Source organism: Amia ocellicauda, chromosome 1 (genome assembly GCF_036373705.1).
Source record: "Amia ocellicauda isolate fAmiCal2 chromosome 1, fAmiCal2.hap1, whole genome shotgun sequence".
NCBI classification, from domain to species: Eukaryota; Metazoa; Chordata; class Actinopteri; order Amiiformes; family Amiidae; genus Amia; species Amia ocellicauda.
Window position 1 is genome coordinate 61,331,425 of NC_089850.1, and position 69,961 is coordinate 61,401,385.

At 44.0% G+C, this 69,961-nt stretch overlaps 12 protein-coding genes across 12 annotated transcripts; 6 read left to right on the forward strand and 6 right to left on the reverse strand.

The window, feature by feature from the left end:
• Nucleotides 1–6,416: 6,416 nt before the first annotated feature.
• LOC136756220 (histone H1-like) lies at nt 6,417–7,110 on the forward strand. The gene has a single exon (XM_066712307.1). It carries the CDS (start codon nt 6,438–6,440, stop codon nt 7,080–7,082), a length of 645 nt encoding a protein of 214 aa, XP_066568404.1. The 5' UTR covers nt 6,417–6,437; the 3' UTR covers nt 7,083–7,110.
• A 1,188-nt stretch (nt 7,111–8,298) lies between these two features.
• Nucleotides 8,299–8,768, forward strand: LOC136756584 (histone H2A-like). Its single transcript, XM_066712332.1, has one exon. The coding sequence runs from the start codon at nt 8,339–8,341 to the stop codon at nt 8,720–8,722; it is 384 nt and encodes a 127-aa protein (XP_066568429.1). The 5' UTR covers nt 8,299–8,338; the 3' UTR covers nt 8,723–8,768.
• An 864-nt stretch (nt 8,769–9,632) lies between these two features.
• LOC136756391 (histone H3) lies at nt 9,633–10,160 on the forward strand. The gene has a single exon (XM_066712319.1). It carries the CDS (start codon nt 9,690–9,692, stop codon nt 10,098–10,100), a length of 411 nt encoding a protein of 136 aa, XP_066568416.1. The 5' UTR covers nt 9,633–9,689; the 3' UTR covers nt 10,101–10,160.
• A 3,384-nt stretch (nt 10,161–13,544) lies between these two features.
• LOC136759470 (complement C1r-B subcomponent-like) lies at nt 13,545–29,369 on the reverse strand. The gene is made up of 8 exons (XM_066714503.1): nt 29,019–29,369; nt 28,777–28,897; nt 26,698–26,835; nt 26,242–26,435; nt 24,962–25,109; nt 19,956–20,074; nt 13,892–13,970; nt 13,545–13,720 (listed from the first exon to the last, which is right to left on the reverse strand). The coding sequence occupies exons 1-8, from the start codon at nt 29,367–29,369 to the stop codon at nt 13,545–13,547; spliced, it is 1,326 nt and encodes a 441-aa protein (XP_066570600.1).
• Nucleotides 29,370–30,217: 848 nt separating this feature from the next.
• On the forward strand, nt 30,218–30,645 carry LOC136756858 (histone H2B). The gene has a single exon (XM_066712351.1). It carries the CDS (start codon nt 30,221–30,223, stop codon nt 30,593–30,595), a length of 375 nt encoding a protein of 124 aa, XP_066568448.1. The 5' UTR covers nt 30,218–30,220; the 3' UTR covers nt 30,596–30,645.
• A 722-nt stretch (nt 30,646–31,367) lies between these two features.
• On the reverse strand, nt 31,368–31,892 carry LOC136756794 (histone H3). Its single transcript, XM_066712347.1, has one exon. The coding sequence runs from the start codon at nt 31,836–31,838 to the stop codon at nt 31,428–31,430; it is 411 nt and encodes a 136-aa protein (XP_066568444.1). The 5' UTR covers nt 31,839–31,892; the 3' UTR covers nt 31,368–31,427.
• An 895-nt stretch (nt 31,893–32,787) lies between these two features.
• On the reverse strand, nt 32,788–33,255 carry LOC136756826 (histone H2A-like). The gene has a single exon (XM_066712349.1). The coding sequence runs from the start codon at nt 33,215–33,217 to the stop codon at nt 32,834–32,836; it is 384 nt and encodes a 127-aa protein (XP_066568446.1). The 5' UTR covers nt 33,218–33,255; the 3' UTR covers nt 32,788–32,833.
• A 21,021-nt stretch (nt 33,256–54,276) lies between these two features.
• On the forward strand, nt 54,277–54,694 carry LOC136756890 (histone H4). The gene has a single exon (XM_066712353.1). It carries the CDS (start codon nt 54,332–54,334, stop codon nt 54,641–54,643), a length of 312 nt encoding a protein of 103 aa, XP_066568450.1. The 5' UTR covers nt 54,277–54,331; the 3' UTR covers nt 54,644–54,694.
• A 965-nt stretch (nt 54,695–55,659) lies between these two features.
• On the forward strand, nt 55,660–56,064 carry LOC136756874 (histone H2B). Its single transcript, XM_066712352.1, has one exon. The coding sequence runs from the start codon at nt 55,669–55,671 to the stop codon at nt 56,041–56,043; it is 375 nt and encodes a 124-aa protein (XP_066568449.1). The 5' UTR covers nt 55,660–55,668; the 3' UTR covers nt 56,044–56,064.
• A 757-nt stretch (nt 56,065–56,821) lies between these two features.
• Nucleotides 56,822–57,344, reverse strand: LOC136756810 (histone H3). The gene has a single exon (XM_066712348.1). It carries the CDS (start codon nt 57,282–57,284, stop codon nt 56,874–56,876), a length of 411 nt encoding a protein of 136 aa, XP_066568445.1. The 5' UTR covers nt 57,285–57,344; the 3' UTR covers nt 56,822–56,873.
• An 850-nt stretch (nt 57,345–58,194) lies between these two features.
• Nucleotides 58,195–58,666, reverse strand: LOC136756842 (histone H2A-like). The gene has a single exon (XM_066712350.1). The coding sequence runs from the start codon at nt 58,623–58,625 to the stop codon at nt 58,242–58,244; it is 384 nt and encodes a 127-aa protein (XP_066568447.1). The 5' UTR covers nt 58,626–58,666; the 3' UTR covers nt 58,195–58,241.
• Nucleotides 58,667–59,668: 1,002 nt separating this feature from the next.
• LOC136756906 (histone H1-like) lies at nt 59,669–60,389 on the reverse strand. The gene has a single exon (XM_066712355.1). The coding sequence runs from the start codon at nt 60,366–60,368 to the stop codon at nt 59,724–59,726; it is 645 nt and encodes a 214-aa protein (XP_066568452.1). The 5' UTR covers nt 60,369–60,389; the 3' UTR covers nt 59,669–59,723.
• Nucleotides 60,390–69,961: the final 9,572 nt, after the last annotated feature.

Genomic DNA, 69,961 nt, shown 5'->3' on the forward strand with positions numbered 1-69,961 from the left:
TAATTTTAAATGCATTGGACCTTTTTTGTTTGTTTTTTAGTTTTACCTTTTTAATTGTTTCTTTATTTTGTCCATTGCATTTTCAGTTATTTTCAATGTATTTGACTTTTATGTTGGTGAGCAGTTTTGCATTAATCACATTTGTTTTGTTGTTTTGTGCACGTTTATTTGAAGTTAATTGTTTTGTTTTTCGTTAAAATCACAAAGATTTTAAATTTTTTAAAGTGATTTTAAGAATTGATTTTAAAAGATTTTAATCATAAGTCTTAAAAATTTGAATTGTTTTTTTTTATGTAATTTAAAATACTACACACAATAAAACAGTATTCCCACAAATTGTAACAACATGTTGTCTGTATCTGATCAAGACTCCCAGCAGTGATGGACCACGGGTAGGTCCTGGAAGTAGATAATGGTTGAGCACCAGGCCGTCATGTTGGAATGAGCAGTTGAACACTAGACGATTCTTTCCATTGTGTTGCATGATGTGGTGTGGTAAATACCAGGACTCTTGAGAAGTTTCAATTTCCTCTGCAGTCAGTATCTTGACATATCCTGCTTACACTAACTTCTGCATCTGCAGACTGTGAACCTCTGCAAGTTCAGGATCTCTGATGAGTCATCGCTCGATGCATCTTAGGTGAGGTAGTACTGCCTCCTTGGTGCCTTGGAAGAGTGGACAGTCTCGGGTCTGACTCAACCACAGTCATTAGGACTGACCTGCTCTATTTCTGGACAGCCTCATGCAGTATGGTGAGGTGAAGCTCTTTGCATATGTTGCATGGCTTCTTCAGGGTACAGGCCTCAGGTGAGTGTGAACGTCCGCATTGCCAGCAATGCTCCTTCTCTTTGATCCACTTATTTATCTGCCCGGCGGACAGCTTCTTGAATTCCGCACAGGCATTGAGGTAGTGCTCATTGGTGTTACAAAATGGGCAGTATGACTTTGGCTTGTCTTTAGTTTTGGTGTACAATGACTGACAGGCTGAAGGGCGTGAGCTTGAATCAGCTGGAGCTGTTTCAGAATTGTAATAGACAAAGGATGGTTGCTCCTACTTCTTGGAGGTATAGTGCTGCTCCCATTTATCCAGCTTGGAGCCCTCACCTTTGTAAAGGACTGCTGCATGGTCAGAAATATGTTTGGCACATGATTTGGTCTGCAGCCAAATGGACAGGTCATGAAGAGTGTAGGTTTGGTCTGCATCTCCCCTCAGTATGCCACGGTCGATGCAGTAAGAAATACGAGACTGAAAGGAAAATATATATTTTAACTATATGTATATAGTTAATTGGTTATGACATTGTAGAGCTGGTGTGGCCTCGCTCCTAGCTGTGCTAGTGGAGCAAGTGGCCGCCACTCCCATGTTGTGTGGAGGGCGTATGAACTGGATCCTGCATCCCGCTGTGTATATACATTTTATAATAGTAGAGCCTGCTGTTGCCCTGCATCTAGCTGTGCTAGTAGATGGCACCTGCTCCCATGTTATGTGGAGGATGTGTGATCTGCTTCCTGCACCTTGCGATATATCTTATTGTTATCATGACAGCACAGTGGAGCTGGCTGCTCTGTACTGTTCAGTTGAGTGAGATTCCTCCTGTGCTGCGAGGAGCTATCAGGGGTCCACTGCCACAATGTAGCGCAGGCGGCGTGAGAGTTGCTCCGCTTGCCCCACACTGTGTATGCTAAGGCCACGATACATTATGAAATTTCCATGAAATCCGATTTCATAAAATCCGAATGCAGCCCAAGATTTCCTCGAAATTTCACAGTGAAATCGCAAAAAAAATCAAATTTAATGCAAATTCATCCGATTTCAAGCAATAGAGCAGAATCCTATTTTCATAAAATCGCCATGGACACGTACCCAATCAGAGCGTAAGAAGGAGTCACATGACAACATCTACGAAATCACTGGGAAGCTTGAATAGCAGATGGGAAGTTGGACAGGAGAGGAGAGCCAGAGAAGCGCCTGGAACACATGAAACTGTGGTAAATTGACAAAAGCCATTCATTAAATAAACATTACATCAATATTTTCCTATCAGTCTCGTATTTTCTACCTCCCAGTTCATTTTCCTCAAATCATAGTCACGTATCTTATACATGGGGATGCTATTTTTCACAGATCATCTAGTGTTTTGATGTTACTGTATTTATTTAAGATATTTGCCCAGCAATTATATTAAGTCATACATTTTATTTATAAATAATATTTTCTATACTGGTATTTGTCTTTGCCTTATGTCTTTTTGTCTTGCCTTATTTACAATAACACACATACATTATATATATATGAAGTGTGCTCTATTATATTAATACCAACATAACACAGTAACAACGAATCATGGTAAAATAAATATTTATTAGAATATAAAAATATATACTGATTTGGACATGAAAGTACACATTCAATATAAAACAGAAAATATATGGATTGGATAATGATGCCCGTGCTAGCCTATTATGTGCTTTTGCACGAGATAAAACCTAACCCATCACAACATCAGCAGCATACACAGCCTTCACTAAGTTGGGGAACGCGTACAAGATGGAAGATAATTTTCTGTGGTCAACAATTAAAGTTGAAGAACTTTATAGAGGCTATACAATACATAATTGCCAGACTACCACAACAAGTGGAAAAGGCAGCAAGCTCTTCACCCTTTTACGGAAACACTTGGAACAACAGTTAAGGCTCAATAAAATATACATTTACAAACTTAGTTAGGATGTTAGTTGATATGTTTAAAACTTGTAAAATGATCCTATGTGTAATTTCTGAAGTGATTGCTTGTTCCCGAAAAATATAAACTAGTTTAGTTTGCCCGACTTGCTGTAATGTAGTGTTATCTGAAAAAGGAAGTAGGAAGGGACCTGTCTTGAGTGACGGGCACAGGGGCCAATGGCAGCTTTGATAGTCTGACATTTCGATTGGGTTCCTACAGAAGTGTGCAGAATCCCCTCCCCCTTGGGCAGTGCTTCCGACTTGAAAGATAACTGAAAACTGCATCGTTACTAACGGAAACAATCTGACTCCCTGTCAGCAACAAGTACAATATGACATAATTGAGAGTAACAGTGTTTAAGACATGCATTTTAAAAATACATAGTACAGACTTATTGATGTTTTACATTATGAAAACAGGAAGTCTTAATACAAACATCATTAAATCAATTAGAATGTATTGAAGGCTGTACAGGAATTAGTATTATTGTATATACCACAGCTCTGGCAACGTTAGGTTTGGTTTTGTTACAAAACATGTTTAAGATTTGTATTTAATATTTGATAATGAAATAATAATAATTCAGTTCACAATGTATTTTGAGATTTTCCATATTTATTCAACTTTCTAATTAGGGGTGGCTAACCCCGGTCCTGGAGAGCCTCAGGGTGTACAGGTTTTTGTTCTATCCAGATTAACTGCTTAATTGAGCCAATTGTGGGTCTTAATTAGGCTGAATGTCCCTGTGTTCAAGGTATCCATTGATTGGTAATTTAGAGAGACCAGGAAATCCTGCAGGATTGTGGCTCTCCAGGAAAAGGGTTGGCCAACCCTGCTCTGTACTAACCAGAAGTTCTATTCAAGAAGGCTACTGTTACAGTTGAACAGGTTTATGACACACACAGACTTAATGAAGGATGCCTCAGTGTTACATCCCAGAAATGACAAGAACTTGTGGAGCCAGGTTTTCTATTTCAACCTGAAAGTCTGAAGGTACTGCCACCATGGCTAATGTTGTGGTCCAGATTTGAGGAATGATTTGCTTGCTTTTGCTGGAATTTACGATGCTATTGCTGCAATCTATATAGACAGTGTGACATTATCCTCTATTTTATGCTTTGCCCTGTCAGAGGTAAGAGATACTGTTGAGCACTGCACTGCTCCCATCTGCACTGAAACTGAAACGTGCACTGAAATGTCTTTTAAGTTTGTCATTTACCCATGTTTCTTGTGAACGCAATTTCTCAATTCTGAAATTCATTCATTTATGAAATGTTTGCTCTACTTAGATATTCACCTTCACTCATCTGATGGTTGAAATATGCATAGTCTGACTCCTTAAAGGCAGCAGTAGCAGTCATAGTCAACTCAACTCAGCAACAGTCAGGCACCTCAACTCTGCAGCAGTCAGTTTAATGCCAGAGAAGAGAGTACTGTATGCATTATTGTTATTATTATTATATTTTTTTGTGTAATACTGTCCGAAGCAAAACATTTTCTTTAAAAGACTTTGGGAGTTGCAGGCCTTCGTGTTGGTTTTGTTTATGGTGGTTTATGTAAGCTATGTGGTTTTCATTTCCAATATTCTAGCGATTGTTTCAGAAAAGTGGCCTATGCTTGTATACTAGCATCCTGGCCTGTGACCCAGCCAGTCCGCCCCTGGTGCCAGGAAAAAATTAACCGTTAAGGTCTATTCACATTGGACGCGACAGGTGCAAGCGATGTGACAGTTTAATAATAATAATAATAATAACAATAATAATAATAATAATAATAATAATAATAATAATAATAATAATAATAAACATAAGAAAGTATTCCAAGGAAGATGATGAAGTAATATTAATGTTGGCAATATGTTTAAGGTAAATTGTGTAATTAAGAATATCATATAGGCAGCGTATAATAAGCTATATGGGCATATAAAGTAATATTCGATATATAAACGTACGAACTGAGTTAAGACCGATACAGGTCTGTAGAGTTACAGATATAGGCAACCCCTGTCTAAAGTGATGTACTTGCAATCTTTACTAGTATTATATTAGTTGTGTAGAAGTGACTGTATATTTCAAATAAAATGTTTATGCTTAGACTATTATTTTCATAACAAGAACATGACTTTATTATTACAGTTTTGATTATGATACATGCAGATATTTTTACACTTAATTTGTGGAAGGATATGTCGTACATGTCAATCATAGGTTCAAATGTAGAACCTTAATCTCAATATTTTTCTAATACAATGAGTATAGGTAATTAAATCCAATAAACATTTATAAAATATGTAGAGTCTGGAGTCTGTCAATTTTGATCTAACTGAAAACTATCTATACCATATAATATTTTAATAATTGATCTATCAAACATAATTTATCTGAACTAAAAAAACAACTAACTAAATAACAACTTAATCTAATTCAATTCATCAAACCGATCGAATATGACTACATGGGAATACATTTGAAAAAGTTCTATAAAACAACTATATTATAAATGATGCTATAAAACTAAAATATGAGGCATTATTAAATAATATTAATGCGAATCAGGCTAAACATTATAGTCTACATACTATATACCTTACATATGCTAAATACGAAATAATGACTGGGTGAACACAAGTAACAAATCTAACCATAACATCTAAAGTGTATATCAAAAATCTACATGAAAACAAAAAGAAAGTTTTGAGTAAGGGAACCCACACAGAGCCCAACTGGGACCCACAGAACCCAGTAAAAAAAACATCTAAACCCCAGCTGAGCCCAGCCTAACCAGCTACAACCCACTTGGGGCCCGGTTGCGTGTGGTTCTGCTGTTTTGACAATTCATTTGTCATTTCTATTATATTTATCACAACTGGATTTTAACCTTAATTTTCAGCATTTCAAACAAACAAACAAACAAACAACAACAACAACAAAACCCGGGCGTGCTGGCTGGGTTTAAACATAGTGTGACTCGTTTCTGTTGGACCGCAGAACTGAGACCGACGCCAGTCTGGGAGAAGCCGATCCTGTTCAAATGCAACAGTTTAAATGTACTACAAATACAGTTTAATGCGCTACTGGTTTATATTCTTTACCAGTTCAACTCTCAATCACATTCTTTACATATGTGTTTGCTAAATGATACAGTATCTCGCAGTGGTAGCAGAGAGGTGTTCATCTTAGGAGTCGTATATGTGACCGTCCGGGCGAGTTGTGCCGTGTGTTATCTGCACTTCACAAACAGCCATTTCATTACTCTATTGTAATCGTGTCAGATTTTATACCGGCTTCGGCTGATTCATCAGGGCCTCGGCTTCATAGCGAGGGGGCATTGTCAATGTTTAAGGAGGGTTTTAGTGACTTTAATTGGGGAAAATACGAGGAAGTCCGATCGAGGCGCCTGCGTTTGGAGGCAGTTTTGGAAAGTGTTCGGACTCTGGTTGAAAAACACCTCATGGTTATAATCGAAACCCAATTTATGACCGACTAACAGGGGGACCTCTTTGCAAGTACAGCGTGTGTAGCTAGTTTCTCGTCTTCTCTCGCCCAGTTTTCGCCGTTTTTCTGCCAGGAGAAAACACAAATCCGAGCGGCTGTGCGCCCAGGAGAAGCTGCGCGCCTGTGGTTGAGTCTACACGGTTCTCATGTGCTGTATAAGTTCCGCCCCTCTGCGCTGCGGCTCCACAGTCCGACTCGCTCGACACAGACACACAAATGGCAGAAGAAGTGGCTCCAGCTCCCGCCGCCGCGCCGGCCAAGGCGCCCAAGAAGAAGTCCGCCGCCAAGCCCAAGAAGGCCGGCCCCAGCGTGGGAGACCTGATCGTCAAAGCCGTGTCCGCTTCCAAGGAGAGAAGCGGCGTCTCCCTGGCCGCCCTCAAGAAAGCCCTGGCTGCCGGCGGCTACGACGTGGAGAAGAACAACTCCCGCGTCAAGGTCGCAGTCAAGAGCCTGGTGACCAAGGGCACTCTGGTGCAGGTTAAGGGCACCGGCGCTTCGGGCTCCTTCAAGCTCAACAAGCAGCAGGCGGAGGCCAAGAAGAAGCAGCCCGCCAAGAAGGCCGCCTCTACACCCAAGAAGCCAGCGGCCAAGAAACCCGCCGCGGCTAAGAAGCCCAAGAAGCCGGCAGCGAAGAAGCCGGCAGCGAAGAAGCCAGCGGCCGCCAAGAAGTCTCCCAAGAAAGCCAAGAAGCCCGCGGCGGCTAAGAAGGCGACCAAGAGCCCCAAGAAAGCCGCTAAGAAGCCGGCGGCGCCCAAGAAGGCCACCAAGAGCCCCAAGAAAGCCAAGGCGGCCAAGCCCAAGGTCGCCAAGCCCAAAACCGTCAAGCCGAAAGCCAAGAAAGCGGCTCCGAAGAAGAAGTGAAGGAATTGACTCCGACTCTACCCGCCTCGACCCCAACGGCTCTTCTAAGAGCCACCACTACTTCTTAACAGCGTTTTTCCATTTCTGTATCCAGTCTGTTCAATTGTCCACGAATTAGGTTCCTTGCCATAGCCCCCCACGTTGTGAACGTGTGTACAGGGCTTGTGAAGCACGGTGGTGTGAACGGGGCGGCGTGTCCTGCTCCGCTCCTGCAGCAGTCTCTCTCTCGGTGACGGGGCGAGTCACAGCGCAGCCGGCTGACTGACAGGGCGGGCTGTTGGCATGGGGTCGAGCGCAGTGCGCTGGGGCTGCTTCAGCGTTTTCCCAAGGGTACAGAGCATTATTTACATGAGTGTCAACATAATGTGCCCCCTCCGAAATTGTGCAGCCAAATGCTGATGATCGATGTAATATTGCAATATCATGCAGACCTATATTATTCTTCAATACTAAAATACTCCACGGCATGTCAGGATGAAATGTGACGTCACATCGCATCTTCAGTGAACCGTCATTACCCGTGTTGAGCTGCTCTGACAGGTGTTTGTCTTGAAATGAGAGACGCGCAACTGCAGCTGCAAGTTTGAACTGCACCGGTTATGAAGGGTCTGCGACCCTCACTGATTTCATGTGTCAGGATGGGTTCCTTAGTCATACCAACAATAGTGCTGGGGATTATACAGATATAAATTGTTAGCAAGTATTGGTACATGATTCTATTATACCCAATTCATATCGAAATACTACTGTCCAAACAGACATGTACAATTTCGCATACAGTTCAAATGGGACCCTAAATCACTGACTGGTTGTGAATGAAATGCTGACGGCTCTGCTCCGCCTGCTCTCTACAGTAAATACTGTTTATTGGGTTGAGTATTTTACATTTCTTAAAATAAAAACAATTCAATATTTAATACTTATGATTAAAATCATTTAAAATATCAATTCTTAAAATCACTTAAAATTTTTAAAATCTTTGTGATGGCTCTGCTCCGCCTGCTCTCTACAGTAAAGCTGCTGCTTCATCCTAAAGCGCAGGAGACCCGCTCCCGCCCCCTACTCCCGCTGGAAACAGACATCTGAGACCTGCGAGCGGATTGGTTACAGCTCCTGTCGAGCGCGCCTCAATTCAGCTCTGTGAGTGGACGGATGGAAGAGGAAGAAAGAACCAATCCCAAGGAGAGGAGCGTCTATAAAACACAGGCAGCGTAGTTCTTCTGTATCCCATACTTGCTGTATCTGACCGTGCGATCATGAGTGGAAGAGGCAAAACCGGTGGCAAGCAGAGAGCGAAGGCCAAGACTCGCTCCTCCAGGGCTGGACTGCAGTTCCCAGTCGGCCGTGTCCACAGGCTGCTGCGGAAGGGAAACTATGCTCAGCGGGTCGGTGCTGGAGCCCCGGTCTACCTGGCCGCTGTGCTGGAGTATCTGACCGCCGAGATCCTGGAGCTGGCTGGCAACGCCGCCCGGGACAACAAGAAGACCCGCATCATCCCCCGGCACCTGCAGCTCGCCGTCCGCAACGACGAGGAGCTGAACAAGCTGCTGGGTGGCGTGACCATCGCCCAGGGCGGCGTGCTGCCCAACATCCAGGCCGTGCTGCTGCCCAAGAAGACCGAGAAGCCCGCCAAGAAGTAAAGACCCCACCGAGTGATCGAACCCCAACGGCTCTTTTAAGAGCCACCCACACTTTCCTAGAGGCACGGCCTTCCATTTGAAGTGATTATGAAATCGAGATTCATCTGTTGAAAGCGATACAGTGGGTTGTAAGCTCGGTAGTTAAATGACTGATCCCTTTTATGCCAAGTGCTACTTTCTCATTTGAAAAGCACGATATATTGCACTAAATACATAATGTATGCGGTGATTGTTACACTAATTCAAAATAAGCAGTTTAAAATGTACTGCATCTGTTCTGCGAGTGGTGCTGTAACTACACGACTTGCTCGACCTATATTGATCAGGCTATACACACTTATTGAAGCCGTTTCCACTCCGTATTTCAAAGCCTGTCGTTTATTTTATTAACATAATGCGCAATCACACATGTATCGCCCTCATGAACTGTACACAGTTGAAATGAGTGCAACCACAACGAAGCCCCCATTATTGCATCGTCACACGCTGCCAGCAGCAATTATCTTTAGCTGTTAAATCTTAATAACCTTTCTACAGGGATTGGAATAAACAATCCAGGTGACTTCTTAAACGGAACAATGAAATATAGTTTTTAATAAGATCATGTCTTAAATACAGGGGTACACATTCAACTTGTAACCTCATTTATTAAAGTATTAGATATGCGATAGTAATAGTCCCCATGCACTGATATCAGGCCGAATTAAACTAGTGTTGAAACGGCGGGAGGGAGAGAGCGAGGGGCAGTGAAACAGCCTGCTCGCTTAGGAGCTGTGGGGGGAGGAGACAGAACGCACTTACTAGCGCCTGAATTCAAAATGCCCAATCACTGCTTAGGATTCAAACTCTAACCAATCATCAGGCAGAATGAGGTTTAGCCAATAGCTCCAGGGTATTCCCTCTTTATAAAGCGTAGCGCCCGCTTTACTGTTTCATTTCTAGGTTGTTGCTTAGATATCAGTAAAGAATGGCCAGAACCAAGCAGACCGCGCGTAAGTCCACCGGCGGGAAGGCGCCGAGGAAGCAGCTGGCGACCAAAGCTGCCCGTAAGAGCGCCCCGGCCACCGGCGGAGTGAAGAAGCCTCACCGCTACAGGCCCGGCACTGTGGCTCTCCGGGAGATCCGCCGCTACCAGAAATCCACCGAGCTGCTGATCCGCAAGCTGCCCTTCCAGCGCCTGGTCCGAGAGATCGCCCAGGACTTCAAGACCGACCTGCGCTTCCAGAGCTCGGCCGTCATGGCTCTGCAGGAGGCCAGCGAGGCCTACCTGGTCGGCCTGTTCGAGGACACCAACCTGTGCGCCATCCACGCCAAGAGAGTCACCATCATGCCCAAGGACATCCAGCTGGCCCGCCGCATCCGCGGAGAGCGAGCCTAGACCCTGACACCCGACCCAGGCACGCCCGGAGACACAACGGCTCTTTTCAGAGCCACACAAGTATTTCTCAAGAGAGTGGTTTCGTTTTGAATGCATAAGATATGTTTTTCAACTTATGTTGCACATTTTGTGTTGTATTTAGCAGCAGTTAAATCGCCCATCCGATACTTGTATTTTCTGAGATGTATAGCGTATGTATTGGTAGCTGCATTTTGCATTGGGGTAAGTCGTGATGTCGATTGGGATTACTAGGTTTCATTAATTCTCTAATAGATTGGTTTGATAGAAGTGGTGAACATTAATAGTGCTGTCTCGGCGCCACCAGCAGCGCCAGCGAGTTTATGATCGTCTCATTATTGCTTAGTCATCCAAGTTGGAGGGATGGAAACGCAACCCGGCAAAGGGAACATACAGGAACTGTTGCTATTACAATGGGGTTGATTTAATTTTCTGAATTTTCAATAAATGTCTAAAATATTTGGAAGTTGTGGGGCAGGATCCGAAAAGTTTTCCTCCAGTAGATTGTTTTGCTTCCTAGCAAGCAGACCTGTTTTTCAGCACACAGCGCAGGCTCAGACCCACTACCTCTCCCACGGCAGCTTCATTCGGTTCACGCAACTCAACTTGCTGAAATGTGTCATTTGCTGGTGGTGCCGTGCATTGCTGCAACATCCAAAAGCTCTTCAGTAACATTTAGATCTGAATTTACTCCCCGGATGAAAACAGATAGCGGGGCTGTGTCCGTTATGCCAGCGCTCTCGTCAACAGCAGGCCAGTACGCAGTGACATGACTTGCTTTTTCGGCCAGCTGGTCTTTGACATTAGCAGCTAAATCATCTACTCTCTGGGCAACGGTATTTCGTGAGAGACTGGCATTTGCAAACAAATGCTTTTTGTCTGCACACTATATCGCTGGCTTTAAGCATACGTTCTTTAAAAAAGCACCGTCAGAGAAAAACCTTGACGTTTTGGCAATTTCTTGGGATACCATGTAACTCGATTTAACGGCAGCATCGCTCTGTTTTTGCCCTTTTGAACATGGTTTGCTGTAGTTCAAGACTTTTTTTAAATTCAGCCACTTTGTGCAGCTTTTGCTCTCTCTCCACCCACATTTCTCTTGTGTTTAGTCTCGTAGTGCCGCCGTATATTGAATTATTTCATCACGGCTGAACGCTCCTTACAAACGAGGCATACAGGTTTTAAACTCTGCTCCACAAAAAGATATTCCCACTCCCAGCTTTCCTGAAACACTCAATCTTCCTTGTCGATTTTTCTGTTTTTGGACATTTTAAGTTTATTGCAGATTACAGAAACAACAGGAGCGTGGACAGTAACTCAGCCTGTGATTGGCTGTTAAAACCCTACCTCGCGCCAATTACATTTGCAATGGCTGATGGGAATTGTAGTTTTCAAACGCAATTTCCTCATTCACAAGCTTAATTACACCACCTTTACGGGGGCCGGATTAAAACCATTGGGGGGCCGTATTCGGTCCGCAGGCCTTGAGTTTGACACCCCTGATGTTGGAGGTTAACCGACTTCTTTGGTGGTGCTTCAGTGCCAATGCCGAAGAGGATGCTGTAGTCCTGGGCTAGGTTCAAATGGGAGTAGAATAAGAACCTGACGGCAAAGTCAGTATAGTGGCCGAAAAGGTAAGCAAAGGGGGGCCAGGGCAGGGACAGATCACACAACATCAATATTGTGCTGCTAATAAGGATGTTACTAGTTTACATTTTAAAAGTTAACAAATTGATAATCATTTATCTTCTCTTAATTCTGAAGTCGAATTTGTGTTATCTGCATTATTTATTATTGAAATATTGTCTATTGTAATGTATGTAATGCTTTGGAAATATTGTTGTCATGCCAATAAAGCATAATTGAATTGAACTGAGAGACTTTTACATTGCAGTTTATAAATAACATGCTTTGCTATGAACCACAATGTTTTTGGTAGCTATGGATTAAGAACAACTTCAGCTACAAGATGTATGCATGTATAATTTACTTGTAAGGCAGTATTTTAGTGGAAAATGTGTAAGACACTTTTATGAATTAAATTCATGATGATTCAACCTGACTATAAGCTATTGTTTCCACTATGTTGCTATATTTATAATCTGTAGTTAAACAACTATGAATTTCAATAGAATTGATGTGTTAAGCTACTTTTCTCCAGCCCCATTCATGCTATAAAAATAATTGTATTATTATTATTAGTAGTAGTAGTAGTAGTAGTAGTAGTAGTAGTAGCAGTAGTAGTAGTAGTAGTAGTAGTAGTAGTAGTAATTTGATCCAAAGGGAGGGGCTGCTGCTGTTCTAGCTATTATACCATTTCTATTTTAAACCAGGCTTCAGATAAAGATGGGATGTTGACAATTAAGTATGTGTTGTGTGGAACTCTTACAAAAGTTTGCAGAGTGTGCCAGTACAAGTACAAGAGCCAGTGGAGTATCCGTGGGCCAGTTGTGGTCAGCCAGTCTGGGTCAAAGTCCAGGGACTTTTTTACTCCCAGTCCGACACGGAAAACGGCTTAGGACCTACACATCTCAACTACGACCATGAGAATGCCTAAACCCCTGAACCTGCGCCTGAGCTTTGAGATTTGGAAACTGAATAGTGTCCCAAAAGTAGACAGGGAAAACACTGGTCTTAGCTAGCAAACTAACCCGGGCTAGGAGTTATTTTGTTTACAGAGTGTTTGTGAAGACTGTCATTCGTTACTTCATCCTGATATTGCAACTGATCACCCACATTCCTAAACAGTGCATCCCACACCCAGCACTGTGTCACAATACATACTGTATGCTCACACAATACACACCAAACCCTAGACACACACACTCTATACACACTGTATACACACAAAATGTACACAGACACTCACTATATAAATGTGCAAATACATTGTATTTGCACACACACATACTATACACAATAACACCAAACTGTTTAAACACACGCACACTTAAAAAAAAACTGTATGCACACACACATTTTATACAAATGAACATGACACATGCACAGACAAGAAAGCTAGACACATACCACACACACTACATAAACACAGATACTCACACAACCTTTCCACACATACCGTACATACACAACATATAGCATACATATAAACACTATAGTATACACACTATACTCACTGTACACACACTCACAATACACACATATGCCAAATGATTTACATTGCAAGTGTTCTGTAAACGTGTGTGTGTTTGTGTCAGTGTGTGTCACCAAACAATACTACTTGTTGAAATGTTCAGTTTTTATACATATGAAGTGACTGTGTAAATGGAGTTAATAGCTACAATGATTTATAATGATATATGATATACAATGGTTTATCATCTGTACTTCAGTACTTATTACTATTACGTTGCTATTGTTATGAGTCTATAGTGAAGTGCTATAGGGCTCCAACACACATTACTGTCAAATACTGTCAATGCAGCTGGACAGGCTGCCCGACTCACCATCACCCTTTGTTGGCAGCTTGTAGAATGGCTCATTGCAGCGGTACTGGATCAATGACCGGTACTGATTCTGGGACCCGGAGAGGAAAAGGAATTCCCCATTCAACAGGGTAGAGGGGGGGCCGCAGTCTATTACTGGAAATGAGGGGGGGGGGTTGGTTAATGAGGGGGGTTAATGCAGGGCATACACAGTGACTGAGTGGCTAGTTCATTGAATGATACAGTGACTGGTACATTGACTGTCTGACTGACAGAAAGAAAAAGAGAGAGTGAGAGAAAATGGGAGCAAAGGAGAGAGAAACTCACTGTGACACTCTGGTAAAGGGAGGTGCCACTGTCCATCACTCTGACAAACAGTGAAATAGCTGTCTATCTCCTGCTTTCCCTGAGAGAGGGAGTGGGAGTGGGAGAGGGATGGGGACAGAGAAGGAGAAGTGAGTTATTATACACAGTACATTAACACTGACTGAACACTACAGCAAATTAACACTGACTGACTGACTGGACACTACAGTACATTAACACTGACTGACTGGGCACTACAGTAAATTAATACGGACTGATGCCCCATTTCATCTAGGTACGTTTAGCTGCACCTCAGTGGCCTGTCCGGTCCAGGGCGTTTCCACTGGGGCTAAGCTGCACCTCCGTCTCTGCCCGGACTAGTCTCAGGTGGCACAGTTTCGATGCAATAGATGCGGTAGAAACTTTTGCAAAGAAGGAATATGTGTGCTTACCTTGGGAAAACGATTAATCTGGAGCAGTTATTAATGTACGGTGGAAAAGTGCCACACAGGATTAATTGCTTGGAGCAGAAAGACATTGAAAAGAAACAAAGTCAGATATTTATTTATTTGTGGAATCAGGTCTTAAAGGCTCAAGAGAAAAAAGCAGCAAACATTTCAGCTTTCATCAGTGCTTAGGAAGCGCAGCTCACAAAGCTCAGTTTTTCTGTCATTAAATAAACTTTGGGGAAATTAAAAACAAGCTGAAACTTCATAAATGCATATCTTAACGAGGCATTCTAAATTAAACTAGTCTGAATCTAACAATCTTTCCTATATTGAGTGTTTTATACACGAGTATCCCACAATGCATGTGGCTACAGGCCTGACCCAGCCACTCTCACAGTGCGCTGCTTCAGTGAGTGACCACTGATGAGCAGGACTGTGTGTTATTTATTATAAATCCAATATGAGTGACCACTGGTGACCAGGACTGTGTGTTGAGAGGAAACAGTCCTCAGGAGTCTCATAGGCTCCCTCTCTGACTCCGGGTCGGAAGTGGAGGCAGAGGGGGAGGAGAAGTGGTCAGTTGTGGTGGGAAAGAGGAGAAGGCCAGAGAGGAGGAGAGTGAGTGAGGGGGGAGTAAGCGTGTCAATTCTGCTAGCTCTCCCCCCCTGTCAGCTCCTCCCCTGCAGCCAAAACCCCTCCCCCTCAGTTTTATACGCCCCTCTCCGAGTCTGGAGGTAGAAAGGCTGTGGGCAGCCTGGTGGAGGACTGGCCCTCTAATAGTAATATCCCTCCTGCCCCACTCCCTAGACTCTCTCAGGGGAGGGGACAGGTCTGCCCTCTGGTGGTAGTGTGAGAGCCACAGGTCCTCAGGAGAGGAGAATCAGCGCCAGTGTCTTCTGCTCTGCCACCTGCTCGTCGGGCCTCGGCTGCAAAGGAACCAGGGAGAACTCCCAGCACCACGGGCTCTGAGCCCAGTGGAGTTTCACCAGCTTTACCGAGTGGCGGGACCCGAGCCCACCTCATGGGCTTCCTAGAGGATTATGCGGTGAGGCAAATGGTTGAAATCATGGGTGCGAGCGCTAAGCTAGGTGAGGGAGAAGAGAGAAGTGGGGAGGAGGAAGGGTTCTTTACATGATTTTTATGGAGTGGGTATTTGCCCTCACTGCCATTACGGCTTTAGTTATTATATCTATAAATGTGAGGAGCATTTCTGAGGTGAAAAAGAGGGACGATGTTTTAAACTCTAGGTGGAATGAAGGCAGATATCATCTGTTTACAGGAGTGCAGCATCCCATTCCAAAAATAATATAAAGATCTCCGGGACAGTTGGACCCTGGGTGAGTCCTTCTGGTCCGGGTCCAATGTGTCCCGAGTGGACGGGATTGCCATACTCCTGAAGAACCCCTTCATAGATGTTAAAAAAATTAGAGTGATAGAGGCAGGCAGGTTGGCCAGCCTCGACTTTAAATAAAAGGGGGGCTGTATTGAGGCTGGTCAACGTCTATGCCCCCACCAGCCAGAGAAAGAGAGTCCTCTTTTTTCTTCAGCTACGCCTGCTCCTGATCGGCACCTTACCAGTTGTAGGGATGTACCAGAGGGATGTACACCAGAGTAAGCCCCGTAACGATAGATCCAGCAGGGATCTCGCTGCGTTCGTGGAGGACCTGGTCCCCTTGTTCACCTGGGTGAGTTCTTCTGGCTCCTCATTCTCCAGGATAGATCTTGTCCTCCTCAGTAAGCCACTGAAGAAGACCGCCATGTCCTCAGAGGCGGTCTTCTTTTCAGACCACAGGCTCCTGACGACAGAGGTGCTCATTCCAAGCACACGGAAGTCGGGGCCTGTGGTCTGGAAGCTCAACACCTCTCTGCTCAATGACCCTCATGTAGTTAAGACCTTTAGCAGATGCCTTGAGGAGTGGAGGACCCTGAGGAACCTTTTTTATTCTCCCATAGAGTGGTGGGAGATGGTGAAGAAAAGAACCAAGGGCTACTTAATTCAGCTAGGGAAACGGAAAGCTTGCAAGAGGCAGGCGAGATATTCCCATCTGAATGCCCGCCTCCAGCGCCTGAGTCTGCTTCAGCTCAGAGGTTTCAACCTGGCTGATGAGGTGGAGTCTCTCCGCCCTCAATAGGGAGGAACAAGAAAAGATCATGGAGGACGATGAGAAATGCAGCCGCTTCTTCTTCAAGAAAACAAAGGAGAGGCGGCCTGCAATGTCCTCCATGATCGACTCCTCGAGGCAGGAAGTGGAGGGCAGAGAGGCTGTCGAGACTTCTACAGGGAGTTGTATGTATTATTCTTTCTCTTCTCCATAAGAAGGGAGATCCTAAGGATCTGAAGGTCAGCCGCCTGTGCACCGACTACAAGATACTGGCCAAAGCATTTACAATCCGGCTACAGTGGCCACTCCCTCAAGTCATGGGTCCCGACCAGGTCTGTGGTGCCTGGGGGAGATCAGCGGCCGTCAATGCCATGCTGCTCAGGGATGTCGTGGCCTACTCGAATGAGAGAAGGCCTCCCCTGGTCCTGATCAGCTTGGACCAGGAGAAAGCCTTCGATAGAGTGGGCCACGAATACCTGCAGCTAGTTATGGAGAGGATGGGTCTCGCTCTTGGCCTGAGGAGATGCGTTAAGATCATTTACAGAAGCCCAAGCAGCAGGGTCCTTGTGAACCGCCACCTGACCGAACCATTTCCGGTCAGGTCGGGGGTTCAATAGGGATGTCCCCCGTTGGCCCTGCTGTACGTCCTCTGTTTGGAGCTGTTCATGCAGGCGATCCGCCGAGACGCCTGGGTGACAGGTTTCCATCTTCCGGGCGCCAGCGGAAAGCAACTGAAAGCCCTGGCATACATGGACGACGTGGCTGTGATCTGCACAGACGCGCCGTCCGTGGCCAGGATGGAGGAACTGCTGGACGGCTTCTGCAGGGCGATGGGGGCTGCTGTCAATAAGGCCAAGAGCAAGGTCTACCTCTCTCAGGCATGGCCTATCGGCCGGGGCCCGCCGACCGTGTTCCCTGTGAAGCCGTTCATCAAGGTTCTTGGGATCACAATCCATGGAACCAACAAGGGCACCGGGAGCTGGGAGGAAGGTCTAAGGTTCAAAGGAAGATCCATGGCTGGAGCACAAGGACCTTGACGATGGCTGGTAAGGTATTGGTCGTAAAGGCCATCCTCTTCCCTATTCTTCTCTATGTCGGTATGATATTTCCCCCAGACAGGCACACTGCAAAATTGGTTAACAGAATTATATTTCAGTTTGTCTGGGGGAGTAAAATGGAGAGGCTGAAAAGAGTGCAGATGGTGAAGGGCGCCCTGGACGGAGGCAGGGGGGTCCCTGACGTTGTGTGGCTTATTAAGGCGCAGGGGCTGGCGTATGTGGTTAAGAACATCCAGGCGGCAATAAAGTGAGTTTCATGAACCGCTTTTATTTTGCCAGCAGCCTGAGACCACTCGGCCTCTGCGCCATGGACAACACCAGGCCGGACTCGTGGGATCCCCCGCTGTTCTACAGGGCGCTCCGAGCCTTTGCACTCGAAGTAGGCCTCCACAAAGCCGCGCTGAATAGAAGATTTTCCTCCCGAAACCTGCCAGAATATCTGGGCTAACGCTACACACGTTTGCCTCATAAATACACAGAAAGATGTCCTGGATGGCCGTGAGTCGGTGTCTCACCACCTGAGTGTTCATGTACAGAAAAGGGGCCTGGCCCTGTTTGACACCTGCCCCTACATGGGCTGCCTGGGAAGGGAGACAGAGGCTCATATCTTTAGGGAATGCCCCTCCGCTTTCCGTTCCTCCATAGGTTTGCCATTCCTGAGCGGGCGACTGCCCAGCAGTTCCTCTATGGACCAGCAAAGGGTTTGACATCTACACCCCTGAGGTGCTGGTGGCTTGTCATCTACGCAGTGAAACAGGCCCTGTGGGAGGGACATAACATCTGCCTCTTCAATAAGCAGGAGCTGGACACAGTAGTCATCGTGCGGAGGGGCATGGTACTAGTACGAGACTATGTCAATCTGGAGATCCACCAGAGGGGCAAGGAGGAAGCCTTTACGAATTGGCATATTCAAGATCTGGGGGAGCTTAGGATCCCGTGATGGGATAACACCTCCGGGGACGGCTACTTCCCCTTGCTTTTATTAATTAATGATTATTTAAGAAAAAAATGTTTCTAAACTGGTTTTAATGAAATGTATTGTTTTTAAATGCACTTGTTTTGTTTTGGTTGATTTGTTGGTTTTGTTTTGTTCTTTTGTCAAATGCATTGACCGTTCTGCTTTTCATTTAAATGCATCAGATTGTTTTGATTTTGTTTCTTTGATGTTTTTGTTTGTTTATTGATTTATCTGGTGCATTTCCCGTTTATTTCAATGCATTTGATTGTTTATTGGTTTAGCAGTTTGCCATTTAATCACAAGTTTATTGTTTTGATTGATTTATTGCACATGCATATCTTGAGTTTATTTGGTATTTTGGTTTTCTTTAAATCACGTTAAGATTTTAAAAAGTTTTAAGTGATTTTAGAGTTGGATTATATATTTTTTTAATCAAAAATGTTTTTATTTTGTTATTGTAAAATACTCAAACCAATAAAACAGTATTTTACTGGGAGCCAGTGTCCACTCAGTGGATCAGTTTTACTGAGAGCCAGTGTCCACTCAGTGATCAGTGACCACTAGCTGGTATAACTTATACTATAAGACTGTGTTAGATATCGTAAAATCGTTTCAGCTCAATGTTTATTGCACTTTAATATTAGCGGTATTTCAGCCTCCAGTTTAAAACACTGAATCCCAGAGTGCCGAGTGTCCCAGATGCATTTTGACCTTTCGTGTCTCACAGTCACTTCCTAGTGCAGCTGTACCTCACAACAATAAGTGGAAACACTGCCGTGCATAGTGTAGGTGTACAGTTACGGCACGGCCACGCTGAGGTGCAGCTGAAAAGGGCTAGTGGAAACGGGTATGACTGACTGGACACTACAGTACATTAACACTGACTGATTGGACACTACAGCACATTAACACTGACTGACTGACTGGACACTACAGTACATTAACACTGACTGACTGGACACTACAGCACATTAACACTGACTGACTGACTGGACACTACAGCACATTAACACTGACTGACTGACTGGACACTACAGCACATTAACACTGACTGACTGGACACTACAGCACATTAACACTGACTGACTGGACAATACAGCACATTAACACTGACTGACTGACTGGACACTACAGCACATTAACACTGACTGACTGGACACTACAGCACATTAACACTGACTGACTGGACACTACAGCACATTAACACTGACTGACTGGACACTACAGTAAATTAACACTGACTGACTGACTGGACACTACAGCACATTAACACTGACTGACTGGACACTACAGCACATTAACACTGACTGAATTTCAGACAGGGAGAGAAAGAAACAGACAGAGAGTGAGAGAACAGAAGAGTCAGACAGACAAAGACAGAGAGTGAGAGACATAAAAAGAGAGAAAGATAGACACAATCAGAGAGACAGACAGACAACAAGAGAAACAGACCAACCGAAAGAGAGAGACAGACTCAGAGACAGAGACAGATAGAGAGATAAAGAGACACTCACTGACCATCATCATCTTGTACCCAGTGTCACAGCGGATAGTGATGTAATCTCGGAAGCGATATTCTGGGAAATCTGGACTGACTCTGCCATTGGTTATTCCACTTGGAGATGGACACTGCACTCCTAATAATAATAATAATAATAATAATAATAATAATAATAATAATAAAGTCAAAGTTTTTAATTGGTCTAGCTCTTTATTCATTTTCATAATTGAATAATTAAATTTAATATTTCTAGATACATTTCACATTCCTACAAGCTGACTCTGTTTCTCTGTTACTCTTTAGACCTGGTAGAGGATGACAGGCTCTCAAAAGTATAGATTATTTCTATCCTTTTAAATATAGCTCTCTTATCTCTAAGGCCCTGCATTCTGTTGTTTTCCTGCATCTTGTTGTTTAACAAAACTTGATGTGTTAGCATCCCTGATCAAAAGGTTATTAATGCATAAAGCCTATGTAGTAAGTAATTGAAATGTCTCTTGTTAATTAGTTACAATTTGCTTAGTAAGCTTGTTTGCACCAGTCAAGAAGGAAAGAACTGTCTTCTCTGTCTTGAACACAACCCATAGAATACCAAATGTAATTTGTTGAGACTGTCTGAGGAAACTTCTCCTGTTAGGCTCCCCTGCAGCTGCCGGAATAAAGAATCAGCATTCTACCACACACCGAGTCTCTTGCTATTTTTTGCAACTCTTCAATAATAATTATCATAATGGGTCAATTGCAGAGTTTGTACGGAGCTCTGTACTAAGTACTAGCTATTACTGTACTATCTCGGCATCATCCCCAGCTGCGGACTAAAGTTAGTACCCATTGCAACGAAAAAAGAGTTGAGAGACTAGCTGATCCCCAGCTTTAATACCGTACCAAGGATAAGGTTGTTGTTACGCTACCAAACGGGAAGAGAAGTCAGTGAAGGGGCCGGGCCTCGGCTCCACTAGCAAACTAGCAGAGCTAATGCTAATGCTGCTGCACTGCACTGCGTCTCAGTATGTAGTGTATATGTCTCAGTATACAGTGTATGCGCATCTCAGTATGTAGTGTATGCATCTCAGTATGTAGTGTATGCGCATCTTAGTATGTAGTGTATGCATCTCAGTATGTAGTGTATGCATCTCAGTATGTAGTGTATGCATTTCAGTATGTAGTGTATGCGTCTCAATATGTAGTGTATGTATCTCAGTATGTAGTGTATATGCATCTCAGTATGTAGTGTATGCATCTCAGTATGTAGTGTATGCATCTCAGTATGTAGTGTATGCATTTCAGTATGTAGTGTATGCGTCTCAATATGTAGTGTATGTATCTCAGTATGTAGTGTATGCGCATCTCAGTATGTAGTGTATGCATCTCAGTATGTAGTGTATGCATTTCAGTATGTAGTGTATGCATCTCAGTATGTAGTGTATAGCATCTTAGTATGTAGTGTATGTGTCTCAGTATGTAGTGTATGTATCTCAGTATCTAGTGTATGCGTCTCAGTATAGTGTATGTACCACGGGGTGAATTATGTCCCTAACGGCGCCTCATACACATGACTACATTGTATTGTTTACTGTATATTTCCTAAACACGTGTGTAAATTGTAAATTGCATTATGCTTTGAGTTGTACTGTAGTTTTGCAAAGCAAAGCAATTCATTTTCATAAATGTATGACAACAGTCTGAATATTGATCGCATCCTACTATTTAAACACACTGCATGCAGTTATACAGACACTGCTATAGGCTGCTATATTTGTGAATATATAAAAATATACAAAAAAATATATAAAATATATAAAATATAAAAATATACAATAACACAGTAGTGTGACGTCTCCTAAATATCCATCTCGGAGTATTTTACTGCTACTGCCATATATTTAAATGGGGAAATTATCGCACTTGTACAGACACGTACAGAGTGCTGGTCCGGGTCTCCTCTCCGGGTCCATGGGCTTCTATAGCGTCTCGGTCACATGACTACAGCTTTCTTGCTCAGTCTCTGGGTCCTTGACGGCAATTTTCCCGCTTTCAAACCCAGTGTGAATGGGCGGCAACAGGAAAAAAGCAGGCAAATGTTGCCGGCAATTTTCCTGCAATTTGGCGGCATGTCATTGTGAATGCGACTTATACACTGCTCAAAAAAATGAAGGGAACACTTAAATCACGATCGCATCTTGATGAACGAAATATATTAAAGATCAAAATCTTTACTGTACATTGTGTAATTCGTTGAGAACAAAATGATGTAACAACGGTCAATGGAAACCAAAATCACCAACCGACTGAGGGCTGGATTCAAACTCACACCGAAAATCAAAGTAAACAATTTAAATCACAGGCTGTTCCAACTTGTGTGAATTTCATCACAGCAACTCATAATGTGACTCAGTAGTGTGTATGGCCCCCACGTGCCTGTATGCACTCCCGACAATGTCTGGGCATGCTCCTGATGAGACGGCAGATGGTGTCCTGGGGGATCTCCTCCCAGACCCGGATCAGGGCATCAGTGAGCTCCTGGACAGTCTGTGCACTGATACATAATGTCCCAAAGGTTCTCAATTGGATTCAGGTCTGGGGAACGTGAGGGCCAGTCAATGGCATCAATGCCTTCATCATCCAGGAACTGCCTACACACTCTGGCCACATGAGGCCGGGCATTGTCCTGCACCAGGAGGAACCCAGGGCCCACTGCACCAGTGTAAGGTCTGACGATGGGTCTGAGGATTTCATCCCAGTACCTAACAGCAGTCAGGGTTGTGCGACTCTCCAAGGATATGCCTCCCTAAACCATCACTGACGAACCACCAAACCGGTCATGCTGGACGATGTTGCAAGGCAGCATAACATTCACCACAGTGTCTCCAGACTCTTTCAAGTCTGTCACATGTGCTCAGTGTGAACATGCTCTCATCCATGAAGAGAACGAGGTGCCAATGGCAGACCTGCCAATTCTGGTGTTCTCTGGTGAATGCCAGTCAAGCTGCACAGTGCTGGGCTGTGAGCACAGGTCCCACTAGAGGACGTCGTGCCCTCATGCCACCCTCATGAAGTCTGTTTCTGACAGTTGGTCAGAAACATGCACACCAGTAGCCCGCTGGAGTTCATTTTGTAGGGCTCTGGTAGTGCTCCTCCTGTTCCTCCTCGCACAAAAGAGCTGATACCGGTCCTGCTGCTGGGTTGATGCCCTTCTACGGCCCTGTCCAGCTCTCCTTGTGTAACGGCCCGTCTCTTGGTATCTCCTCCATGCTCTTGAGACTGTACTGGGAGACACAGGAAACCTTCTTGCGATGGCATGTATGGATGTGCCATCCTGGAGGAGCTGGACTACCTGTACAACCTGAGGTACCACCTCATGCTACCAGTAGTAAGGACACTAGCAAAATGCAAAACTAGAGAAGAATCAGTCAGGAAGGATAAGGAGAGAGCAATTGTCTGTGGCCACCACCTGCAAAGCCATTCCCTTTTTGGGGGGTTGTCTTGCTGTTAGCTCTCCAGTGCACCTGTTGTCACTTTCATTTGCACCAAAACAGGTGACATTGATTCACAATCGCTTAGGCTTCCTAACTGGACAGATTGATATCCCTGAAGTTTAAATGACTTGGTGTTACACTGTGATGATTACGTGTTCCCTTAATTTTTTTGAGCAGTATAGTTAGTCCGTAGCTGGAGTAGGACTAAGTTAGTCCCGTATTTAGTCTCCTCTAAAGGGCAGCAGCAGTGTTTTTGGGGTTCATTGCAATGGAGACCTTGTTTAGTCCACAGCTGGGGACGAACTTTCATTGCAATGGGTATTAAACTTGCAGACTAGTTTAGTACGGAGCTGCGCACTAACCACAGGATCATCTCCAGTTAGTTCACAGCTTTCAGTTCATTGCAACTGACCCAAAAACATTAATTATAATAACAATGTGTTGTGACAGTGAATATAGACAATGTTATGAGAATTATTATCAGTGTTTTCTTAAAATGACTGTTAGTATACACTACCAGTCAAAAGTTTTAGAACACCCCCATTTTTCAATTTTTTATTGAAATGTAAGCAGTTCAAGTCCAGTGAATAACCTGAAATGGTACAAAGGTAAGCGATAAACTGCCAGAGGTTTAAAAAAAAAAAAGAAGCACATATATTTTGTTGCCTTTTAAGGGTACCAGAGGGGTTTGTCAGTTAAATTTTGTTAAACAAAATGATTCCATGATTTCTTTTTTATCTCCAATTGTTTATTTGTTCTATGCTTTAATTTCAGAGTACATTGAGACATTAAACTGCGTACATTTCAATAAAAACTGGACAAATTTAGGTCTTCTAAAACTTTTGACCAGTAGTGTAATTAGATAATAACGTTAATATCATTGTCATATTAGTTGCATTACAGGAACATTATGGTTATTTTCAGTGATATTACAATAGTGATATGAATGTTATTATTATTATTATTATTATTATTATTATTATTATTATTATTATTATTATTATTATTATTATTATTATTATTATTATTTATGTATGTATTTATTGGCTGACACCTTTATCCAGGTGAATTATAAAAGTCCAATAATACAGTATAAAATTACAGATCAAAACAAAACAAGTTCAAACTTACAAAAGTGCATAGGTTAAATACAAGTCCTACATCCAAGATTGTAATAGCTAATATATTGTTACTATCCATGTTGTTTCGTTATTCATATAATTGTATTTATTATAACTATTATTATCAGTGTTATTATAGTATTATTATTGGTGTAATTGTTATCTGAGTTTTTACAGTATTGTTATCAATATTATTATTATTTGAGATATTAGAATAGTAATATAAAAATAATTCACTTTATTATTCATTGTGTATTTAGAGTTTTAGTGTCAATACTATTACAATATAATATATTATTATTATTATTATTATTATTATTATTATTATTATTATTATTATTATTATTATTATTATTATTATGATTATCAGTGTAATTACAGAGCTATTATCAGTAGTGTTATTGGTGCTATAGTACCGTCACTCACGCTCAGTGCTGTAGTGCAGTGTCCAGCCGCGGCTCTGGCCCTCCTGGTCAGTGTGGTACTCCAGCTGGACAGAGTAAGAGCCAGTAGACATCATGCCTGGAGCCTCGCTGCCACACAGAGACACATCCTCCTGGCCGGGCACAGACACCTACACATACAAACACACATGACAACAGACACACAGACAGAGAGACAGAGAGACAGATACAGTGACACACAGACACAGACAAATAGACAGACACGCATATACATTAACAGACAGAAGGATGAAAACAGACAGATATACAGACAAACACACATAGACACACACACACACAAACAGAAGTTAATGAATTATACTGAAATGAGTGGAGTTTCACTATAAAACTCTCCTCTCTCGCTCTCTCTAGTTAACTACTTTTGCACACCTAGATTTTATAATATTTTACCATTCTTCTTTAGAAAATTGTTCAAGCTCTGTCAAGTTCCTTGAGTAGCATTGATGGACAGCAATCTCCAAGTCATGCCACATATTTGGGGCTCTGACTGGGCCACTCTTTGTTCCTTAGCAACGCCAGTCTAGTTTTGTCTGTGTGCTTCAGGTCTATGTCATGCTAAAATATGAACAGATTCAGTTTCAGAGGGCAGCAGGTTTCCCAAAGGGACTCTTCTGTACTTTGCTCCATTAATTTTCTATTCTCTCCTGACAAGTGACCCAGTACCTGGCAATGAGAAATATCCCCATAACAGGATGTTGCCCCACCATGCTTCACAGTAGAGATGATGTTCTTTAGGTGATGGCTTGTTTTGGGTTTGAGTGAAACTTTCCATTTAGGCCAACGAGGCCAATTTAGTTTTGTCAGACCGCTTAACTTTTTGCCACATGGCTACAGAATCTCCTGAGTGTTTTTGTATATTTCAAATGGCATTCAAGGTGTACTTTCTTGAGTACCATACATGTCAGATTTGTGGAGTGCTTGGAATATTGTTGTCACATGCACACTTTGACCAGTCTTGGCCATAAAAGCCTGTAGCTCTTGCAATGTTGCCATTGGCCTCTTGGTAGCCTCTCTGATCGTCTCATTATTGCTCAGTCATCCAAGTTGGAGGGATGGAAACGCAACCCAGCAAAGGGAACATACAGGAACTGTTGCTATTACAATGGGGTGGATTTATTTTTCTGAATTTTCAACAAATGTCTAAAATATTTGGAAGTTGTGGGGCAGGATCCGAAAAGGATCTATTGTCACTGTATATAATATGTGACTGACAGATACACAGACTGGTATGCTGCGCTGTACCTTAAGCCAGTGGTGTGGGCACAGTGCATGGTGCTGCTCTATATGGAAGAGCCCAGTGAAGTGGAGGCTGATGAGGAAGCCAGGGTCCACTGTGATGTTGTAGTGACAGAAGAGGCCAGGAGGGGAGGGTAGGGGGTATCCCGGCGATGACAGCTGCCCTCCCAGCTCAGTGAAGAGCCCCCCCACACACTGCACTGAAAGAGAGAGAGAGAGAAAGAGAGGTGGAGGTTAAAACATTATAGTACGTTAATGACTAACTGACTGGACATTAGCACTCACTGAAAGCGAGAGAGAGAGAGAGAGAGAGAGAGAGAGAGAGAGAGAGAGAGAAAGGGGAGAGAGAATGGGTTTGAGGCAAGAACAGGTCAGTAAGTTAGTCTATCAGTGTATTATTCAGTCAGTGTGTCTGTCAGTCAGTCAATGTGTCAGCGTGTTAGTGTATCAGTGTGTCAGTACATTTGCAGGTGCTCTTGTCAGGCTGCAGCTCGTATCCATGGTGACAGGAGCAGAGGTATCCACCCAGCGTGTTGTGACAGAGGTGCTGACAGAGAGGCTCCTCCCCCTCGGTAACCTCTAATGAGCACTCATCAATATCTGAGAGAGAAAGACAGAGAGGGATTAACACAAGAACACTGACAGACTGACTGACTGGGCACTACAGCACATTAACACTGACTGACTGACTGGACAATACAGCACATTAACACTGACTGACTGACTGGACACTACAGTACATTAACACTGACTGACTGACTGGACACTACAGTACATTAACACTGACTGACTGGACACTACAGCACATTAACACTGACTGACTGACTGGACACTACAGTACATTAACACTGACTGACTGTACACTACAGTACATTAACACTGACTGACTGGACACTACAGCACATTAACACTGACTGACTGGACACTACAGTACATTAACACTGACTGACTGACTGGACACTACAGCACATTAACACTGACTGACTGTACACTACAGTACATTAACACTGACTGACTGGACACTACAGTACATTAACACTGACTGACTGGACACTACAGCACATTAACACTGACTGACTGACTGGACACTACAGTACATTAACACTGACTGACTGACTGGACACTAAAGCACATTAACACTGACTGACTGACTGGACACTACAGCACATTAACACTGACTGACTGACTGGACACTACAGTACATTAACACTGACTGACTGACTGGACACTACAGTACATTAACACTGACTGACTGTACACTACAGTACATTAACACTGACTGACTGGACACTACAGCACATTAACACTGACTGACTGACTGGACACTACAGCACATTAACACTGACTGACTGGACACTACAGTACATTAACACTGACTGACTGGATACTACAGCACATTAACACTGACTGACTGGACACTACAGCACATTAACACTGACTGACTGACTGGACACTACAGCACATTAACACTGACTGACTGGACACTACAGTACATTAACACTGACTGACTGGATACTACAGCACATTAACACTGACTGACTGGACACTACAGCACATTAACACTGACTGACTGACTGGACACTACAGCACATTAACACTGACTGACTGACTGGACACTGCAGTCCATTAACACTGACTGACTGGACACTACAGCACATTAACACTGACTGATTGGACACTACAGCACATTAACACTGACTGACTGACTGGACACTACAGTACATTAACACTGACTGACTGACTGGACACTACAGTACATTAACACTGACTGACTGGACAATACAGCACATTAACACTGACTGACTGGACACTACAGCACATTAACACTGACTGACTGACTGGACACTACAGCACATTAACACTGACTGACTGGACACTACAGCACATTAACACTGACTGACTGAACACTACGATACACATCATATTCTGAATTCACATGAAGGTAATATATATGGTGATTGCTAGAATGCTCTCTCAATCTGCAGCAATAGCATCATGCTGCTACAATTGTAAAATTGTACCTATCTCCAATAAAAATGCTATTAATAAGAATACATATTTACATGTCGACAGTCTCAAGGGCTGAAGCAAATTCAAATTCAAAATCAAATTCAAAAAGAGCTTTATTTGCATGACAATGTTACACCCGTTTTGCCAAAGCAAGTACAGGGGGTTCTACTACAAAACATAGACCAGTGCAGAGGCAATAATACTACATACATACGATACACACAAGTTTACAGACATTACATACATTAATATACATCGAACACAACATTTACAAAACTATTCTGCATGAATTGGTATTATATATGTATACATAGTATACAGTGTCTTTTACAATGTCACTATCAGTTTGTGACAGTTGATTTCAAATACATATATATATGTGTATATACAAGCACACGAGACATGGAACATTCATTAAGCTCAGTCTCTTAAAGAAACAAAGTACAAGTAATCCAAATGCATAAACTGACAAATACAGAATAAATATATTTCTTCTAAATAATAACACGTTAAATAATCTAATTGGCTAACACTGCAGTTTGTGCTGCTGTTCAGTTTCTGTGTGCCAGCGCTCCAGGTATTGTGCTCTTATGTTCTTGGTGATGATGTTGATCCTGGTGCCCGCTGTCTGCCCACTGGGGCTGGTGTGGCTCTGCTCAGTGAGGGGCCGTGCCGGGGTACTAATGGCGCACTGTTTAGGGCCATGCTCCTGGCTCCACAGTGATGTGTGGCAGTAGGAGTGAGGGTGGCTGTTGTTGAGATGCACCCAGTACTTCAGTGCCCTCTTTTGCACAGGAGCCAGATGGAGTCGAAGGCTTTTTTGAAGTGTAGATGTGGTCGGTGGTGCGGTGTTTGGGAAGAAAGCCGATCTGGCCTCTGTGCAGCACACTGTGCTCTGACAGGAAGCTCAGGATTGTGCTGTTCAGGATGCTGCAGATGACCTTCCCCAGGCTGCTGCTCACACAGATCCCTGTGTAGTTGGAGGGGTCCAGCTTGTCGCCGCTCTTGTGGATGGGGGTGATGAGCCCTTGGTTCCACAGAGCAGGGAAGCAGCCCGCAGTCAGCACCAGGTTGTACAGCTTCAGCAGGGCCTCCTGTAATGCCAGGCTGCTGTGCTTCAGCATCTCATTGCCCCACTGGCTTTTTTAGATTTCAGGGATTTTATTCTTTCCTTTAGGGTAATGGGGGAGTCCAGGGGGTTTTGATTGTCTTTGATAATGTTTTCTAAATCCTTTAGTTTCTTTAGGGTCAAATTTTGTTCTGGTGTTAGAGTTTGCTCTGGTATCTCTTGGTATAGATTTAGTAATTTTTCCAAATGTTGCCATTTCGAATTGCCAATTCTCTGTTTTGCTTGGTGTAATTTAACTGGTTCCAAGTTTCCCAGAAGGTGTTTTGATCAATTGATTCTTCAATTGTTTCCAGTTTTTTTGGTGAGATAATTGTCTGTTTTCTTTCTCAGGGTGTATTTGTAGTGTTTCAGTGTGTGGTGGTAGTGATGGCGTAGTGCGGTGTTATCTGGGTCTCTGTGCTTCTGGTTGGAGAGAGATCGCAGTTCCTTTCTGATTTCTTTGCATTCAGCATCAAACCATTTTTCTTTTGTCTTCGCTGATCCAGACGATTGTGTCGCTCTTCTCTGCTCCATGTTTAACTTGGATGTATTACAATCCCGTGTGTTTCTACGCGTTGTAAAGCGTTGACAATCGACTAAACAAAGAAGGATACAGATTTAATTACTTATATATAAGTAAATTATTGGACTTGTTTTTGATACACCACTTCAAAACTTGTAATGTTGCTAATATCTTATAGTTATAATATAGATTGCTATTGGTAGAAGTGTAGCCAATCAGAGGCCATAATGATGATTCCAGTGGCGCTAACCAATCACTGGCCTTCTCTCGTAATACTAGATTATTTGCATACGGTTACTATAAATTCAGCGTTTGTTGGGCGAAGAAAGTATTATATCGCAACCATGCCTGAACCAGCCAAGTCTGCGCCCAAGAAGGGCTCCAAGAAAGCCGTGACCAAGACGGCGGTGAAGGGCGGTAAGAAGCGCCGAAAGTCCAGGAAGGAGAGCTACGCCATCTACGTGTACAAGGTGCTGAAGCAGGTGCACCCGGACACCGGCATCTCTTCCAAGGCCATGGGCATCATGAACTCGTTCGTCAACGACATCTTCGAGCGCATCGCCGGCGAGGCCTCCCGCCTGGCGCACTACAACAAGCGCTCCACCATCACCTCCCGGGAGATCCAGACCGCCGTGCGGCTGCTGCTGCCCGGAGAGCTGGCCAAGCACGCCGTGTCTGAGGGCACCAAGGCCGTCACCAAGTACACCAGCTCCAAGTAGACCGGACCCGCCGCCACCCCGCCAAACCCGAAGGCTCTTTTAAGAGCCGCCCACTCTGTGTGTGAAAGAGGTTCCGTTTAGTGTTTAATTTTACCTTGTATTATTCTTGCGTCTTAGTGTATGATATCTGCCCCGCCCCGGATGTATGTATTAAGTGTTTTCTGGCTGGAAAAGTGACCGTGTAAAGTATACTTTATGTATCTATTTAATGTCCCTGTTAAAAGCATATCTGGATGTCCATGACACCTGAAGAGTTTGCAGTTTCAAGGCAGAAACCTATCTTACTTTCGAATGATAAGACAGGGAGCAGCGTTTGGGAGTGTAATATACTGTAAGTTATGTAACGTATTTTATACATGTGCTTAATTTGATTTATTAACAAACTGGGTTTAAACATAGTCAATACCAACAGCTCGCTGTGCCTAAAGCTGCACGGCCAGAGACTCAATCACAGCCAATAATCTCACTGGCGCAGCTGGTGGCAGAGTCGGGAGTATTCATGTTAGGGCAGGCGGACGCTTCGAACTTCTCTCCGCATCAAACGGAGCTCTAGGTTAAGGCAGCTTCACTAAACCGTAATGCCAAACGACATCACTATTATCCCCCTGAAAAATACAACAACCAATGCGTACGTTATACATTATTTAGAGAAAACATGAGTAGCGGGTGGGTTATTTAACTGCTCGCACATTCTATAGACTGCATTTGTGTAAAATACAAACAAACAGACATAGCCTTAGTATCCAAAATGAAACTGCCCTCTGAAAGACAATTGTGTGGCTCTGAAAAGAGCCGTTGTGTCTCCGGGCGTGCCTGGGTCGGGTGTCAGGGTCTAGGCTCGCTCTCCGCGGATGCGGCGGGCCAGCTGGATGTCCTTGGGCATGATGGTGACTCTCTTGGCGTGGATGGCGCACAGGTTGGTGTCCTCGAACAGGCCGACCAGGTAGGCCTCGCTGGCCTCCTGCAGAGCCATGACGGCCGAGCTCTGGAAGCGCAGGTCGGTCTTGAAGTCCTGGGCGATCTCTCGGACCAGGCGCTGGAAGGGCAGCTTGCGGATCAGCAGCTCGGTGGATTTCTGGTAGCGGCGGATCTCCCGGAGAGCCACAGTGCCGGGCCTGTAGCGGTGAGGCTTCTTCACTCCGCCGGTGGCCGGGGCGCTCTTACGGGCAGCTTTGGTCGCCAGCTGCTTCCTCGGCGCCTTCCCGCCGGTGGACTTACGCGCGGTCTGCTTGGTTCTGGCCATTCTTTACTGATATCTAAGCAACAACCTAGAAATGAAACAGTAAAGCGGGCGCTACGCTTTATAAAGAGGGAATACCCTGGAGCTATTGGCTAAACCTCATTCTGCCTGATGATTGGTTAGAGTTTGAATCCTAAGCAGTGATTGGGCATTTTGAATTCAGGCGCTAGTAAGTGCGTTCTGTCTCCTCCCCCCACAGCTCCTAAGCGAGCAGGCTGTTTCACTGCCCCTCGCTCTCTCCCTCCCGCCGTTTCAACACTAGTTTAATTCGGCCTGATATCAGTGCATGGGGACTATTACTATCGCATATCTAATACTTTAATAAATGAGGTTACAAGTTGAATGTGTACCCCTGTATTTAAGACATGATCTTATTAAAAACTATATTTCATTGTTCCGTTTAAGAAGTCACCTGGATTGTTTATTCCAATCCCTGTAGAAAGGTTATTAAGATTTAACAGCTAAAGATAATTGCTGCTGGCAGCGTGTGACGATGCAATAATGGGGGCTTCGTTGTGGTTGCACTCATTTCAACTGTGTACAGTTCATGAGGGCGATACGTGTGTGATTGCGCATTATGTTAATAAAATAAACGACAGGCTTTGAAATACGGAGTGGAGACGGCTTCAATAAGTGTGTATAGCCTGATCAATATAGGTCGAGCAAGTCGTGTAGTTACAGCACCACTCGCAGAACAGATGCAGTACATTTTAAACTGCTTATTTTGAATTAGTGTAACAATCACCGCATACATTATGTATTTAGTGCAATATATCGTGCTTTTCAAATGAGAAAGTAGCACTTGGCATAAAAGGGATCAGTAATTTAACTACCGAACTTACAACCCACTGTATCGATTTACACTAAATTACTTCACTTAAGTGCTTTCAACAGATGAATCTCGATTTCATAATCACTTCAAATGGAAGGCCGTGCCTCTAGGAAAGTGTGGGTGGCTCTTAAAAGAGCCGTTGGGGTTCGATCACTCGGTGGGGTCTTTACTTCTTGGCGGGCTTCTCGGTCTTCTTGGGCAGCAGCACGGCCTGGATGTTGGGCAGCACGCCGCCCTGGGCGATGGTCACGCCACCCAGCAGCTTGTTCAGCTCCTCGTCGTTGCGGACGGCGAGCTGCAGGTGCCGGGGGATGATGCGGGTCTTCTTGTTGTCCCGGGCGGCGTTGCCAGCCAGCTCCAGGATCTCGGCGGTCAGATACTCCAGCACAGCGGCCAGGTAGACCGGGGCTCCAGCACCGACCCGCTGAGCATAGTTTCCCTTCCGCAGCAGCCTGTGGACACGGCCGACTGGGAACTGCAGTCCAGCCCTGGAGGAGCGAGTCTTGGCCTTCGCTCTCTGCTTGCCACCGGTTTTGCCTCTTCCACTCATGATCGCACGGTCAGATACAGCAAGTATGGGATACAGAAGAACTACGCTGCCTGTGTTTTATAGACGCTCCTCTCCTTGGGATTGGTTCTTTCTTCCTCTTCCATCCGTCCACTCACAGAGCTGAATTGAGGCGCGCTCGACAGGAGCTGTAACCAATCCGCTCGCAGGTCTCAGATGTCTGTTTCCAGCGGGAGTAGGGGGCGGGAGCGGGTCTCCTGCGCTTTAGGATGAAGCAGCAGCTTTACTGTAGAGAGCAGGCGGAGCAGAGCCGTCAGCATTTCATTCACAACCAGTCAAGCCTTTATGGTACTATTTTAATTATATGCAACGTTTTATAGAGCTTTTTAGACGTTAGTATTTCAATAGTATTTCTGTATAATAGAAAACAATTACCAATCATTTATAATTAATTCATATTTGATTGATCCGCTAATTTATTTCAGCCATCCTGACAAACATTACATCAGTGACTTTCTTAGTGATGTAAATGGGTCAAATATTAGGAATGATATAGTTATGTTTAATTAGGTAATGATCATCAGATTAATTTATTTAACTGAGTTTTGCACCTTTTTTAAATAAGGGGGGGTGATTGAGAAGAGAGATACAGGCCAAAGATTGTCTGGGTAGGCTGCCCGCGCGGTTATTTAATGTGTGCTTGTATTACCCGGAGGTATTACCAGCAGATGCAGAGATATGCTGAAAACAACTTGTTATTTGCACAAAGGACTCTGTCTCATCATTTAACATCCAAACACAGGCTGCGGGAAGCCCCAAACGCGCTGACAGAGGTGCATAGTTCACTGCCTTATGTGGTTCAGCAAGTTGTAAATCGACTACATAGGTGCATTATTGTAGAAGCTGGTTGGAAGACTACTGGACATGTGTGTCTAGTTTTCTACAAATCCTGTTGTGGACAGGGTTTCTGATTGTAATGATGTGAATATGTGGATCGGTTTTTATTAACAATATAGGTATTTCATTTTGATTCATCAAGAATTCAAACTCAGGCAGAGTTTGTATTCGGAAATTATAGGTATTATGATTTATTAATTGTGATTTATTATGGTGTGTATGAAATGAGTGATTGATTGTTCTATTTACTCTATTAGTTGGGGTTAAGTGCAATATTATATTCCAGTGTATACTGTACTTTATGGTTGATTAAGGACTCTGGTCGGGCCCCGCGCTTACAATCGGTGGAATTCAACTGACAGGCAGTGTCCTGCGTGAGACTATATTACACTTCATCTCACTATTGAAAGGACATCTTCAGCAAAACCCAATTCAGCTATTTAAATATATCTTTATTCTTAAAACCATGAAAACTGCAATAAAGTTCCTATTAGAAATTGGTTGACTGCTCTGTCACAAGGAAGGAGCACAGCAAGAGCCTGTGATTTTTTTTCATGATTTTAAGAATGACCTATTCTAGACCTATGTGTTTCAGCATCCTTATACAGGTATATGGCCACAAATGGAACATACTTCAAGGATGATTAAACAGACTGGCGGTCGAAGTCAGTTCCTTCACTTCTTCAGAGCCGCTTTCTTGGCTTTCGGTTTGACGACTTTGGGCTTGGCCGCCTTGGTTTTCTTGGTTGCCTTCTTAGTACACTCAACAGGGGTAATGACAACAAACCATACATACAAATAGTATGAGAGTGCAGGGTGCAAAGTCTGCACTGTCCACATTAAAGGACAATGAGATCCCCTTCTTCCGCCATTGCAAACAATCATAAAAAACCAAATTATGCGAAGAAATAAAAAACAGAAAAGGAAATATCCCGGTTGCTAAAATTCTCCTTTAAAATCCTTTAAGCAGAGACCGTTGCACACAATCACATGCGTGCACGTCCCTCCCCGGCCCCCAGACACAGTCCCGACCGTGCTGGTCTTTCGTGGCTCCCACAGCCAGCGGCAATCCCTGTGCAGCTTGATGCTCACGGCCTCTCACCAGGGAACTCCACCGGCACTCCTGGATCCTCCCGGCCGAACAGCCACGGAACTGCAACACAAACAACTGGTGTTGTAACAAGCGTGTCTGATGCTTCTAGTCCAGTATTGAAGCCTCCTGTCTTCCTTTAAGACACTGCTGCTATAGCGTTAATGCGAACAGTGAAGCAGCAGTGGCGAGAACAGCAGACCTCAAAAATACCCCCGCTTTAAATCAACAAGTTGCACATTTCCTCATGGCTTAGCAGCTACTCCCGGCGCCACTTCAGACACCAGCCAAAACTCTCCATCACTGTATGAATGCGCCCCCGGTAAGCGCAGCCTCCTTGGATTTAAAGGTCACTCCCTCATTTAGGGAATAAGCAGATACAATCTCGGCAGCACAGGCTATTCAAAGGGACTTAGATAACATTCAGTTAGTGGCCGACACCTGGCAGATGAAATTCAATGTGGACAAGTGCAAGGTAATACATGCAGGTAACAAAAATGTCCACTATAATTACACTATGGGAGGAATAGAACTAGATGAAATATCACGTGAGAAAGACCTAGGAGTCTATGTGGACTCCTCACTTTCTCCATCCAAACAGTGTGGTGAGGCAATAAAAAAGGCAAACAGAGTGTTACGGTATATTATCAAAAGTGTAGAATTGAGAACAAGGGCAGTGATGTTCAGACTGTACAATGCACTAGTTAGAGCTCATCTGGATACTGTGGACAGTTCTGGGCTCCACACTTCAAGAAAGATATCGCTGCTCTAGAGGCAGTTCAGAGGAGAGCAACCAGACTTATTCCAGGTCTGAAGGGAATGTCCTACTGAGAGACTGAGGAACTGAACCTTTTCACCCTGGAACAGAGGAGACTACGTGGGGACTTGATCCAAGTCTTCAACATCATGAATGGCATAGACCACATCAAACCAGAGGAGCTTTTCCAGATCAGCAGGGACACACGCACCCGGGGACACAAATGGAAATTGGGCTTCAAGGCATTCAAAATGGAAAACAGGAGACGCTTCTTTATACAGAGAGTAGTCACAATCTGGAACAAACTCCCCAGCAATGTGGTAGATGCTGAAAATTTGGTAACATTTAAAAATAGACTGGATAGGATCCTTGGATCACTTAGTTAATAATGGACACCAAACGAGCACGATGGGTCGAATGGCCTCCTCTCGTTTGTAAACTTTCTTATGGTCTTCTTATGAGTGTAAAGCTCATTTTGTATGAATACATATGCAACCAATTAAGACAAATATATAAAAAGAGTAGCTTCTTATTACATATATGTATTTATATATATAATAAAAGTGGTTCAGGGGTGCAAAGAATAATTGAAAAGATAAAAACTAAACAGACAAAGTTTCACTTACTGGGTTTTTTCAATTTAAATATTTTTTAACAAGAGCAGTAGATAATAAAAAGTGAAGAAATCTCTGCAGTACAGAAAATTTACTTTACATTGTATGTGTGTGTATGTGTGAATGTGAATATGAGAGTGAAGGAGAGAGGGAGATTAAATGTCCTCACAGCTTTCATCATCAGAATCATCCCTTCTCTGCAGGTCTCTCTGCTACATGAGAGCTGGCTGTAGGAGCCAATTAGTTTGTTTAACGTGTTATTATTTACAGTGAGCTATCAACAAGGATAGTTAAGGTGTTGGATGGGGACGGTGTTTGAGAGGGAGTGTGGCAGTGCCGGATCCGGTTGAGGCGGTGTGTGGAGAACCTGGAGAAGGTCTGCCACCTCCCCAGTACTATACAGATTGGTGAAGCTAGAGGGCTGGTCTACTATGATGTGATGCCAAAACTCTGCAGGCGGTGTCAGGGCCGAGACCACGTTGTTGCCCAGTGCACAGCGGTGGTCAGCTGCAAGTGTAAGGGAGGTCACCTGACACACGCCTACAGAGAAAAGATACTCTGCAACCTCTGTGGCTGTGGGGGCCATATTTATAAAAATAACATCCGGCCCCGCCGTGGTGGACCGGCCCCCTGAAAAGGAAAATAGACCCACAGGTAGCGGAACACACTTTTCCAAAGTCAAGGTCGATGTGAAGATCACACTGGATACAGCGGAGATGTACTCAGACTTCAGGACTTGCAGTGCAGCGGCGCCGAGATGCGGATGCACCGAGGCGCACCAGGCTGAAGATCGCCGGGGCCCACAGGTACGTGGCGTTTAAACACACTAAGGCTGACTAAAGTCACACTGGATGCAGCGGAGATGCACTCAAGCACTCAGTTTGCAGGCAAGAGCAATTTCCCTGGAAACAAAAATGCTCCTAGAGCCCTAGGAGGAAGGGAAATGTGATACCAATCTTTAGCCGCAGCCGCGCGCTACAGTAGATGGTGTAGCTGGGGAAGTTACTCCCTTATCGGCTCGGAATCGGCTGGAATCCGGGGACCGAGAGGGCCCAGCGGACTTTTTTATTTATTTATTTATTTACCCGTGCTCATTTGCCTGAAAAGAAATAGATTGCTGTGGAAAGAAACCCTGCTGATAAAGGGGGTTAGAGACGCAATACAATTTAATAAGACAATGAAAGTCTATATGTAAATTGTCTTTTAATGCTCACAGATCCGTGGATCGAGTCCAAGTCGTGAACGGCAAAAGAGGAAGAATGGGGCCCCCCGGTCCGGTAGTCAGCTTTGATACACTTACGTTCACAGAGTTCCCATGAGTAACTGCATAGCCCCTCCCCCTCTGGGCGGTTTCTCGACTCGAAGGATAACTAAGAAAGCCATTTTTACACTAAAGTCAGAAAACCCAGCTCTCCGGTTGGATAACTGGACGTGAAAGGAAACGGAGCTTTTGGATATCAAAATAAAAGAAAGATTATCCATCGTTGCTTTGCATGAGCCAGCTCGACTGCGAATGTAAGTTTTGTCTTTTTATCTCAGTGGATGGAAACAAAGTTAACTGTTTCTACTAGTGTACCCCTAGCTAATGCTATTCACTGGTTTTCCCTATTCATGAAAAACAATAGTACGGTACAGGATTTAACTCCTTCATTGCTAGTTCAATGTTTCAGATGTCGTGAAGGATTAAAATGTGAAATACTGGAATATACGCTGTATTTAGATTGAGCAGCTGTATTGTGGAACATCTTTGGACTGTACTGTATCAGCTAAGCAAGGTAAAATACATTATCATGAATGGTGATGAAGAAGTATCTGTTTTACCTGTGACTAAGAGGCAAGTGAAACCTACATTTAAAGCTATGGAGGAAACGCAGAATCGTCTTATTGGCTCACGGAAAGGCAAGCTAGGTCAGCTGACAGGCAAGATGAATGAAATGCGTTACTTAGTGGATGATGATGACAACTTGGAAATAATTAAGACCAAATTAATGATCGAGTTCAGCCAGCTTTTTGGAGATTTTTGTGAGCTGAACACAACAGTAAAACAACTACTTCAGCAGCAATCCGAAAAGGAAATGAATGATGATCAGCTTAATTGGTTTGAGCCCAAAGCTAGTTCATTCAGAGAATTCATAGGGAAAACTGAGATATGGATAGAAGAAGTCCATAAACGTATGAAACAAGCCAGGCAGTGTGATGAAGTGGTCAAGCCATCAGATAGCATATCTAGTGTGTCATCAGTTACTAGAAGGAGAAAACAAAGCCACAGTGGACATTCTTCACTTGCTTCATCATCTGCACATTTAAAGGCTGAAGTGGAAAGAGCTACTTTGATAGCTAAAGCAGCTGCACTGAAGCAAAAACAAGCTTTAGACAGACAGGAAGCCCAGCTAAAGGCTCAGAGAGAGGAACAGGAAGCCCAGCTAAAGGCTCAGAGAGAGGAGTTGGAGCTACAAACAGCTTTAGCAGCCTCAAATGCTAAAATTAAGGTTTTGGAGGAATTTGAGAGTTTCCAAGTCCCATCTAAATGCACTAGTGATGGAATGAACTCCTATCTGGAGTCCTACCTGCTATGAAACAGATGAGTCAGAGCAACAAGGAGGAGGAGCTGCATGAACCTGAAAGCCAATGGAAGCCTAGCCTTTCTGCCCTATATACTGCTGTGGAGAAAGAACGACAGTTGAGCTTCAGTTACCAACGAGCTCCTATCAGTGCCACTCAGCCAGAAGATTATGTGACAGGGTCATTGTACAGTGTCATGCAGCGACAAAATGACATCATAGAATTCCTGATAAAACAACAAAGGCTGTCTACCCTACCACCATTGGATATACACATCTTCAAAGGGGACCCTTTGGAGTACAGGCTGTTCATCAGAGCATTTGAACACGGAGTGGAGGATAGAACAGATAGCAGCAAGGACAGACTTTACTTCATGGAGCAATACACCAATGGTCAGCCCAGAGAGTTGATTCGGAGCTGCCTCCACATGGATCCAGACCAGGGTTATATAAAAGTGAGGAAGCTTTTGGAAGAGCACTTTGGAGATTAATACAAGATCTCCGTAACATACATAGACAAGGTTCTGAGTTGGTCTACTATTAAGTCTACTATGATGGAGAGGCACTCCACTCATAAGCTCTCTTTCTCACTGGATGTTGTAATGCCATGATGGATATGGATTACATGTAAGAGTTCAACAACGCAGCTAATATGCGTATTATTGTTGCCAAGCTTCCATACAAGCTGAGGGAAAGGTGGAGAGGTGTGGCCTTTAATATCCAGGAATGGAGTAACAAAGAGCAAAATTGAAAGACCTTGTTGACTTTGTTAACAAGCAAGCTAAGATAGCATTGCACCCACTGTTTGGAGACATAAAGGACAGCACTGTGGTGAAGGGACAAGCAAAGTCTCATGCACACTCACACAGTAAAAGTGGTTACAAAAGGAGTTTCACCACAACTGTCACTATGGTGGACAATCAGACAGAAGGCAGAGAGTCTAAGCCTATGGGAAAGAACTCTGGCAGTCCTGTCTGTGCATTTACCAAGCCCTGTGTCTTCTGCCAAGGTGAAAATAGCATGGAGCTGTGTAAACAGATTAAGAAGTCTCTTCATAAGGAGAAGATTGACTTTCTACAGAGCAAAGGGCTGTGCTTCAGCTGTCTAAACAAAGGACATATGAGTAGAACATGCAAGGAGAAGAGTTGCAAAGTCTGCTCATTGACACACCCTACTGTGTTACACATTAAGAGCAAGGAAACAGTTACTCCCAAAGAAGTGCAATTGGAAGACATTGAAAAACAGTCTATTATCAGTGGTTTTGTTGGAACAGAAAAGGAGATCTGTGGACATACCGGGGCTGGTGACGGCGACAGCATTTTGGCTATTGTACCTGTTCAAATCAAGTTGAAGAAGGGTAATAAAGTGGTTGCTACCTATGCTTTCCTTGACCCAGGCAGTACTGCCACTTTTTGCACTGAGGAGCTGATGAGAGAGCTCAATGTCAATGGTAGAAAGATAGACATACTGCTGAAAACTATGGGTGGAGAAAAGATAATCAGTAGTCAGATAGTGTCAGGCTTGGAGGTTAGCAGACTGGAGGACAGCAACTTCATAGAGCTTCCAGATGTCTTCATTCAAAAGACCATTCCAGTGAGCAAGGAGAACATCCCACTGCAAAAGGATGTGGACAGGTGGCCTTATTTGGAGGAAGTGCGACTCCCTCAAATTGAGACAGAAATAGGATTGCTGATCAGGACAAACACGCCAAAGGCTATGGAGCCATGGAAGGTCATCAGTAGTGTGCATGATGGACCTTACGCAGTGCAAATCATGCTAGGATCTCTTAGAGAAGACACATGTGACAGAACAAGAAGTGGACTTATTCAGGTAACAACAAATCGAATATCGGTTGTCAGGCTGGATGAGCTGTGGAGTCAGCAGTTCAAGAACGACTTCCCTGAGTGCAGTCAGGATGACCAACTGGAAATGTCAAGGGAAGACCACCAGTTTATGGATTTGGTCTCACAATCTGCCGGACTTGTGAATGGACATTACAGCATTGGGCTGCCGTTAATGAACAAAGTGATCAACATGCCAAACAACTGCAGAGTAGCTGAACAGCACACTCTGAACTTAAGAAAAAAGTTAATCAAGAATCCCTCATTTCATGCTGATTACACTGCATTCATGAGTGACATTATCACGAATGGTTATGCCGAGAGGGTTCCCAGTGAAGAGGTCAGCTGCAGTGATGGAAAGGTATGGTATATACCACATCATGGTGTGTACCATCCAAAGAAGCAGAAGATATGTGTAGTGTGAGGCATCATTCCAAGGTACCACACTGAACGACCAGCTGCTACAGGGGCCAGATCTCTCAAGCACACTGATAGGTGTTATCACCAGATTCAGACAAGAGCAAGTAGCGATTATGGCTGATGTGGAGGCCATGTTCCATCAAGTGAAGGTGCCATCTGAAGATTCTGACCTTCTCAGATTTCTCTGGTGGACACATGGTGACATCACTCTAGCCTTGGTGGAGTATAAGATGGTCATGCACTTATTCGGTGCAACGTCATCACCAAGCTGTGCCAGCTTTGCCCTTAAAAAATGTGCAGAAGACAACAGAGAGCAGTTTGATGCCAAGGTGGTTGACACAGTACATCACAATTTTTATGTTGACGACTGTCTGAAATCATTCAGCTCCAAGGAAGAAGCTGTGTCATTGTATCATGACCTGAGAGTCATCTGCGCTAAGGGAGGATTCAGACTAACTACATGGGTGAGCAACAATCGTGCCGTACTGTCTACTATTCTCGAAGAGGAGAGAGCAAAGGAGGTCGAGGACTTGGACCTGGATCAAGATGCACTCCCAGTAGAGCGAGCATTAGGCATACAGTGGTGTGTCCAATCTGACAAATTCAAGTTCAGATTCATCATCCAAGACAGGCCTCTGTCCAGAAGGGGTATTCTTTCAGTTGTCAGCTCGATCTACGATCCTTTGAGAATCTTGTCGCAAGTGGTTCTGACAGCTAAGAAGATTCTGCAAGTGCTTTGCAGAATGAAGCTAGGCTGGGACGATGTCATACCAAATCAACTTGTACAGCAGTGGTCTGACTGGATGAAGGAACTGCACCAGCTGAAAGACTTTGAAGTTGAACAGTGTTTTAAGCCTGCAGGCTTTGGAGACTCCTCATTCGCTCAGCTGCATAATTTCTCAGGTGCGAGTGAAGAGGGCTATGGTACAGTGAGCTACCTTCTGCAACGGAACAGCCGCAATCAAGTGCATTGCGCCTTTGTCATGGGAAAGATCATCCAGATGGTTCCAGACAGACATGGACTTGTACGTCAGGTCCACATCAAGACTAAGACCAGCATACTGCACAGACCCATCACTAAGGTCTGTCTTTTTCAAGAAGCAGAATAAGAATGAGACAGTGGTAAAAGTTGATCTCCTGCGGTGAGTCATGTGCTAGTAACCTCTGACTTCAGGTAATAGAAGGCAATGGAAGACTGAAGATTGTTCAACAAAAGTTTCAGTTAACTTGGCTCCTTGTGTTTTTAATTAGTAATTATTGCATAGCCATAGATAACAATTTGGGGCCGGTATGTAGAAGCCAATTAGTTTATTTAACGTGTTATTATTTAGAAGAAATATATTTATTCTGTATTTGTCAGTTTATGCATTTGGATTAATTGTAATTGCAATCTTTATGTATGTTCCATGGCTCGTGCGCTTATATATATATATATATATATATATATATATATATATATATATATATATATATATTGAAATCAACTGTCATATATTCAATTAGTTTAGCTATGGAGCCTCACTGACTGTGTCATAACATCTGTGTTAATTCATGAAATCAACTTGTAAATATGTATAATGATTACAATGAAATCGTGTACATAGCCGTAAATATTTGACCTGTGGAACCAGTGGAATAAATGTTTATTTGCATTATTTAATACGGAGTCTGTGTGGATAACGACAGGGTGATGTGTGTCAACCATCAGCCCAAGCTAAAACTAAGAAAGCCACTTCTACACTGGCCTTCGAGACTGGAGGCTTCCAACATGCCACAACTTGATGGCTGGGGCTGACTCAAAGTCTGTGATGGAAGCAGAGGACAGCTGTACAGTCAGCAGCTCTGACAAGATCTGACTCTTAAGACTGGCCCCCCAGTCACTTTTGACCAGCTTCATGACACTGAATTCCCACTCACAATCAGCTGTTGAAGTGAGGATGCAAAGGATGAGGTCAACCACTTGGAGTATGTCTGAGCAGTCCTGGCCAAGCTGCTGATTGACCTCAGGCCAGGAGATGTTTTGTTGACACTGGGGTCCTGGTACAGCCCCGACTTAAGAACAGTCCACTGGTCCAGGACTTCTCCCACCTTCACCCCAGATCTCAGCAGCACAGGTTCAAAGTGCATGATGAGCTCCTGCACATCAGACTCACCAAAATCTACAATAATAGAGATTAAAGATGTAGAAGATGTGTTGGACAAAAAAAATATATAAAATCAGTGACTTTTAATATTTATTAAAAAAAACAGAAAAACTCACCAGTATTTCTGTCTTCCTCTGGCCAGTATCGGAAGTTGGTAATCCACATGGCATGCAGGATCCCATGGCTCACATCTGCATACCTGTTGTCCATTGTCTTTGAAAGCAGGTCTATGAGGTGGTTTTTTGACTGATTCAGAGAGCGGTCGTCACATGGCTTTAGGCTGACATCCTCATGCTGGTGTAACGTTAAGTGTGGGGGGTGTATTTTGATAAGAGCATTTTAGCTCTGAGCTGAAGCACTGATCTAAAGAAGACCTCTCCCCCAAAGTTATCAGATTTCCTTGGCTCATCAACGTGTGAACTGGTGGCAGTCTTGGGAGGATGGCACCGAGAATAGTCCAAATAGCTTGGAATCCCTGCTGTGAGATGTCTGGGGAAGGGGGCCTGTAGGTAATAAAAACTCTTTGAAATGGACGAGAGCAGAAATCCCAACACAGAGCTATGAACCCGGGCCAACCGGCATTTCCAAAAGATGGCATAAATCAAGCCCCCTCCAATAGGACACTGGGGGCTGAAACCGAAATCCAATCTCACAAACTCAAGAACCAATCATCTATTGATCTGACAGGCGTATAAAGGGTAGCGCATGGCATCTCTCTCTCTCTCTCTCACCCGAACCAGTAACCCGCTGCCACAGCTAAACCTACAACTCTGTTGCCAGAACCGAAACGGAACCAACTAAATCTTTGCCGGCAACAGAAGAGTTAAACTGGGAGAAGGAGATTGAGCCGTACAAAGAATTATTTTAAAGTACTTTATTAAATAAAGAATTTTACAAACTGCGCCTGCCCGCCTGTACCCATCTGATAAGTGGAGTTTTACAGCTGAACAATTGATTAAGTCGACTGAATACGAAAGTGTCAGTCATTTAAATAGCTATTGAGTCTTAAGATACTTGACCCTTGGAAACGAACAGGGCCCTACTTTCCTCAAAGACTTTGTCTTCAAGTAACTATGGTGGAAAAACCCTGCTTGCAAAGAAGATTTTGTGCACAACCTTGGAGCCTTCAAACCAGTGGAAAATCTGTTTGGAAAAGACTCTACATTCGCGAAACCCCAACTTCCAGGTGCATCGACTGAGTGGAAGTTCTTGGACAAAGCCGAACCGGACTGCCTTTGTTCCAACCACACGGACCTTGTGCCGTGTGCTGTTATCTGAGCCCGAAGACAGAGAGGCCTCTCTGCGACAAAGTTCAGATAAGTTTAACAGTTTGGAGTTTATCATTCATGACATTTGAGAAATCAATTAGAAATGTTAATCTGTGATTCATAACTCTAGAATGTGTAATATAATTTAGTTTTGCTTAAATATAAATATGTGTTGCATTGAACAGTTTTGTTTGACAATTTTAGAAATAAAACCTGTCAACGCTGAGAAATGTCTTCTCATTCCTGTGTAACTGTTTAGTCTGAAATTGACACACGTTAATAGACATTAGATTATTGGTGGCCCCGCCTATCCTTAATCATTGAATAATAATCAGTTAAGGGAAATTGTGGTGACAAGTAATGATAGGATCTTTCTCGGCACCTAAATGTAAATGAGACTGATATATATATATATATATATATATATATATATATATATATATATATATATATATAATGAGAAGTTACCTGACATAAATACTAACCTGCGTAGTTATTTAATGTCTGACTAAGAATACTAATGAGAGACTCACCTTCGTCTTACTAACCGGTATTGTAGTCAATGTGTTTATAACCTTTTTTGTTTAACGATTTGTGTGTTATCATATGCGATCCCATGGTCTTTGAATTGGTCACGGAAGTGATTTGTCTTTGATTTGTTGATCTAGAGTTGAATTTTAATTAGTTTTTCCCTTTTGTATAATTAGTGTAGTGCTACATTTAGTCTTTGTTTTGAATAAATTTGACAATTTATATCTTTGGAATTGGTGTCTGCGTCCAATTATTACAGAAATTGAGTTCTACAAGATTCCAGGATTCGTGATAAGGTGATACTATAAATTCACTTCTTTAATTGAAATTTATAAGTGTACCTTACGCTACACTGGTTTGTTCCCAGCACTGTCTTCAGCATAGGTCCAGGTCTACAAATGTTGATAGAGAGAGAGAGACTACTTTGAGTGACTTCATCTTATGATATTACTTTGGGTTGGCCGTGCACTGGCTCCGGAGCACGGAGCCAGCTCCAGAACCCAGAGCCGGAGCAGAGCTGGGCAGTTTTTGTTAGTTGTGCACCAGAGCCGGAGTGGAGCTGGAGCTGGCAGTGCTGGAACCGGGTGCAGCAGGATTCAGGCATATTGGAGCGCTCCGGAGCCTAAATTTTCCCACATATTAAATCCAGTTTTCTTAAATTAACAAAATATATAACTTCATAGGTATAGTTGTATTAGTTTGTATTTAGTTGTAATAGTTGTATTAATTGTAATTATATGAGACCTTCACTTTCTCACTCTGTTCAAGAAGTGATTCTATAATCTCAGGGCACATCTCTCGTGAACCACTTCCAAAAGAAGGAAATTCTATTTTAACTATCTCCAGACTATCTAATTTTATAGCCATCTGTTATCTGAAATGTCCTGACTTTAGTTTGTCAAAAAGTTGGTTGCCAGGAAGTTAAGGTCACATGCTGCAGTCATGCCCCTGAACCTTGTTTGCCACTAGGGTTGCCACTTTTAAGATACGAAAATACTTTCGAGGGGGGGCGTTGGTGAAATGTCAACTGAGAGGGGGTGCTGGCGATTTGTTGACGATGGGGGGAGGTTGAGGGCAAATTGTACACTGATAACATTTTTAATGACATATCCAGTAGATTACAGTACTTAAAATAGCTGGACATCTTCCAAAAATACTGGAAAGCACATACACTATATGGTATGTAGACACCTGCTCGTCGAACATCTCATTCCAAAATCATGGACATTAAATTGGAGTTGGTCCCCAATTTAATGCAATAACAGCCTCCATTCTTTCCACTAGATGTTGGAACATTGTTGAGGGGATTTGCTTCCATTCAGCCACAAGAGCATTATTGAGGTCGGGCACTGATGTTGGGTGATCAGGCCTGGCTCACAGTCGGCATTCTAATTCATCCCAAAGGTGTTCGATGGGGTTGAGGTCGGGGCTCTGTGCAAGCCAGTGTCAAGTTCTTCCACACTGATCTTGACAAACCATTTCTGTTTGCAAAGGAAATAGGAAAGGGCCTTCCCCAAACTGTTGCCCAAAAGTTGGAAATGCAAAATTGTCTAGAATGTCATTGTATGCTGTAGCGTTAAGATTTCCCTTCAGTGGAACTAAGGGGACCGAACCATGACAAACAGCCCCAGACCATTATTCGTCCTCCAAACTTTACATTTCGTACAATGCATTCAGGCAGGTAATGTTCTCCTGGCATCCACCAAACCTAGATTCCTCCATCGGACTGCTAGATGGTGAAGCATAATTCATCACTTCAGAGATCGCTTTTCCACTGCTCCAGAGTCCAATGGCGGTGATCTTTACAACACTCTAGCCAATGCTTGGCATTGCACATGGTGATCTTAGGCACATGGTATGGCTGCTCAGCAATGGAAATCCATTTCATGACGCTCCCGACAATCAGTTATTGTACTGACGCTGCTTCCAGAGGCAGTTTGACTGAAGGGGTGATTACTTATGCATTCAATTATTTTCTGCTTTGTATTTGTAACTAATTTAGACAATTTTCAGATTATATTTTGCACTTTGACATTATGGACATTTTCTGGCTTGATCAGTGGTAAAAACTCCTGATTAAATCCATTCTGATTTCATGTTGTAACACAATGACATGTGGAAAAGCTCAAGGGGGGTGAATACTTTTGAGAGCCACTGTATACAACTGTCAGCAATGGGTGTGGCTGAAATAGCCAAATCCACTAATTAGAAAGGGTGTCCGCATACTGTTGGCTGGCAACCCTAATTGCCACAGACATCTTTACAATTGTATACTTTTTCATGTTTGAATGGTTAAACAGATGTTTGTTATTAATATTTTGGTTTTGTTAAACAGCTATTTACATAAAATAAGTAAAAAATGAAACGTTATAAATAATGATCCCATCCTAGTTTGCACTGTCTGTTGTGGCTCCAGAGCTGGAACTGGTTAAAAGCAGCTAGAGATGGAGCAGCAGTGTGGAGCTGCACCGGAGCTGCTCCGGAGCTGGAGCTGGGGCTGCTGGAGCCAGCTTGGAGCCGGAGCCAGCAAACCTGGAGCACTGCCAACCCTAATATTAATATTAATATAAATGATTATATAATGTACACTTAATGATAAGTACGGTCTATTTGGTAGTTGTACCCAGATGTGTATTTGAACATTAAAGCCAGGATGGAGGACAGGTAGTCATTGACTTCGGCCACGGTCACTGAGGACCGCTGCATGGTTAGGGACAGGCTGCTGAGGTGAGTCAGCAAGTCATGAAGGAAGCAGGAGAATTTGATGATGGCCCCATCTTTCACAATATGGAGGAATCCACGGGCCTTTGCCTTCTGTGTTTCATTCTCAGCTCCTTCAGTTGACTGTGCCTGACATGATAAATGCATAGAATGTAATTAGTATAAAATTACATTTTCAAATATAAAGGAATTATTACAATTAATTAATAAACACCTAAAATACACTAAACTAACACCCTACTGTACTGTCAACCTGATTGCAACCTGTCAAGCCCAGACACATCTCTACATTTGTGGATAGGAAATAATACTACCATAACTGTCTGGTTCCTACTAGCCTACAATACCTAAGAACATAAGAACATAAGAAAGTTCACAAACGAGAGGAGGCCATTAGACCCATCGTGCTCGTTTGGTGTCCATTAATAACTAAGTGATCCAAGGATCCTATCCAGTCTATTTTAAATGTTCCCAAATTTTCAGCATCTACCACATTGCTGGGGAGTTTGTTCCAGATTGTGACTACTCTCTGTATAAAGAAGCGTCTCCTGTTTTCCATTTTGAATGCCTTGAAGCCCAATTTCCATTTGTGTCCCTGGGTGCGTGTGTCCCTGCTGATCTGGAAAAGCTCCTCTGGTTTGATGTGGTCGATGCCCTTCATGATTTTGAAGACTTGGATCAAGTCCCCACGTAGTCTCCTCTGTTCCAGGGTGAAAAGGTTCAGTTCCTCAGTCTCTCAGTAGGACATTCCCTTCAGACCTGGAATGAGTCTGTTTGCTCTCCTCTGAACTGCCTCTAGAGCAGCAGTATCCTTCTTGAAGTGTGGAGCCCAGAACTGCACACAGTATTCCAGATGAGGTCTAACTAGTGCATTGTACAGTCCTAACAGTCTTAACATTCTTGGGTAACCCCTATGAAGACACTGTATAGGAAGTTGAAGAAAGTGTTTTTGTGATTATTATATAATGTTTTATATTAATACTAGCATTAGAAGTAGTTTTGTATACAGACTGAGCAGATTTGATTTAGCAGGACAAGTAAAGGGTCAACAAGGTTGATTTGTTAGAAACTCCTGTCAGTAATGAAAGATTACACAGTGCCAAAATAGCCTACAGCTGTCTGCTGAGAATTTGTTTATGACTTAATCGTTTCTCTAGATAGGCAGAAATTGTTTCTGTTAACGAGCAATTGACACTAGGTAAATGACGACCGTGGGGTCGCATCTTCCTAGTGCACATCAAAGACGGACATCTGCTTTGGATCCATCACCTCTTCACGGGAGGACAGATCGTAAAACGGACCCGGACCTGTATCTTCTGATTGAATGAACGGCCATAAGATGTTACGTTACTTTTCCTATAAAGTTGTACTCATGTTTGTAAACATTAAGTCTCACTGAAGGAATTATTTCTGACGTGGAGCTTCCGAGCGGCTCGATTAAAGTTCTATTTGCTTTATCTCCGCGACTTCGCCACTTATTTCCCACACGGTTCTACACCCTACAATGAACCTGCGGAAGGACGTCCACTGAAGGCCGAGAGGATCTTAAGGACCATGGACAGCAGGCAGGTTCTCAGTGAGGACCCAAGCATGGACATCTCCTTTACCTTGAGTGCAGACTTTGTGCTGTATTGTGTTTGGCATTGAATGCCCAAAGGGGTTCATGAAAACTATACAGTTTTTGAGAACTTTCATCTTTAAATTGAATGACAGCAAAAACATTCTATTCTCTGGAGAGAGAATACAGTTCACTGTGTCAATAAGTAGGCCATATCCATTGGATCTTCCCCTTCATGGAAGATAAAAATCAAATGCGCTGTTCATAATTAGTTTACAATATGACTTCACATTTCTTGTTTTGGTGTTCCAAATTGAGAAGTTGTGTCATTTAATTTGTGTAAATGTGTGTATAGTGTTCCCATGCCTCCCACAGATGCTCGATTGGATTGAGATCTGTGGAATTTGGAGGCCAAGTCAACACCTTGAACTCATGATTCATCAGACCAGGCCACCTTCTTCCATTGCTCCATGGTCCAGTTCTGATGCTCATGTGCCCATTGTAGGCGCTTTTGGCAGTGGACAGGGGTCAGCATGGCACCCTGACTGGTCTGCGGCTACGCAGCCCCATATGCAACAAACTGCAATGCACTGTGTCTTGACACCTTTCTATCAGAACCAGCATTCACTTTTTCAGCAATTTGAGCTACAGTAGCTCATCTGTTGGATCGGACCACACGGGCCAGCCTTCGCTCCCCACGTGCATCAATGAGCCTTGGCCGCACATGACCCTGTCGCCAGTTCACCGCTTTTCCTTCCTTGGCCCACTTTTGATAGGTACTGACCACTGCAGACCGGGAACACCCCACAAGAGCTGCAGTTTTGGAGATGCTCTGACCCAGTCGTCTAGCCATCACAATTTGGCCCTTGTCAAAGTCGCTCAGATCCTTACGCTTGCCCATTTTTCCTGCTTCTTACACATCAACTTTAAGGACAAAATGATCACTTGCTGCCTAATATATCCCACCCACTGACAGGTGCCATGATAACGAGATTATCAGTGTTATTCACTTCAGTGGTCGGTGGTCATAATGTTATGTCGGTGTGTATATATATATATACAGTGAGGGAAAAAAGTATTTGATCCCCTGCTGATTTTGTATGTTTGCCCACTGACAAAGAAATGATCAGTCTATAATTTTAATGGTAGGTTATTTTAACAGTGACAGACAGAATAACAACAACAAAATCCAGAAAAACACATTTCAAAAAAGTTATACATTGATTTGCATGTTAATGAGGGAAATAAGTATTTGACCCCTTCGACTTAGTACTTGGTGGCAAAACCCTTGTTGGCAATCACAGAGGTCAGACGTTTCTTGTAGTTGGCCACCAGGTTTGCACATCTCAGGAGGGATTTTGTCCGACTCCTCTTTGCAGATCCTCTCCAAGTCATTAAGGTTTCGAGGCTGACGTTTGGCAACTCGAACATTCAGCTCCCTCCACAGATTTTCTATGGGATTAAGGTCTGGAGACTGGCTAGGCCACTCCAGGACCTTAATGCGCTTCTTCTTGAGCCACTCCTTTGTTGCCTTGGCTGTGTGTTTTGGGTCATTGTCATGCTGGAATACCCATCCACGACCCATTTTCAATGCCCTGGCTGAGGAAAGAAGGTTCTCAACCAAGATTTGATGGTACATGGCCCCGTCCATCGTCCCTTTGATGCGGTGCAGTTGTCCTGTCCCCTTAGCAGAAAAACACCCCCAAAGCATAATGTTTCCACCTCCATGTTTGACGGTGGGGATGGTGTTCTTGGGGTCATTCCTCCTCCTCCAAACACGGCGAGTTGAGTTGATGTCAAAGAGCTCGATTTTGGTCTCCTCTGACCACAACACTTTCACCCAGTTCTCCTCTGAATCATTCAGATGTTCATTGGCAAACTTCAGATGGGCCTGTACATGTGCTTTCTTGAGCAGGGGGACCTTGCGGGCGCTGCAGGAATTCAGTCCTTCATGGCGTAGTGTGTTACCAATTGTTCTCTTGGTGACTGTGGTCCCAGCTGCCGTGTAGTTCTGGTCTGATTCCTCACCGTTCTTCATGATCATTGAAACTCCACGAGGTGAGATCTTGCATGGAGCCCCAGACCGAGGGAGACTGACAGTTATTTTGTGTTTCTTCCATCTGTGAATAATTGCACCAGCTGTTGTCACCTTCTCACCAGCTGCTTGGCGATGGTCTTGTAGCCCATTCCAGCCTTGTGTAGGTCTACAATCTTGTCCCTGACATCCTTGGACAGCTCTTTGGTCTTGGCCATGGTGGAGAGTTTGGAATCTGATTGATTGATTGCTTCTGTGGACAGGTGTCTTTTATACAGGTAACAAGCTGAGATTAGGAGCACTCCCTTTAAGAGAGTGCTCCTTATCTCAGCTCGTTACCTGTATAAAAGACACCTGGGAGCCAGAAATCTTGCTGATTGATAGGGGATCAAATACTGATTCCCTCATTATCATGCAAATCAATTTATAACTTTTTTGAAATGTGTTTTTCTGGATTTTTTTTTTTGTTATTCTGTCTCTCACTGTTAAAATACACCTACCATTAAAATGATAGACTGATCATTTCTTTACTTTTTTCCCTCACTGTATATATATATGTAACGTTTTGGTTTTTGTATTTTTTGTATAATATTTATTAATTTGTATTAATGGTGTGCTAGTGTGTTGTCTCTTTCTCTGTCTGTGATGCCTTGTACCTTGTGTTGTCTGCCTTTCCCCTCCATGTTCAAACTGTAGGTTGTTCTTGTAGCACAGACAATTGCTAGTCTGCAATTTTTGTAATATTCTATGCAGTTGTTATGAATTGTATAATACATTTCACTTTAAAAAGTATGATTCTTAAATGTCTTTTATTTTTCAACATAATAATATGGGTGTGGGGGGGGCGGTGTGGAAGAACAATCATTTTCAATCAGGTTGGAGCGTTAGTTGCAATGCCTTTAATACACGTAGCGTGGAGAGCAACAGTGAATCAAGAAGATCCCAAAGACACTCTGCCTTCATTTTAACAGTCAGAGCTTTTATACACAAAAATCAAAGAGCTGGTTATAATCATAAAGTCATTACTATCTTAAAAGTTAGCTAAGCAGAATATATATCATTATAGGACAGAGTTCATAGATCATCACATGGATTAGGAAGCAGGCACTTAAATCATACTGTTTGACATTGTCTGAAAGATTATCATCGTAAATAACAAACAGAAATCAAGCTTCCTTCTGGCCTGACCTTCTAGCTTGACCTTATCTTTCTTAAGTATACAAGAGAGAAAAACAGGTATTAGAGAAAGAATTTCTAACTCTCCTTCCACGGGGGGGGGGGGGGGCAATATGAAAGATGGAAGTTGTAATTCTCTGTGAATATATTTATATATTATTAGTAATTTACTCATTGAGGTTAAAAGATCTTGGACTCAGGCTCCAGCAGGGGGAGATGGCCGTCCCCGGAGGTGGGTCTCATCATGGGATCCTGAGCTCCCCCAGATCTTTTATTTGCCAGTTCTTAAAGGCTTCCTCCTTGCCCCTCTGATGGACCTCCAGATTGACATAGTCCCTGACTAGGACCATGCCCCTCCGCGCGATGACGATTGGGTCCAGCTCCTGCTTGTTGAATAAGCAGATGTTCCGTCCCTCCCACAGGGCCTGTTTCACTGCGCAGACGACACACCACCAGCACCTCAGGGTTGGAGATGTAATTCCCCTGGCTGGTCCATATAGGATCTGCTGGGCGGTCGCTGGGCGCAGGTTGGCAGGAGGGCGGGGCTGGTGCCTGGGAGCCACCATCAGACACCCCAAATACACCCCAAATACAAATACCAGTCAGAGTAAAGCTTCCGGCACAGAGGAGAGAGAAACCAACTCCTGTATAGGGTTTTTTATGTGCTTTGACCCCTTGTCTGTTTTTCTTTTGGAAAATGTCCGGTAATTCTAAACATTCTAATCTATTGGATATGTTCTTAAAGATGTTTTACGATAAACAATTGAATTAGGCAGCACTGTGGAGTAGTGGTTAGTGCTCTGTACTCATAGCTGGAAGGTTGTGGTGCTATTGTACCCTTGAGCAAGATACTTCACTTAGATTGCTCCAGTAAAATGCCCAGCTGTATAAATGGGTACAAATGTAAGTTTCCCTGAATAAGAGCGTCTGCTAAATGACAAATGTATGAAGTGGCATATGCATGTGTGTGTTGGTTTTGGAGAAGATTTTTGTAGCAATTCACAATTTCGCCACTAATCGCTATATGTCGGCAGCACCATGTGACCGACACGTGTAGTTTTCACTGCATGTGTAGGTATAAGTGAGTTCTACAACACTTGTGAGTTTCGTCAGTTTTAATGCATGTATGAGCGTTTTAGGGGTATTAGAATTCTTGGCGGAAGGAAAAAAAATAAAAAAATAAAAATAATAATAATAATAATAATAAAAATCCTAACAGAAACAATAGAAACACTTAGTGCATGGAAGCCTAATAATAATAATAATAATAATAATAATAATAATAATAATCCTAACAGAAACAATAGAAACACTTCGTGCATGGAAGCCTAATTACATTATAAATGTATGAAGTGTTTCAGAAACAGAGGCTATCGGGATTCAATTCGGCAGAAAATGTGTTCAAATGCAGTCTGAGAACGAAGCTCCGGGCTGCTGCCGCGTCATAGTTTCAATCAGGTCCGCACAGACTGTAGAAATACACAACGCAAGCCCCTCGTTTGTATTCATTCTCTAGTGTAATCGTTGAGAGGCTGAAGCTACGATGTCTGGAAGAGGAAAGGGTGGAAAGGGACTCGGTAAAGGAGGCGCAAAGCGTCATCGCAAAGTGCTGCGTGATAACATCCAGGGAATCACTAAGCCCGCTATTCGCCGCCTGGCTCGCCGTGGCGGAGTCAAGCGTATCTCTGGGCTGATCTATGAGGAGACCCGCGGAGTGCTGAAGGTGTTCCTGGAGAATGTGATCCGTGATGCCGTCACCTACACCGAGCACGCCAAGAGGAAGACCGTGACCGCCATGGATGTGGTGTACGCGCTGAAGCGCCAGGGCCGCACTCTGTACGGTTTCGGAGGCTAAACGACAGCCTGCCCGATCATCTCGAAACACAAAGGCCCTTTTAAGGGCCGCCCACACTTTCTGCTAAGGAGCTTGACTGTTTTCTCTTCTTTAGTTTTCCGTTATATAGTATGTGGAGTGGCACACATTTAAACTCTAAGCTTCAATATCCTCATCTGGATTTGTATTTCACTATGATTCTAAAGTGTATTTGTGACTAAATTTGCGAAGTTATCGCAACGATTAAGACCATGTCTGTAAAGGCTTCTGTGTCGGGGTGGACAGGAATATTAAAATATATTTTCTAAGAACTAATTGAGCATTGATGTCTCCCTGTTCACGAGTTTTAAACCAGACAACCATACAATGTTTAAGTTTCCATTTACCCACAAACGCATGTAATATAAGTGTGTGGGAATAGTGGCTCGCCAGTCAGCCCGTCTACATGTCTCCTGCCTCGCTCATCCAGACGGTTATGTCGCTCTTCTCTCCTCCACGTTTAACTTGGATGTATTACAACCCCGTGACAATCGACTAAACAAAGAAGGATACAGATTTAATTATATATATATATATATATATATATATATATATATATATATATATATATAGGACTTGTTTTTGATACACCACTTCAAAACGTGTAATTTGCTAATATATGATCTGTTTAAATACTGAGACAGTTTGGAATGTAAAGTTGGAGATGTCTTCACGATACTCCTGAGTGTTTTGGTGATAAAAACATGTCGAAATGTATTCCCTGGTGTTTGGAAGTGACTGGATATTAGAACATGAAATTTACGAACGAGAGCAGGCCATTCGAACCATCGTGCTCGTTTGGAGTCAATCAATAGTGTTCGGTTTCCTTCTCAACGTCTGGTTGTCACACGGATTGCTATTGGTACAAGTGTAGCCAATCAGAGGCCATAATGATGATTCCAGTGGCGCTAACCAATCACTGGCCTTCTCTCGTAATACTAGATTATTTGCATACGGTTACTATAAATTCAGCGTTTGTTGGGCGAAGAAAGTATTATATCGCAACCATGCCTGAACCAGCTAAGTCTGCGCCCAAGAAGGGCTCCAAGAAAGCCGTGACCAAGACGGCGGTGAAGGGCGGTAAGAAGCGCCGAAAGTCCAGGAAGGAGAGCTACGCCATCTACGTGTACAAGGTGCTGAAGCAGGTGCACCCGGACACCGGCATCTCTTCCAAGGCCATGGGCATCATGAACTCGTTCGTCAACGACATCTTCGAGCGCATCGCCGGCGAGGCCTCCCGCCTGGCGCACTACAACAAGCGCTCCACCATCACCTCCCGGGAGATCCAGACCGCCGTGCGGCTGCTGCTGCCTGGAGAGCTGGCCAAGCACGCCGTGTCTGAGGGCACCAAGGCCGTCACCAAGTACACCAGCTCCAAGTAGACCGGACCCACCGCCACCCCGCCAAACCCAAAGGCTCTTTTAAGAGCCGCCCACTCTGTCTGTGAAAGAGGTTCCGTTTAGTGTTTACTTTTACCTTGTATTATTCTTGCGTCTTAGTGTATGATATCTGCCCCGCCCCGGATGTATGTATTAAGTGTTTTCTGGCTGGAAAAGTGACCGTGTAAAGTATACTTTATGTATCTATTTAATGTCCCTGTTAAAAGCATATCTGGATGTCCATGACACCTGGAGAGTTTGCAGTTTCAAGGCAGAAACCTATCTTACTTTCGAATGATAAGACAGGGAGCAGCGTTTGGGAGTGTAATATACTGTAAGTTATGTAACGTATTTTATACATGTGCTTAATTTGATTTATTGACAAACTGGGTTTAAACATAGTCAATACCAACAGCTCGCTGTGCCTAAAGCTGCACGGCCAGAGACTCAATCACAGCCAATAATCTCACTGGCGCAGCTGGTGGCAGAGTCGGGAGTATTCATGTTAGGGCAGGCGGACGCTTCGAACTTCTCTCCGCATTAAACGGAGCTCTAGGTTAAGGCAGCTTCACTAAACCGTAATGCCAAACGACATCACTATTATCCCCCTGAAAAATACAACAACCAATGCGTACGTTATACATTATTTAGAGAAAACATGAGTAGCGGGTGGGTTATTTAACTGCTCGCACATTCTAGACTGCATTTGTGTAAAATACAAACAAACAGACATAGCCTTAGTATCCAAAATGAAACTGCCCTCTGAAAGACAATTGTGTGGCTCTGAAAAGAGCCGTTGTGTCTCCGGGCGTGCCTGGGTCGGGTGTCAGGGTCTAGGCTCGCTCTCCGCGAATGCGGCGGGCCAGCTGGATGTCCTTGGGCATGATGGTGACTCTCTTGGCGTGGATGGCGCACAGGTTGGTGTCCTCGAACAGGCCGACCAGGTAGGCCTCGCTGGCCTCCTGCAGAGCCATGACGGCAGAGCTCTGGAAGCGCAGGTCGGTCTTGAAGTCCTGGGCGATCTCTCGGACCAGGCGCTGGAAGGGCAGCTTGCGGATCAGCAGCTCGGTGGATTTCTGGTAGCGGCGGATCTCCCGGAGAGCCACAGTGCCGGGCCTGTAGCGGTGAGGCTTCTTCACTCCGCCGGTGGCCGGGGCGCTCTTACGGGCAGCTTTGGTCGCCAGCTGCTTCCTCGGCGCCTTCCCGCCGGTGGACTTACGCGCGGTCTGCTTGGTTCTGGCCATTCTTTACTGATATCTAAGCAACAACCTAGAAATGAAACAGTAAAGCGGGCGCTACGCTTTATAAAGAGGGAATACCCTGGAGCTATTGGCTAAACCTCATTCTGCCTGATGATTGGTTAGAGTTTGAATCCTAAGCAGTGATTGGGCATTTTGAATTCAGGCGCTAGTAAGTGCGTTCTGTCTCCTCCCCCCACAGCTCCTAAGCGAGCAGGCTGTTTCACTGCCCCTCGCTCTCTCCCTCCCGCCGTTTCAACACTAGTTTAATTCGGCCTGATATCAGTGCATGGGGACTATTACTATCGCATATCTAATACTTTAATAAATGAGGTTACAAGTTGAATGTGTACCCCTGTATTTAAGACATGATCTTATTAAAAACTATATTTCATTGTTCCGTTTAAGAAGTCACCTGGATTGTTTATTCCAATCCCTGTAGAAAGGTTATTAAGATTTAACAGCTAAAGATAATTGCTGCTGGCAGCGTGTGACGATGCAATAATGGGGGCTTCGTTGTGGTTGCACTCATTTCAACTGTGTACAGTTCATGAGGGCGATACGTGTGTGATTGCGCATTATGTTAATAAAATAAACGACAGGCTTTGAAATACGGAGTGGAGACGGCTTCAATAAGTGTGTATAGCCTGATCAATATAGGTCGAGCAAGTCGTGTAGTTACAGCACCACTCGCAGAACAGATGCAGTACATTTTAAACTGCTTATTTTGAATTAGTGTAACAATCACCGCATACATTATGTATTTAGTGCAATATATCGTGCTTTTCAAATGAGAAAGTAGCACTTGGCATAAAAGGGATCAGTCATTTAACTACCGAGCTTACAACCCACTGTATCACTGAATCTCGATTTCATAATCACTTCAAATGGAAGGCCGTGCCTCTAGGAAAGTGTGGGTGGCTCTTAAAAGAGCCGTTGGGGTTCGGTCACTCGGTGGGGTCTTTACTTCTTGGCGGGCTTCTCGGTCTTCTTGGGCAGCAGCACGGCCTGGATGTTGGGCAGCACGCCGCCCTGGGCGATGGTCACGCCACCCAGCAGCTTGTTCAGCTCCTCGTCGTTGCGGACGGCGAGCTGCAGGTGCCGGGGGATGATGCGGGTCTTCTTGTTGTCCCGGGCGGCGTTGCCAGCCAGCTCCAGGATCTCGGCGGTCAGATACTCCAGCACAGCGGCCAGGTAGACCGGGGCTCCAGCACCGACCCGCTGAGCATAGTTTCCCTTCCGCAGCAGCCTGTGGACACGGCCGACTGGGAACTGCAGTCCAGCCCTGGAGGAGCGAGTCTTGGCCTTCGCTCTCTGCTTGCCACCGGTTTTGCCTCTTCCACTCATGATCGCACGGTCAGATACAGCAAGTATGGGATACAGAAGAACTACGCTGCCTGTGTTTTATAGACGCTCCTCTCCTTGGGATTGGTTCTTTCTTCCTCTTCCATCCGTCCACTCACAGAGCTGAATTGAGGCGCGCTCGACAGGAGCTGTAACCAATCCGCTCGCAGGTCTCAGATGTCTGTTTCCAGCGGGAGTAGGGGGCGGGAGCGGGTCTCCTGCGCTTTAGGGTGAAGCAGCAGCTTTACTGTAGAGAGCAGGCGGAGCAGAGCCGTCAGCATTTCATTCACAACCAGTCAGTGATTTAGGGTCCCATTTGAACTGTATGCGAAATTGTACATGTCTGTTTGGACAGTAGTATTTCGATATGAATTGGGTATAATAGAATCATGTACCAATACTTGCTAACAATTTATATCTGTATAATCCCCAGCACTATTGTTGGTATGACTAAGGAACCCATCCTGACACATGAAATCAGTGAGGGTCGCAGACCCTTCATAACCGGTGCAGTTCAAACTTGCAGCTGCAGTTGCGCGTCTCTCATTTCAAGACAAACACCTGTCAGAGCAGCTCAACACGGGTAATGACGGTTCACTGAAGATGCGATGTGACGTCACATTTCATCCTGACATGCCGTGGAGTATTTTAGTATTGAAGAATAATATAGGTCTGCATGATATTGCAATATTACATCGATCATCAGCATTTGGCTGCACAATTTCGGAGGGGGCACATTATGTTGACACTCATGTAAATAATGCTCTGTACCCTTGGGAAAACGCTGAAGCAGCCCCAGCGCACTGCGCTCGACCCCATGCCAACAGCCCGCCCTGTCAGTCAGCCGGCTGCGCTGTGACTCGCCCCGTCACCGAGAGAGAGACTGCTGCAGGAGCGGAGCAGGACACGCCGCCCCGTTCACACCACCGTGCTTCACAAGCCCTGTACACACGTTCACAACGTGGGGGGCTATGGCAAGGAACCTAATTCGTGGACAATTGAACAGACTGGATACAGAAATGGAAAAACGCTGTTAAGAAGTAGTGGTGGCTCTTAGAAGAGCCGTTGGGGTCGAGGCGGGTAGAGTCGGAGTCAATTCCTTCACTTCTTCTTCGGAGCCGCTTTCTTGGCTTTCGGCTTGACGGTTTTGGGCTTGGCGACCTTGGGCTTGGCCGCCTTGGCTTTCTTGGGGCTCTTGGTGGCCTTCTTGGGCGCCGCCGGCTTCTTAGCGGCTTTCTTGGGGCTCTTGGTCGCCTTCTTAGCCGCCGCGGGCTTCTTGGCTTTCTTGGGAGACTTCTTGGCGGCCACTGGCTTCTTCGCTGCCGGCTTCTTCGCTACCGGCTTCTTGGGCTTCTTAGCCGCGGCGGGTTTCTTGGCCGCTGGCTTCTTGGGTGTAGAGGCGGCCTTCTTGGCGGGCTGCTTCTTCTTGGCCTCCGCCTGCTGCTTGTTGAGCTTGAAGGAGCCCGAAGCGCCGGTGCCCTTAACCTGCACCAGAGTGCCCTTGGTCACCAGGCTCTTGACTGCGACCTTGACGCGGGAGTTGTTCTTCTCCACGTCGTAGCCGCCGGCAGCCAGGGCTTTCTTGAGGGCGGCCAGGGAGACGCCGCTTCTCTCCTTGGAAGCGGACACGGCTTTGACGATCAGGTCTCCCACGCTGGGGCCGGCCTTCTTGGGCTTGGCGGCGGACTTCTTCTTGGGCGCCTTGGCCGGCGCGGCGGCGGGAGCTGGAGCCACTTCTTCTGCCATTTGTGTGTCTGTGTCGAGCGAGTCGGACTGTGGAGCCGCAGCGCAGAGGGGCGGAACTTATACAGCACATGAGAACCGTGTAGACTCAACCACAGGCGCGCAGCTTCTCCTGGGCGCACAGCCGCTCGGATTTGTGTTTTCTCCTGGCAGAAAAACGGCGAAAACTGGGCGAGAGAAGACGAGAAACTAGCTACACACGCTGTACTTGCAAAGAGGTCCCCCTGTTAGTCGGTCATAAATTGGGTTTCGATTATAACCATGAGGTGTTTTTCAACCAGAGTCCGAACACTTTCCAAAACTGCCTCCAAACGCAGGCGCCTCGATCGGACTTCCTCGTATTTTCCCCAATTAAAGTCACTAAAACCCTCCTTAAACATTGACAATGCCCCCTCGCTATGAAGCCGAGGCCCTGATGAATCAGCCGAAGCCGGTATAAAATCTGACACGATTACAATAGAGTAATGAAATGGCTGTTTGTGAAGTGCAGATAACACACGGCACAACTCGCCCGGACGGTCACATATACGACTCCTAAGATGAACACCTCTCTGCTACCACTGCGAGATACTGTATCATTTAGCAAACACATATGTAAAGAATGTGATTGAGAGTTGAACTGGTAAAGAATATAAACCAGTAGCGCATTAAACTGTATTTGTAGTACATTTAAACTGTTGCATTTGAACAGGATCGGCTTCTCCCAGACTGGCGTCGGTCTCAGTTCTGCGGTCCAACAGAAACGAGTCACACTATGTTTAAACCCAGCCAGCACGCCCGGGTTTTGTTGTTGTTGTTGTTTGTTTGTTTGTTTGTTTGTTTGTTTGAAATGCTGAAAATTAAGGTTAAAATCCAGTTGTGATAAATATAATAGAAATGACAAATGAATTGTCAAAACAGCAGAACCACACGCAACCGGGCCCCAAGTGGGTTGTAGCTGGTTAGGCTGGGCTCAGCTGGGGTTTAGATGTTTTTTTTACTGGGTTCTGTGGGTCCCAGTTGGGCTCTGTGTGGGTTCCCTTACTCAAAACTTTCTTTTTGTTTTCATGTAGATTTTTGATATACACTTTAGATGTTATGGTTAGATTTGTTACTTGTGTTCACCCAGTCATTATTTCATATTTAGCATATGTAAGGTATATAGTATGTAGACTATAATGTTTAGCCTGATTCGCATTAATATTATTTAATAATGCCTCATATTTTAGTTTTATAGCATCATTTATAATATAGTTGTTTTATAGAACTTTTTCAAATGTATTCCCATGTAGTCATATTCGATCGGTTTGATGAATTGAATTAGATTAAGTTGTTATTTAGGATTAAGGTCTGGAGACTGGCTAGGCCACTCCAGGACCTTAATGTGCTTCTTCTTGAGCCACTCCTTTGTTGCCTTGGCTGTGTGTTTTGGGTCATTGTCATACCCATCCACGACCCATTTTCAAAGCCCTGGCTGAGGGAAGGAGGTTCTCACCCAAGATTTGACGGTACATGGCCCCGTCCATCGTCCCTTTGATGCGGTGCAGTTGTCCTGTCTCCTTAACAGAAAAACACCCCCAAAGCATAATGTTTCCACCTTCATATTTGACGGTGGGGATGGTGTTCTTGGGGTCATTCCTCCTCCTCCAAACATGGCAAGTTGAGTTGATGCCAAAGAGCTCGATTTTGGTCTCATCTGACCACAACACTTTCACCCAGTTCTCCTCTGAATCAGTCAGATGTTCATTGGCAAACTTCAGACGGGCCTGTACATGTGCTTTCTTGAGCAGGGGGACTTTGCAGGCGCAGCAGGATTTCAGTCCTTCACGGCGTAGTGTGTTACCAATTGTTTTCTTGGTGACTATGGTCCCAGCTGCCTTGAGATCATTAACAAGATCCTCCTGTGTAGTTCTGGGCTGATTCCTCACCGTTCTCTAGATCATTGAAACTCCACGAGGTGAGATCTTGCATGGAGCCCCAGACCGAGGGAGACTGACAGTTATTTTGTGTTTCTTCCATTTGCGAATAATCGCACCAACTGTTGTCACCTTCTCACCAAGGTGTTTGGCGATGGTCTTGTAGCCCATTCCAGCCTTGTGTAGGTCTACAATCTTGTCCCTGACATCCTTGGACAGCTCTTTGGTCTTGGCCATGGTGGAGAGTTTGGAATCTGATTGATTGATTGCTTCTGTGGACAGGTGTCTTTTATACAGATAACGAGCTGAGATTAGGAGCACTTCCTTTAAGAGAGTACTCCTAATCTCAGCTCGTTACCTGTATAAAAGACACCTGGGAGCCAGAAATCTTGCTGATTGATAGGGGATCAAATATAAACTGATTTGCATGTTAATGAGGGAAATAAGTAACTTTTTTGAAGTGCGTTATTCTGGATTTTGTTGTTGTTATTCTGTCTCTCACTGTTAAAATACACCTACCATTATAATTATAGACTGATCATTTCTTTGTCAGTGGGCAAACGTACAAAATCAGCAGGGGATCAAATACTTTTTTCCCTCACTGTATATATTGTACAGACAGGGATAGCCTGTATAAAGTTCTTCAACTTTAGTTGTTGACCACAGAAAATTATCTTCCATCTTGTACGCGTTCCCCAATTTAGTGAAGGCTGTGTATGCTGCTGATGTTGTGATGGGTTACGTTTTATCTCGTGCAAAAGCACATAATAGGCTAGCACGGGCATCATTATTCAATCCATATATTTTCTGATTTATGTTGTATGTGTACTTTCATGTCCAAATCAGTATATATTTTTATAAATAATACCAGTATACAAAATATTATTTATTAATACAAATGTATGACAATGTAATTGCTGGGCAAATATCTTAAATAAATACAGTAACATCAAAACACTAGATGATCTGTGAAAAATAGCATTCCCATGTATAAGATTCGTGACTATGATTTGAGGAAAACGAACTGGGAGGTAGAAAATACGAGACTGATAGGAAAATATTGATGTAATGTTTATTTAATGAATGGCTTTTGTCAATTTACCACAGTTTCATGTGTTCCAGGCGCTTCTCTGGCTCTCCTCTCCTGTCCAACTTCCCATCTGCTATTCAAGCTTCCCAGTGATTTCGTAGATGTTGTCATGTGACTCCTTCTTACGCTCTGATTGGGTACGTGTCCAGGGCGATTTTATGAAAATAGGATTCTGCTCTATTGCTTGAAATCTGATGAATTTGCATTAAATCTGATTTCTTGTGATTTCACTGTGAAATTTCGAGGAAAGCTAGGGGCTGCATTCGGATTTTATGAAATCGGATTTCATGGAAGTTTCATAGTGTATCGTGGCCTTAGCATACACAGTGTGGGGCAAGCAGAGCAACTCTCACGCCGCCTGCGCTACATTGTGGCAGTGGACCCCTGATAGCTCCTCGCAGCACAGGAGGAATCTCACTCAACTGAACAGTACAGAGCAGCCAGCTCCACTGTGCTGTCATGATAACAATAAGATATATCGCAAGGTGCAGGAAGCAGATCACACATCCTCCACATAACATGGGAGCAGGTGCCATCTACTAGCACAGCTAGATGCAGGGCAACAGCAGGCTCTACTATTATAAAATGTATATACACAGCGGGATGCAGGATCCAGTTCATACGCCCTCCACACAACATGGGAGTGGCGGCCACTTGCTCCACTAGCACAGCTAGGAGCGAGGCCACACCAGCTCTACAATGTCATAACCAATTAACTATATACATATAGTTAAAATATATATTTTCCTTTTAGTCTCGTATTTCTTACTGCATCGACCGTGGCATACTGAGGGGAGATGCAGACCAAACCTACACTCTTCATGACCTGTCCATCTGGCTGCAGACCAAATCATGTGCCAAACATATTTCTGACCATGCAGCAGTCCTTTACAAGCTGGATAAATGGGAGCAGCACTATACCTCCAAGAAGTAGGAGCAACCATCCTTTGTCTATTACAATGCTGAAACAGCTCCAGCTGATTCAAGCTCACACCCTTCAGCCTGTCAGTCATTGTACGCCAAGACTAAAGACAAGCCAAAGCCATACTTTACCTTCAGTCACTCGTCTCTCCATACATCCCCTCCAGACCACTGCGTTTCTCCAGTGCCAGAAGACTAACTCTGCCTCCTCTCCACTCTCCTTCCTCCAGAGCCGCTCCTTCTCATCCCTGAGCCCTAAATGGTGGAACAACCTGCCCACCGAAGTCAAAACAGCAGAGTCCTTGACCTCATTCCGGCACTTACTCAAAGCACATCTTTTCAGACAGTACTTGTAATATTAGTCCTGTATCCCTGCTAGATAGCACTTCACAGTTTTTTATTATGCTTCTCGCGTTCTTGATTGTTTTCCTCCTTGCTCCCTTTCCCGTAGCCCTTGTCTGTGACCCTACATCTTGACAGCACTTAGCTTTCACCGTCCAGGATGTAGGAAGTCACTTACTGTACTTGTGTAAATTGTAAATTGGAATTTGTAAAATGTATTTTGAATTGCTGTTTAATCCAAATTGAATTTGTAATGATTGATGCCTTGTACTTCTCTGTGTTTTTGCACTTTGTTTGCACTTGTGTTGTAAGTCGCCCTGGATAAGGGCGTCTGCCAAGAAATAAAAATAATAATAATAATACTGCCCATTTTGTAACACCAATGAGCACTACCTCAATGCATGTGCGGAATTCAAGAAGCTGTCCGCCGGGCAGATATATAAGTGGATCAAAGAGAAGGAGCATTGCTGGCAATGCAGACGTTCACACTCACCTGAGGCCTGTACCCTGAAGAAGCCATGCAACATATGCAAAGAGCTTCACCTCACCATACTGCATGAGGCTGTCCAGAAAGAGAGCAGGTCAGTCCTAATGACTGTGGTTGAGTCTGACACCATCTACATTGACCAAACAAGCCGCCCATACAAGCTGTTACTGAAGGTGATGAAAGTGGTTCTTCACAACGCAGGCCAAACCTTAGAAACTTATGCCATATATAGATCTATATGGATGTATATGGATCTGTTGCTTAACTGCGTACTGAGGATGATTGAGGCTACATTCACGTCACCTTTCTTATGGCCAGATCTCGTGTAGCTCCTAAGCGTCAGTTGTCCATACCACGTCTTGAGCTCTGTGCAGCTCTCAACAGAGCCCAGCTCTCCCAAGTAATCTCCACAGAGCTCAAACTGACCATCCAACAGGTGACTTTATGGAGTGATTCTACTACTGTTCTTACTTGGCTGTAAACAGATTCCTGTAGATATATGGGACTCGTGTATCAGGGATCCAGAATCTCACTGACATACAAAGTTGGTATTATGTGGACAATAATCCTGCAGATGACATAACAAGAGGAAAGCTCTTACGAGAATCGACTCAGCCCAACAGGTGGAGCCCATGGTCCTCCTTTCCTGTCTCAGCCAGCAGAGACATGGCCAGTGATGCCCTCGAAAGAGCAGGAATAGGGCTCTGCTGAACTGAAGAAGGCAATGTTCTGTGGAAATATTTCTGTACAGCAACCTAATCACCAAACCGGATCCTAGTCCTGGACACTCAGGCAATCCAGCTGAAGAGTCACCTAACTCACTGTGGTTAAGTATTGCTTTTTTTCTCACGTTTGCTATTTTAGTTACGAGATACATTGATTGTTTACGTGGTTACTTGTTTAGCTAAGAATTGTATATCTTGAACCTGTATTGTAGTAACGACAGCGACTGTTTGTTAGTTAATTAGCAACTTACATAGCACACTCAACACACCCTTTCCGTAAATCAGAAGCTTTACATTGTAGGTTGTGATTATTTAGCATTTATTTAGCATTACTACAAGCTATTGTTCAGTGTAACTGTGTGTGTCCGGCTCAGTCTTTGTCTGTATTCAGATATAAAGCGGCTGTGATGCTGGTACATCACATGGTCAGGAGCAATGGCCATGTTCCTGACCTATAGATGGACTGACAGAACCTGGTGACATTATGGACCATCAAATAAACACTGACTTACCTGTTCAAAAGGATTCCACCACAGCATGCAGACATGGGAAAAGAAGGGAAAGAACATACATTAACATGTGAGCTCACAGAACATGCACAATCTTACAAACATTTAACATTCAGCTGAAAAGGACAATAACAGTGGACTAAATCTAAAAGATCTCTGTAAATACTTTCCTGTTTACATGTATTTTGATTTAGCCTTGGGATTGTGTTGTGGAGGGTGGATTGGTGGTGGATTGGTGGTGGATGTGTGTGGATTGTGAGGAGTCAGGTGATTGTGTGGGTTTGTTGTGGAAATGGGGTTACAGAAACCTCTCATCCTGGTTATTTAAGGGAAGCCCAGGAGTAACTAGGGGGCGGGGCTTAAGGTATAAAGGAAGCAGGAAGTGAGCAGAGAGAGAGAGTGTGTTTGGGGCGTGACATGAAAGAGCAGAAGGTCAAAATCAGCTTTTTAATGCTGGACCAAGCTACATGTTAGTAGCTAGTTTCTGTTTTCTTTTTACAAACCCAGTTAATGTTTAGTTTGTTTTTGTTTTGTTTATTTGATTTATACCTGGAGTTTACCTTTTAAGGCCAATGCTGGTGTAGTGTGGACCTGAGGAGAATTGCTCCATTTCCCCACATAGTGGAATAAAGACTTTTACTTTTCACTAAAGTTCTGAGTCCTGTGGAATCTGTGGGCCAAGTTTAATTATTGCCACCATTCCAGAGCTCGGCAAAGACGCCAAGCCAGATTGCAGGAGCAACGAGACCAAAGACTGGAATCTTTGCTGGCAGACCAGGCAGAATGCTGGAAAGCTTTGGAGGTTTGAGTCGATGCCATGCAGGATGTCAGCATGGCTGTAAGGGATGCAAGTGCCAGTTTACATTATGGAGCTCTTTGAGATCAAGACTCCAGGCCAGACATTTCTTCTGTTTTGATGAAAGACTCAAAGGACATGTTTTCAAGCAATGGGGTTGGTGAAATGAAGGCCCCATTAGTTCAGCCAGCTGATGTCAATACGGCTGGGGGAAAACTAAATAATTTGCCTACAGCAATCACTTCTGGACCTGGTGCTTTGCCTGCTGTATTTCAACCTACTGCACCTGTGCTTGCAAGATTGACAGAGGACGACAACATTGAACATTTTCTGTCTGCTTTTGAGAGAATGGCAGGAGTGTATCAATGGCCACAGGACATCTGGGTAATCAGGCTTGCAGGAGTGATCTCTGGTAAAGCCAGGTAGGCAAATATTGCATTGTGTACAGAGGACTGTAATAACTATGATTGGGTGAAGGCCACAATTTTAGAGAAGTATGAGATCAACCCAAAAACTTACAGCAAGAGGTTCCGGACTGCTGCAACTAAAGTGAATGAGACACCAAATTAACTTTATAATCGGCTAAGAGAGTTGTGCTGGAGATGGCTCAGACCTGACATACATCCCATGGAGGACGTCCTTGAGCAACTGACTCTGGAACAGTATCTGAATGTGTTGAAGCCAGAGGTGCAAGCATGGGTCCGGGGGCATAATCCAGCTACAGCCCGTGAAGCATGCCAGTGGACAGAGACCTACCTGACAACCCAAGAGGGCGACGACCAGAGCAGTGCATTCGTGATGATGCCGGTTGTGGTGTAGAGGTTGGGTCTCATATGCCTTTAAAGCAGTCTGTTACATCATATGACTCGAGGAAAGGGCAGGTTGTTCTGATCATTTGTTATCAATGTGGGAAGAAAGGCCATAAGGCAGCTGACTGTTTTCAAAGGAGAGGGAAGAGTAACTTTTGTTATGTGCCTAGCAAAGCTTTGCCATCAATGCGCATATGTGAGCCAGTCTGTGCAGTTCAGTTGAATGGTAAACCTGTTTATGCACTGATAGACACGGGCAGTAGTCAGACATTAGTGCGATCAGATTTGGTGGAGGGGGGAGAGTTTACCAGACCAATTGTGATCCATTGTGTTCATGGGGAAGAGAGATAATTTAGGACTACTGAAGTGTTTATTACGGTGCAGAGGCAAAAGTATCTGCTCCAGGTGGGAGTGGTTGAAACATTACCATATGAGGTAGTTTTGGGGCAGGACTTAACAGTATTGGCTGATCTATTGAAAGCTTTAGCTTGGCCTGCGAATGTAGCCATTATGTGTGGTAAGGCTAAGTGTGCAACTGAGGCTCAGACCACTATGTGGGAGGCCCCATTTGCTGAGGTGGAACTGGAAGGGCAGCAAGGGAAGACTAGGAAATCTAAACGTCAGCGAAGAGCAGAGAAACAGGCAGGCACGTTACGCAGAGGATTAGAAACTTGGGGAATGGAATGTGACACAGCAGTGGGAGGACAAGGCATTGTTGAATTTATTCCAACAGGCTTCTCAGCAAGACAGGAGTTTGGTGAAGGATAACTTTCTGATGGAAAATGGGCTATTGTATAGAGTGGGAGAAGAGGGGAATCAATTGGTGGTGCCAGGGTCGGAGAGGGAGAGAATACTGAGATTGGGGCATTCTATACCAATGGCAGGTCATCTGGGTCAAGCAAAGACACTGGACAGAATAGCAAAGCGGTTCTTTTGGCCAGGTCTTTACATGGATGTCATTAAGGTTTGCAAGGCATGTCCTGAATGTCAGTACACCGCAAAGCATACACGCTCAGACAGGGCTCCCCTTATACCTCTTCCCATTATTGACACCCCGTTTTCTTGAATTGCGATGGATATTGTTGGTCCATTAGAACGAAGCAGTAGTGGGTATTGGTTTATTCTGGTCATTAGTGATTATGCAACTAGATATCCGGAGGCGTTCCCTTTGCGTTCCATCACAGCCAAGCAGGTTGCTAGAGCATTGGGTCAGCTGATTTCAAGGGTGGGTATACCCCAGGAAATCATCACTGATCAAGGTACCAACTTCATGTCAGGTCTCCTGCACCACATATATAGGCTGTTAGGGATCAGGGGTGTAGCGTAAGGTACACTTATAAATTTCAATTAAAGAAGTTAATTTATAGTATCACCTTATCACGAATCCTGGAATCTTGTAGAACTCAATTTCTGTAATAATTGGACGCAGACACCAATTCCAAAGATATACATTGTCAAATTTATTCAAAGCAAAGACTAAATGTAGCACTACACTAATTATACAAAAGGGAAAAACTAATTAAAATTCAACTCTAGTTCAACAAATCAACGACAAATCACTTCCGTCACCAAATCAAAGACCATGGGATTGCATATGATATCACACAAATCGTTCAACAAAAAAGGTTATAAACACATTGACTACAATACCGGTTAGTAAGACGAAGGTGAGTCTCTCATTAGTATTGTTAGTCAGACATTAAATAACTACGCAGGTTAGTATTTATGTCAGGTAACTTCTCGTTATATATATATCAGTCTCATTTACGTTTAGGTACCGAGAAAGATCCTATCATTACTTGTTACCACAATTTCCCTTAACTGATTATTATTCAATGATTAAGGATAGGCAGGGCCACCAATAATCTAACGTCTATTAACTTGTGTCAATTTCAGACTAAACAGTTAATCAGGAATGAGAAGATATTTCTCGGCATTGACAGATTTTATTTCTAAAATTATCAACAAAACAGATTAATGCAACACACATTTATATTTAAGAAAACTAAATGATATTACACA

What these genes read in the sequence shown, in the direction of transcription:
- LOC136756906 (XM_066712355.1), bottom strand. Translation starts at nt 60,368, where the DNA reads ATGGCAGAAGAAGTGGCTCCAGCTCCCGCCGCCGCGCCGGCCAAGGCG.
- LOC136756842 (XM_066712350.1), bottom strand. Translation starts at nt 58,625, where the DNA reads ATGAGTGGAAGAGGCAAAACCGGTGGCAAGCAGAGAGCGAAGGCCAAG.
- LOC136759470 (XM_066714503.1), bottom strand. Translation starts at nt 29,369, where the DNA reads ATGCTGAAGCACAGCAGCCTGGCATTACAGGAGGCCCTGCTGAAGCTG. An exon ending in ACAGCAGCACAAACTGCAGT is followed by an intron (nt 26,836 to 28,776) that starts GTTAGCCAATTA and finishes TTTCTCTCTCAG; the next exon opens with ATATTGATGAGTGCTCATTA. An exon ending in ACTGCACTACAGCACTGAGC is followed by an intron (nt 20,075 to 24,961) that starts GTGAGTGACGGT and finishes TATTATTATTAG; the next exon opens with GAGTGCAGTGTCCATCTCCA.
- LOC136756220 (XM_066712307.1), top strand. Translation starts at nt 6,438, where the DNA reads ATGGCAGAAGAAGTGGCTCCAGCTCCCGCCGCCGCGCCGGCCAAGGCG.
- LOC136756890 (XM_066712353.1), top strand. Translation starts at nt 54,332, where the DNA reads ATGTCTGGAAGAGGAAAGGGTGGAAAGGGACTCGGTAAAGGAGGCGCA.
- LOC136756584 (XM_066712332.1), top strand. Translation starts at nt 8,339, where the DNA reads ATGAGTGGAAGAGGCAAAACCGGTGGCAAGCAGAGAGCGAAGGCCAAG.
- LOC136756391 (XM_066712319.1), top strand. Translation starts at nt 9,690, where the DNA reads ATGGCCAGAACCAAGCAGACCGCGCGTAAGTCCACCGGCGGGAAGGCG.
- LOC136756826 (XM_066712349.1), bottom strand. Translation starts at nt 33,217, where the DNA reads ATGAGTGGAAGAGGCAAAACCGGTGGCAAGCAGAGAGCGAAGGCCAAG.
- LOC136756810 (XM_066712348.1), bottom strand. Translation starts at nt 57,284, where the DNA reads ATGGCCAGAACCAAGCAGACCGCGCGTAAGTCCACCGGCGGGAAGGCG.
- LOC136756794 (XM_066712347.1), bottom strand. Translation starts at nt 31,838, where the DNA reads ATGGCCAGAACCAAGCAGACCGCGCGTAAGTCCACCGGCGGGAAGGCG.
- LOC136756858 (XM_066712351.1), top strand. Translation starts at nt 30,221, where the DNA reads ATGCCTGAACCAGCCAAGTCTGCGCCCAAGAAGGGCTCCAAGAAAGCC.
- LOC136756874 (XM_066712352.1), top strand. Translation starts at nt 55,669, where the DNA reads ATGCCTGAACCAGCTAAGTCTGCGCCCAAGAAGGGCTCCAAGAAAGCC.